At 54.3% G+C, this 51,894-nt stretch overlaps 1 protein-coding gene across 4 annotated transcripts; it reads left to right on the top strand.

The window, feature by feature from the left end:
- The first annotated feature begins 16,096 nt into the window (after positions 1-16,096).
- SLC12A3 (solute carrier family 12 member 3) lies at positions 16,097-51,526 on the top strand. 4 transcript variants are annotated; one of them, XM_049104129.1, is made up of 26 exons: positions 16,097-16,423; positions 16,831-16,974; positions 18,355-18,430; positions 19,120-19,215; positions 19,480-19,619; positions 19,993-20,103; positions 21,098-21,209; positions 21,402-21,532; positions 25,450-25,534; positions 26,444-26,598; positions 26,811-26,918; positions 27,293-27,416; positions 29,092-29,193; positions 30,078-30,233; positions 31,059-31,158; positions 31,867-31,978; positions 32,360-32,500; positions 33,506-33,612; positions 35,556-35,638; positions 36,798-36,875; positions 37,557-37,658; positions 38,563-38,674; positions 41,349-41,435; positions 44,501-44,636; positions 46,025-46,092; positions 51,105-51,526. In XM_049104129.1, exons 1-26 carry the CDS (start codon positions 16,142-16,144, stop codon positions 51,244-51,246), a joined length of 3,090 nt encoding a protein of 1,029 aa, XP_048960086.1. In that variant the 5' UTR covers positions 16,097-16,141; the 3' UTR covers positions 51,247-51,526. The 4 variants fall into 4 exon arrangements, with proteins under 4 accessions (XP_048960086.1, XP_025304119.1, XP_048960077.1 ...); XM_025448334.3 differs by having other exon boundaries at positions 16,828-16,974; positions 36,798-36,869; XM_049104120.1 differs by having other exon boundaries at positions 16,828-16,974.
- The last annotated feature ends 368 nt before the right edge of the window (positions 51,527-51,894 follow it).

The raw sequence follows: 51,894 nt of genomic DNA, 5'->3' as shown, positions 1-51,894 counted from the left end.
TTTTTTTTTCTTTTTTTCTTTTTTTTTTTTTTTTACATTTTCATTTGTGAAAGCCACCCTCAGCCTTGCCCCTCTCTTCTCTTGGACGTGCCTTGGGGTCTGGATGGTCTAAGACCATCCTCCAAATCATCTGCTCTATTCCAGGATTAATTAGTTTGCTCTTCTGTTGAAATCCCACTGGAGATGAAAATAGACCTAGAAAAATAGCTTTTTTAAAAAGGAACATTATAGGTACCTCAGCTGGAATGTAAGGAAGGGCAGGCCTCTGTGTTTCTCCTTCTGTAATTGCCTGCATGGGCCTGTGCACTCCCCTCCTCCAAAACACTTCTAAGCTCAGTCTTCCTTTCTCTGGTGGTTGGTTCCTGTTGGACAACCCACCTTTCCAGCTGCTCCACTCATGACGCCCACTGGCCAGGCAAGCTCCTGGGTCATGTTCCGAGTGCTGATGTACAGAATCCAGATGCCACTGGGCATCAGCACTGAGTGCCTGGTTCCTGAGCAGAGGTTGTCCCCCATCATTGGCTCGGTTTCTCCTGCCACCAGTCCTGAAGCCCTGTACTAAACTAGAGAGGATGAGGATGATTGTTTGTTCCTGAAAGGGCCAAGTGAACTTCCGGAAATCAGGCAGCAGTCAGCCATGCTGGTTTTACCGACTGTTTTGGAGGCCAGCTCTCCCAGGAAGATGTTAAGATGCCAGAGTCTCCAAATGTGCTTTTCCTCTTAGAAGTTCTTTGCCAGAGGGCATGGATACCCTCACTGTCCTGTGGTGGTTAAAATAGTTGTTAACTTTCCTTTTGGGAAAGCACCAATCTTCCCCAAAATAATAATCGGACCATCTGCTGTTTGTCAGTTGGATTCCATGATCCATCAAGGACGTGGCCTGAGGGTCGGCAGGGGCTGCCTCTGCCTTCATTCTGTCCCACCTATTCACCCTGGAGCACCCACCTCCAGTTGAGCTTCACTAAGAAAGTCTCAGAAGATGAGCCCTGCAGGGGACTTGATTTAGCAAGCTGTACCGTTTATATGTGCTGATTTATATTTTACACAAGTCCCACAGTTCACCTTAACAGTGCTTTACAAAAAGAGTACACAACGGACTTAGCATAAAGTGTGACTTTGTGATCTACTTTTAAATATTAGATCTTCCTCATAGATAGACCTGTAACACCAATGTAAGGGCTTACATTCTTTAAGTATGTATTTGCTCCCTGCCTCACCACTTGTTTATCGTTGTGAATTTGCCTTTCCTTGCATCATACCGTTCTGCTAGCTCCAAATAGGAGAGCTGCCCATGAGCCCCACATAAGGGGTTGGGTCCTCAGCCCTTTGACCTGTGGATGAGACATAATATCAGGAGAAAAGCAACCAGACCTTGAACTGCCCAGATGGGGGAGCTGAGTGGAGTTGAGAGGAAAGCTGTCCCTGGTTGGCTCTGAGGACTTGCCCAGTAAGAGCCATCTGTAGGAGAAATAAGATAACTGGGTTCATTCCAGAAAGGCCAGACTCCCAGAGCAAATCCCAGGGCTTGCCCTAAGACCTGTTCTGTGGTGACACGTGGCCTATTTGGTGTAGAGACACAGGAAACTGAGGCTGAGTTTGCAAGGCCGCAATGTAACAGGTTCCCCTATATCCATGGTTACAGCTTGTGCCCAGAAACCATGGTCCTGTGACAGGCCATTAGGTAAAAGTCATCCTCAGTTCACCCATTCAGGGAACTAAATCCTTTCCCTTGATGGCAGTCCATGATTTTAGGACCATTTATACAGAGATGCAGAGAAAGGCACTGGGAGTCTCACATTCCAGGGATGATTCCAATCTTTCTAACAAAATCAAGGGCAGTTGGAGATTGACAGGGTTAGTGCCTGCCTCAGAATGGCTCATAATCAACTCACTGAGACACTCAAAGGGAAGTACTGACTTGATCAGGGTCCTTTTCAGAGGCCTTGAGATTGTATTTCAAGGATTCTGTTCCTTTTATTTATCTATTTTTAAGTAAAACAGCTCTGGCTGCCTAACTTCAAAGGGAAAACAAGAGGAACTGGTGAGCTCTCTGAGAGCAGGTCCTTTGGTTTTATCACTTCTGAGACGGACAGGCTCATCAAAAAGCAGGAAGCGCTAGTTCACACTGGGACTGGAATGTGGGCCCTGCCCCTGCCCCTTTAGAACTGAGTGTCTCATCAGAGACTTCATGGCAATACGGCTGTTGTTAACTCTTGATGCAATTTTAAATAGGGGCTTGGGTTACTTAATACACAGTATTACAAACTTTTCCCCTGCAGTATCCAGTATTTGCTGATGAACTCACCCACCCCCAACCAAAAAATTGAGGACTGTTCACTCTGGATTATCACTCCTGCCTGCTCTGAGTAAACTCTCTGGGCCAAACTTTTAATACTATATCTAACAACTACGTGTGGATGTGCCAACATACTGCTACCATAGACTAGATCTCCACAGTCCTTGTTTCTCCATTAGGCATCAGAACTTTTGTCTAGCTTATTAGGTAAGGTAGTTCACATCATTGCCAAAGTTCCTCACACTACTCAGGAAATGACTCCCACATGCCAGATGCCTGAATAAAACCCCAGGCTGGTGGGTTGCCCCAGGCCTGCCAAAGTGCTGGCAAGTCCCCCCCACCCCACCAATGACTGGACTCTCATTCAGTATCAGTGTGCCCCAGAGATTGGGTCCTGTGTCCAGCAAATTGGGAGAAAATGTGCATGTTATGGTATCGTTCAAAGTGCTCACTTTATTTCCGTAGAATAAGGCTCCTGCACCTTGATTTTGGAAATGTCAGGAAGAAGTCAGCAACTCATTAAATAGGAGTTGTGTAGCCCTCAAAAAAAAAAAAAAAAAAAAGGCTTTTGGGTGGGGTGGGGGGCGGCTCCTGCATGTCTCCCTTTTCTTCATTCTAGGCTGATTTCATGGTAAACTAGTATCCCTACCACAGGGATACTAGTACCACAGGGCAGGGAGAGGAGGGGAAAGAAATCTGTCTTCCTGCCACTAACCTTTCTAACTGAAAAGGTTAGTGGGAAAAAACTTAAAAGCACTAACTAAAACTACTTAAACAACTTGCACCTCTCCTTGCCTTGTTATATGGCTCATGTGGCTGGCTAGAGTCCGGGGCCTGGCTGAACAGGCCCCGAGGGTCCATGTGCCAGCCCGGGCTCAGCTAGCAGCTACAGAGCCCCTGCATGTTCTGGGCCCTGCTAGGTGACTGGGGATAGCCAGGGGTATCAAGTCACCCTTCTAAAATTGTTCACAAGTCTAAGAAAGTGGCCTCCCCGCACACACACTTCTTTTTGCCACATCTAAGTGGAAATACTGGTGGTTTGAAGTTGCTAACAGCATAGAAAAGTTTTTGACCTAACCTTGATTTTTGAAATTGCTTCTGTGTGCCTTCTGGGTATATAGCCAACGATGGATTGCTCAGCAAATCAAGCAGATTCTTTGCTTTGGCTTCCTATGCCACATCCTCAGTACCAACTCCACATGCCTGGATTCAGACTCCTTGTCTCAGATTGGAGGCCTTTAATAGGCATTCAGTCTGAAAGAAAGTAGAGAGGAGTATCTCTGGGGGTCAGATGGAACAGCTTATCCCTCAAGGAGAGGTGCAGAGCTGTACAGTATGCAGGGAGATGTTGAGAGGAAGGGGTAGAACTTTGATTCACTATTAACAATAAAGGTCAGATCTTAGGGACAAATGGGTTAGGGATGGCTGGCCAGAATCCTAGCATTGCATTAGCATACTCTCCTCCGTGTTGCCTTTATCCCTGGGGTTTTTGAGGATCTGTGGAGAGATGAGAGGGTAAAAGTACTTCAGGCAGTGACTTCTATTTGAGCAGGAAGCGGGGAGCCAGTGATCTCAGAGAGGACTAGGAGAGAAGCTGACATACCGTAGCCCCTTCAGTGGCTCCGGCCTACCTGGCCTTAGACGGGCTCTCAGGTGGTATCCGAGGCTGCAGGGCTTACAGCTAAGAAAGCCCCCTTCATTTGGGCCATGTCCAGTTAAATTTAAATTTCCCATAAACAATGAATAAGTTCTTAGTTAACAAGTATGTCCTACTTTTATTTGGCTGCCCTATCCAGGCTAGCCTCTGCTGGCTTTTGCTGCCTAGAGGCGTCCAGGTTTGGCCGAGGCTCTGGGAGCTCTCCAGCTAAATTGGATTACCCTGATTTGTTGCACTGTTTGTGCTTCTGTGGGCAGTGGAAATGACAGTGAGATATGAAGTCACTTGAGAGAGGGCAGTAACTAGAATTCAGTTTCGAAGAGCCAAGCAGGCTGGCTGCGTGGGATGACTGAGCCCCAGTTGACCCCAGCTGCTATCATCTACTGGGTATTTTTCCATCAGGAATTTCAAATGTGTATTTTATAAAGAGAACAAGGAGGCAAAATACATACAGGCTTTTCTCACTTGGTCAGTAACTTTTATTAGAAATGCAGGGGGGAGAATTCTTTGCTTTATTCAGTTATTTCCTTTTGTCTTTGCTTTTCTGACATTGTTGCTGTGTGGTGTTTGTGGGGAGAAGGGACAGGCAGGAGTCAGTGTATGTGTTCTGCATGTTTCTCTCTGTATAGTAACTTCTGCATTTACTCTGTTTAGGATGGTTCTTTCACCACCACCCCTGTCCATAGCCAGTAAATTTCTGGAATGTTCTCTCAAAATGCCATGTGCTCCCTTTGTTGAGTTCTTCAGTGGAGCAGAAACCTCTCTTGGGTCTTCTTTCCTGGGAATGTTCTTGGCTGAGGCTCAGCCTGGGACTCCTCATAGGGCAGCAGAAGCGCCTCTTGTCAGCCTTCGAGGGTGACTGAGCCATGCCCCTTCTCCTTGCAAGGAAGGCTGTAGCCTCCCAGGTCCCTGGGTCTGCAAAGTCCCCTACAGGTCTGTGTAAGTACAGGACTCCCATCCCAGCTCTGAAGTCTTGTTCTCCCCTCCTGGCCTCAGAATTCAGTCCCTTGGTCAGGGGTCTGAGGAAGGTCAGAGTCTGGCTGGAGGTGTGGTGGGTTGATGATAAGAAGCCTTGCTAATCAACCTAGCATGTGGCATGTGTTCTGGGACTGTGGGAACTGGTAACAGTCTGTGACGCTTTATTTCAGACTCTCAGTGAAAAGTGTTTTATTTTTTTTTTAATTTTTATTTATTTATGATAGTCACAGAGAGAGAGAGAGAGGCAGAGACACAGGCAGAGGGAGAAGCAGGCTCCATGCACTGGGAGCCCGATGTGGGATTCGATCCCGGGTCTCCAGGATCGCGCCCTGGGCCAAAGGCAGGCGCCAAACCGCTGCGCCACCCAGGGATCCCTTTTTTTTTTTTTTTTTTAATTTTTATTTATTTATGATAGTCACAGAGAGAGAGAGAGAGGCAGAGACACAGGCAGAGGGAGAAGCAGGGAAAAGTGTTTTAAATGGGGATTGAGAGCTAGTTATTGGCCTTGGGAAAGGGGAATTATAGGCCTCCAGGATTGGGGGCTACGTATTGGTCAGATGGTGGGAGAGACTTTGGCCTGGACATAGGACGCATGTGTCCTGCTCTCTTGGATGGTATCTGCCTGCATTTCTGACCAGGAAGGGCATTTTTCAGGATCTGGGCTTGGGATTTGGGAATCCATATGCAAAAGACTGAGAAGGTAGGAGGTGCTCATCTCTCTCCACCAGGGGGACCTTGTCCTGGTGAGGGGCTCCGAAGTGATTCCACTCCAACTGCATGTTGGCCCGAGTATTCTGTCCCTGAAGGGAGAGTTTTAGCCCGCTCCCTTTGCATGGGGTCCCTTAGCTTGTTCTGACCCCTAGGGCTGATGAGAAGCCATTTTCTGATAAATCACTTGGGAATTTGGCCTTCATACAAGTGCTTCACATTCCTTTGTTGGGCTTACTGGTCTCTCCCAGGACTCTGCATCACCTCCCAGTACAGGCACAAGTGAGCCTGTGGCTGGCGAGGGAAACTATCTAGGGGGTGAAGACAGATGGAGAGCTGGCCTCTGGGTCAGTGTGGCCCTGTTGTCCAGGCCTCAGAGTTCAAGGCTCTAGAGTGGAGCCCTCTATTAAAACCTTGTAAAATGCCACCCAGGTGGCAGTGAAAGAGGACAGGGCCATTTGTCATCCCAGATGAGGAACCACTGTGGGTCTGTGGGTGTGTCTTCATGCTAATCAGCCTGATAGATAAACTGGCTTGTATTTTCAGGAAAATTAAGCCAAACCATAGAAGGGCACTTTGGTTTCTCCAATACGGATGTTTGAGATGTGGCCCTCTACTGGCCAGCAGCTATCATTAGCCTCAGAAGGATTTCTAGATCCACCACCCCCGCATCCCCACAACTCCACCCTGAAGGGAAAGAGCTCTGCACCAGGGTGGGTGGGGAGAGGGCAGGGCAGGGCAAGGCAGAAGGGGAAAACACCCTCAAGAGCATAGGCTTGTAGAGCACAGAGCCCTGAATGGAACGAGCCCACAGCAGCGCCACCAGGCCTCACGCCTGGCATTTTCAAGAGACAGCCACAAACTTTGGGGCTAGGCTGGCAGTTGGGTTAAAGCCCCTTCACCTCTGGGTGATCAAATGACTGAGGGCAAGTCATCTGACCACCCTGAACCAGTTTGCTCAGGTATAAGGCAGGGATAGAGCTTATGGAAGTCACATTCCTACTGCCTGTCACAGCGTGGCCCTCCATAAAAGTTAACGTTGGCCACCCTGCTCCCAGCCTCCTTTAGACGAGTCTCTGGGGCTTCAGGTATGTCCTCTGCCATTTGGCTTCTGTCTTCACAAGGTTCTTCACATGGATGCAGGGTAGACCAGTTACTCCCACTCCAGGGAGGATGGCTTTTCTTTTTCTTTTCACGTTCCAACTGCCTGTCACAGCGTGGCCCTCCATAAAAGTTAACATTGGCCACCCTGCTCCCAGCCTCCTTTAGACGAGTCTCTGGGGCTTCAGGTATGTCCTCTGCCATTTGGCTTCTGTCTTCACAAGGTTCTTCACATGGGTGCAGAGTAGACCAGTTACTCCCACTCCAGGGAGGATGGCTTTTCTTTTTCTTTTTTTCAAGAAACAAAATTAGGTCAAATTGATAGGCTAAAGCTTCGCTATTAGGCAACAGACGTTGTTTGACATGCCAAGTTCAGCTTGTGATTCCTGTTGGTTCAGTGGCTGCTAAATGGAGAATGTGGGAGCATCTACCCTGTGCCCCGGGCACACGGTAGTGAAGAGAACCCATGTCCCTGCCCTCAAGGAAGTTACATTTTACTGGAGCCAGTGAGACCTACAGCAAAGATCCTCTTCCTGTAGCTTCCCTCAGCCACTCAGCACCCACCAGAGGCCTCGGGGCTAAGAGGTTTGGGATGATTTTTGAAACTGAGGCACAATCCCTGCTTAAGCTCACAGTGTGGTTGGGGAAAAGAGATAAACAGGTATGTGTGCATGTACCCACAGACCCACCATAATAAAATAGAAACCCCTAAGAAAGGCTGCAAGAAAAAGCCAGATACAGAAGATTCCAGGGAGGATTTCCTGTGGCTAAGGGGTACGGGAGCTATCTGCAAGTGACCAGGATTCAGACCCACAGACATGGTGGCGGGGGTGGGGGTGGGAGTTGGCTGTCATGCTAGCCCAGGACACAGTGAACCCCAGCTCCCCTCTTAGCCCGGCCCCCGCCAGCAGTGTCATGCAGCTGTTCATCTCTCCTATGACCTTGAAGCAGGAGCAACAGCAGGACTCAGGTGAGTTGAGGGGCCCTGGAGCCAGGTGAACTGCCAGGGGCCCTAGGCTTCGTGTTCAACCCTTCCTGGCCAAGCTCTTTGTTTAAGAGGTGAGTGTGTGGGACTGGGTGGGGCACCTGGGGGAGGTGTGGTCCATAAGGCAGAGAGATGGGGGCAGGGGTGTCTGATTTGAGGGCACACACTTGTCTGTACAAATCAATAATTTAAAGGCTATTTGCTGGCCTTGGGCAATGAATTCAGCACAAAGGGCTGGCGGCCTGCTGATGTATCCACATGTCCACCCAGGAGAAAAAGCTCTTTAAAAACTTTGTACAACACAGAAGATGGTTTTTAAGAGACTCTGAATCATCATTACCTTTATGAAGAAGAGCCAGACTTTGTGCTGCACACAGCCTCGGTCAACACATTTTCCTCTAGCTTATAGCTCTGGTTCTGCCAGTTTCAGCCCTAGTACACATTTGAGTCACCCAAGGAGCTCTTAAAACCACAGGTATCCGAGGCCCTGTGCCCTGAGCTCGTTCCTGCCTTAGTTGGCCTGGGGAAGGCCCTACACAGCAATTGAAATTTTTTTTTAAAAGCTCCCCAGATTATTTTCCTTGGGTCAGGAACCTCTGTTCCGATTGAAAACAGTAAAGAAGTTGCCTCTAGGCGTCTCCAAGTGTAGAAGCCGCTCCCCCACCTCTCAACACAGATTTTCAAAAAATCCCAGAATGTCTGAAATGCACCAAATAGGAAGATAAAAATTCTAATTAGGAAAAATATGCATTGCATTCAAGCCCACTGGGTCAGCTTGCCCATCATGTACCCACCAAGGTCAAGGGCTAACACAGTCTTTCATGGTAGAGGGTTAACCAGTAAAAATGACATCAGCTGAAGAATATCACTATCGGAGGGACAGGAGGGTTGGGTGGACATTTTGCAGGAAATCACAAGTGATTGACCACCTGACAACTCTAACCAAATCCCTGGTAGTGTCCCACCGGCCCCCAGCCTTTCTGTGTCCACCACTGGCAGGCCCACATTGTGACAAGGCTTGCCCTGAGCCTTTCTCGTGCACGTGCTCAGTGGTGCTGCTAACAACCCACTAGGGATAAGGACCCAACTTATGTTCTACATGCAGCCCCTCAAACTTCCTGCTGTGGATGTCTATACCCTGTGGGACCACCACCCAGCCAGAGTGACCCAATCTGGAGGGGAGATTCCCCTTGCACCCAAACCCCTTCCCCACGTTAGCACAAATGCAACCTCAGAGGCAAGTGTCACCTTGCACTTGACCCTGGGGTGCAGGGTGACCAGAGCCAGTGGTCCTTTGGGATTCTACCTTGGGGTATTAAGGCAATCAACAGCTTATTTCAAGTATCTGGTGAAGAGGCAACCATGGAAGGAGAAGCCAGTCCCACTTTGAGCCTCTAGGATCCTCTTAATATGTCCTGCTTTATACACAGCTTTGGTCAAACCCTGAGCTCTGATGACTGCAAAAGACCAAAGCCAGCTCTTTTGGGTTTCTGCTTCCTATTTCTGAGCAACTCTTCCCACCACTTCTCCCCTGCCCCAACTTTTTTGTTGTTTAATCAACTCTAGCAACTGCCCATACCAGAAAGCAGTGTCATAAGCAGTCAAGGATGGGTTAATTTTCTCCCACTTTTTTTCCCTGATAGTGGAAGAGCTGGGCTAAAATTATATACATATCATTTACATTGCAGAACGCCATTAATATCCTCTAAAATACTTCCTTCACTCCCTCTCTTGATCATCAAAAGACCCATTGACTAAGAGGAATTACCTGTTTGATGATGAAACTAAGGTGTATAGGGATAGGCGTGAGGTCATAAGGTAGGTGGTACAGAGCCAGGGCCAGGCTGATTTTGGCTCACATCCGCCCCTCGACCACTGTGTGTCCAGGGCTGGCCCGGCTTGGGGGACAGGATGGAAGAGCTGCGCTTTTAAAGACAGTTCTGTGGTTCTAGGTCCCTTGATCCTAGCTGTGGGAGCTCCTGGGCTCCATGAAAGAGCCTATTAAACAGTATTCTGGAAAAAAAAAAAGGTATTCTGATTAGAAATATACCATGGATTTCAAAATTGAGCAGAATAACTATGTTTCTCCTATTGCTTTCAAGAAAGGCAAAACAAGTTACAGTAAAGTTAGGAAAGCTAAAGATGTATTGAAAAATGAAAGTTTAGTCTTTAGAGCTCAGGGGTTAGAGCACTTATAAAAGTGAAAGGCTGGGGGCAGGAGACCCCATGGGTTTGGCTTCTCGGTTGCTTGGAGAGCACCCTGGCAGAGCCATCCGGATAGAAGGACACGTGGTCGTATCAGTTACTACAGGACTGAATTTTTGTTAGAATCACAGCTTCAGTCTGCATTGGTGTGGCCAAACTGAGCTTGGACTGCCCTTGCATTGGCGATCTGCTCAGCTAAACCCGATGGAGAGGTAAAGAGTTGATGGAGATTCCTTTTCTTTATGAGAAAGGGAAGAGGGGAGATATGAAATCTCACTCTTTCATCAGATAGTGACCACTGATCATAATCCTGCTTTTTGCCTTGCCTGCCGGGAAGCTCCAAGCTGACGTATGACACTCCCTCCTTAAATGATTCTTTTTACCTTTGTTCTAACTGTGCCTTTTTGTACATTGCACTCCATTGCCCCAGCCAGAGGGCAATCATCCCTTCTCTGAATCCGGGGGTTTATGGTGTCCTGCCTTGGGTTATGGTTACTGTTGGCTTTGCCTCTTTTGATGAACTATATGCCTCTTGAGGACAGTGATCATGCCTTGTCCTTCTGTATCCTCCAAACTAGTCAGACTGTTTCTAAAACTTTATGAAAATTTACAGTTACTTGTAGAATGAATGTTGGCTCAATTGGTTAAAAAAAGAAAAGCAAGTCTGACCATGAAGGAAAAGAGCAAGGACTCCCTCCTTTAACGATCAAATATCAAGCAATGTTCCCCCTTTTTGCTTTAGCTGCCAGCAGTGTCTACTGCTAGAATGTTGTCTGCTAGAAGGAGCAGGACTGCCACAGGCACGCTTATGTGGTCCGCAGACTCCGGAGAAATCTCCGTTTCTCGGCCGCTGCTGGAGGCGTTGCTCCCCAGAGCCTTCCCAGGGCCTGGCACCTCCCTAGTTGTTCCGCAGCCCCCGCCCCGGCGCCCGCAGCGTGTGTGTGTGTGTGTGTGTGTGTGTGTGTGCTCCCCCCTTCCCCGCCGCCCTCAAGCCTGTGAGCCCCCCGCGGGCAGGGAGCCCGCCCCCCTGTTCACAGCCGCGGCCACCGGGCGGGCGGGCGGGCGGGGGTGCGCGGGGCCGTACTGCCAGCCGCGGAGCCGCATCCAGAGGAGGAAGCCGCCGACCCCTGGTGTGTTGCTGCAGCTGGTGTTGTGAATCAGGCCGACGAGCAGCGCATCCTCTTACCCGGCTATTTCACGACACCAGGGTTGCATCATACCCATCCTCTCCAGGCGAGCCTCGTGGGACCGGGGCCACGGACGCGGGGATGGGGTGGGCAGGCGGGCGGTTTGTGTGTAAGACTGTTCTCTCTGGTTCCCGGGTCTTGGTCAGCACACCCCTCAGGATCACCTGTCGAGCTGGCCCGTCGCCCCCTCCTGTGCCGCATGCCCCTGGAGTCCCCGGGGTGGGACCACCGAGGCAGCCCTGGCTAGGGATTCCCGGGCTATGCGCCAGCCCGCGCGCTCAGGAGCCCTAGTGGGGGCGGTCTGTCCAGCCTGGCTGTTCCCACAGCCCACCTGGCCCTCCCTGGCCCTATTCTTTCTGCCTTGCACGGCTCCCCACACATCTGCCGCTCCTCAGCAGCATTCCAGAAATAGGTGGTATCCGACACTCCAGGGAAGGCCAGGCTCCTTACCCTGGCATTGCCAGGTTTCCCTGCTCAGAGATGATGCTGCCACTTCCCCCACAGGGTGCTCCCTTCTTCAGTCAAATACCTGCCCTGCGTGAATCCACGTGCTGGCTCTCTCAGCTCTGCCTTCACAATATACCTCAGCACCCAACACCGCTCACCAACCCGCCACCCACAGCCGCTCCTCTGGCCTGACCACCCCATGGTGCACCCGCCGCAGTCCCTGACCAGCCTTGCCTCCACAGTCCATCTTCCATACGACAGCCAAAGTGATCTTTGACAAATAGAAACCTGATCATCACATGATGGACAAAAAAACTTTGGGCCCTAGTTTCTGAGTCCTACGTTTCCCCTTTCATGTCTCAAACCCCATCTCCTTGGTCTCTCTGCTCCACCATACTGGCCTTCCTGCTATCTTGAAGCTCCACCTGCACTCTGATCCCAGGACCTTTGCACATGCTCTCCTCTCGGTCTAAAAGCCCTGAACTCATACCTGCCTGCATATGGGCAGCTCCTTGTCACTGTTGGAACTCATCTCAAATTCCTCATTTTCAGAGAGGCCTAAATGCCCCTCCTAACTTTTTTTTTAAAAACTTTGTTTTCTTAATAGCGCTTATCGTTAAATGTATTATAATGATTGTTTGCTTATTTACTGTCTGTCTCCCCACTAGAATGTGAGCTCCAGAAGGGCAAGGTCTTTGTCTTGTTCTCCATGATGCCTTCCTTGCCTAGCACGGGGCATAGTATGCAGTAGGCACTCAATAAATGTGTGTGAATGGAGAAACACCTCATATTCCCCCCTTCCTTCCCTCCTCCCTGACCCCCATGGCATTGTGTGTTCCAGACCCGGTCACCTCTTCCCTTGTGTTGACCCCGTACCCCAGAATCCCTTCCCTCTCTCCTAGCCACAGTCACCTTGATGGCTTGTCTGCCAGGCAAGGTTGTGAGTTCCAGTGCTTGTACACAGGAAGGGCCCAATGAATGCTTAAATAAATGCCTCTGTGGCCATGAAGATAGGAGGCTCTGAGATCCAGAGGTTGCAGCAGGCCCCGCCCTGTCCTGACCATGTTAGCCCTGGGCCTCAGGTTTCCACTTCTAGGGAATTTCCCAACCACTGAGTCCTTAGTTCCTAAGATAAAGGAACTTCTCCATTCCCTTGAGAAGCGGGAGACTCAAGGAGCCCAAGTCCAAAATCCCATCTCCTTGGTCCCTCTGCTCCACCATAATGGCCTTCCTGCTATCTTGAAGCTCCAACTGCACTCTGATCCCAGGGCCTTTGCACGTGTGCTCCTCTCGGTCTAGAAGCTGAGAAGGAACTTCTCCGTCCCCCTGAGAAGTGGGAGACTTAAGGAGCCTTGAGTCTCTCCACCAGCGGCTGACACTGGCAAGGTGAGTCACCACTGACACTGGTGCAGCCTTCGATTCCATTTTGCTGCTGAGGCTCATCCCAGTCAAACGATTTGTCCCAAGACCCATGGAAACTGAAGTCTGAGATGCGAGCTTGAGACTCAATCTCAGGGCTTTGTTTCGGATCCGCTCGATTCTGAGTCCTGGCTCCTGGACCTTCAGGGCTCTGAGAGCCTCGTGAGAGCTGAAACCTGCAAAAAGAGCACCGTGTCTCTGCCATCCTGAAGAGTGTCTGCAACTGGACGATATTCCGTCCACATGTAAGAATCCCCGTTCCTAGGGGCTTGTGCTTTGGCGCAAGGTAGTGCCGACAGTCTCTTCCGCTTATTCTATTGCTAAGGCCTTCAAGGGGTCTTGTTTATCTCTCTCCTCCCCCCAGAGAGATGAAGAGGGACAGGAAAGTTTTCTTGAAGCAGCAGTTCTCCCTCTGGGGCTGGGAGGTACCTTGGAGCTGCCCCGGGCCTGGCTTTCACGGAGGGAGGAAGAAATGACTTGCCCAAGGTCACCGACAGATCTGTGGCTCCTCCCTCTCTGTGGTCCCCATGCTCCTGGGAACCAGCCCTCGCCCCTTCTAGCCCCTTCCTCTCCCAGGATGTTAATCAGGAAATTTCCACAGTTGCTCCGGGGACAGGGTGTGTGGATTAGTGGAAGGGGCTGTTGGGCAGCTGTGACTTGGGCCAGTCAGGTGGCAGTTTAAAAGTGAGAGAATGATAAGATCTGCCCAGAGGCATCGTGGGAGGGAATGAGTGACCTGCCCTCTTCTCCCTAACCTGACCGGTAGGGGGCTGCCCGGAAGGTGGAACACTGACCTGGAGTCTCACCTCCTAGCCCTCAGCCCCACTGGCAGCCTGTGTGAGGGCTGCGGACACACTTCTCCAGAAGCTAGAGGGGGACCTAGAAATCCTGGCAAGGGGGTAGGCAGGCCTGGGGGGAACTAGGAGGAGCCCCAAGAAAAGTCTTTTAAAAAATTAACATGCATGGGGCACCTGGGTGGCTCAGCAGTTGAGCCTCTGCCTTTGGCTCAGGACATGATCCCAGAGTTCCGGGGTCGAGTCCCACATCGGGCTCCCTGTGGGGAGCCTGCTTCTCCCTCTGCCTGTGCCTGTGTCTCTGCCTCTCTCTGTGTCTCTCATGAATAAATAAATAAAATCTTTTTAAAAATTTAACATATGAAGAATATCTAAACTTTGCAAAAAGCTATACAGTGATCATAATCTTCTGGGCCTGTCACCGAGGGCCTGTCTTCCCCAGCTCACCTCTATGCCTGTTTGAGCCAGGAGAATGCCCAGGAGCTGCCCCTTGCCCCCTGACTCAGGGTGACACCGAGGGTTTCTGTGGCAGCTGCTCTTTGGCCTCTGCTTCTGGCTCCCCTTCATCATTCATTCAACAGACATTTATTGAGGACCTACTGTGTGCTGATCTAGTTGCTTCAGGCTATCAATGGACAGGATAGGCCCAGATCCCTGCCCCCGTGGGCTTGCCTTCTAGAAGATTAGGCAAAACTTATGTCCCCCTTCCCAGAAAAATGCACTTAGGTGTGCAAACTTGTCCACAATTTTGCGGGGCTCCTGGAGCCCAGGCCAAGCACACTCATCTTGGAGCCTGAGCCCCTAACGCAATTTGCGGCTCTGACACAGGTGAAGCATTCCCTGCTGCCCCCTTCTGCCCGGGCCTGCAGCTGGGCACACCTATCCTGGGCCCCCCTGGGCCAGAGTGAGAGGGGACAGGCGGGCCCCCCTGTAAGTCCTCAGTCAACTAGGCCTGGCTTGCCGGTAGAAGTCATGGAGTCCAGAAAAGTCCAGGCATCTCAGCCCAAGTCTGAGGGGCAGGGCAGAGGGGGAGAAGAAATGTGTCTCCCGTGTCTCTCCTGAGGATGGCTGGTGCCTGGAGCTGGCAGTGCCTCCGTCTATCCCCTGCCTCCAGAGAAGTAGCTCATCCTCCAAGACTCCTGGTCAGGGGTTGTCCCATCCTGCTGTCCTCACCCTGACCCTTCTCAGGGGCGTCTCTCCCATTGCTGCCCTCGCTACACAGTGGGCTGGGCTGTCTCCATGTCCCTTTCCCCCACTTACTCAGCAGCATCGTGAGCGCAGGCACACCTTCCCGCTGGTGGCACATCAGCTGGTGGCACATCCCGCTGGTGGCACATCACATGGTGGCACCACGCTAACTGCTAACGCCTCTCTCCTGACCCCTGCCTGGTTTCAGCTCAGATTTCAACCCCGCAATGGCTCAGGCGCCTCTGGTGACCAGAGGGCTCCCTCCTACAGCCCCCCATGCATTCAAAGCGTGGCCTCAGGGCTGCTGGCAAAATCGGAGCCTGATCTGACTCTGCACCAGGGTGGGGTCTTTGCCCCCTGCCTGCCAGGGACGCTGGGGGCTCCCTGCCTGTGCTGGCCCGGGGGAGGCACTATCTCCTGGGGCTCTATAACCAGTGTCCTGGAGGCAGAGCCTGGGAGGCTGTGCAGTGAGTGTGGGGGTGGTACCCAGCTGCCCTGTGGGCCTCGCCAGTCCACAAGGGGCGGAGTGGGGGGCTACACATCACACCGGGCACATGCTGAACTCTGGTTTGGGGGTGCTTGCACATACTGGCTCATACTCTCTGAGATGTCTTTGGAAGGACATGCCCAATGGGAGTCAGAGGTCCAAGTGAGAGACTAACCTTTTCTATATATGTGTGTATATATAAACTACATTTTTAAGTGTCATGCCATTCATCTAGTCACAGTGCTAAGTACCTAAAAAATAAAACAAAATACTATGTACTCAAATAAGAGGCTTTTGAACCACGTAGGGTGGAGCCTCAGGTGTCTCTGGGGCCCCTCACGGGCTTCCTGAGTGTCCTCTGGCGAGTACTCCTTCCCAGAGTCCCACAGATGTCCTCTGCTCTCGGACTCAGAAAAGCCTCTCGGGGACCCGGGGGTGAGGTGTGTTTCCCCCTTTCCCGCTCTGTGCCTGGCTCTGGTCCCAGGCAGGGCTGCTATCTCCGCGATCAAGGGGCGGGCAGGACAGCAGTGGGCACGTGCTCGGCCTCCCACCCTGTCCGGGACCCTGCTCGCCAGCCGTGGGCGGTTTGGACCAAACTCCCTCCTCCTCCCTGCTGTGGGCCCAGCCTATAAAGCCACCCAGGACGTCCCCGCCGCCCCTGGCCCCCTCCCCTGACACCCAGTGCCACAATGGCAGAGCTGCCGGTGTCAGAGATGCCAGGGGACCCCGCACTGTGCAGTGGGCGCTTCATCATCAGCACGCTGCTGGGGGGCGATGAGCCCCCACCGCCGGCTGCCTGTGATAGCAGCCACCCCAGCCACCTGACCCACGGCAGCACCTTCTACATGCGTACCTTTGGCTACAACACTATCGATGTGGTGCCAGCCTACGAGCACTATGCCAACAGCGCCCTGCCTGGAGAGCCCCGGAAGGTCCGGCCCACGCTGGCCGATCTGCACTCCTTCCTCAAGGTAGGCACCATCTCAAAGCCTGGCCACTTTCCTGCTGTGTGACCTTGACCCAGTTACCTAACTTCTCTGAGCCTTGGCTCTGTCATCTGTGCTGTGGGGACAGACAGTTGTCTTCTTCATGGGTTGAGAGGCCTGAATGAAATGCGGGCATGGAAGCCATAAAGATCCGGACACATATTGTAGTGTTTATTGTCCAGTCATTGGCAACACAATCATCAGTCTTGGCCTCCTACAGAGGTAATGAGCTCCCGGGCGTGGCAGTGCACAGAGGCTGCACACACCTGAAAGAGAAAGGGACATGGGACCGAGGGAGGTCTGCAGCAGAGGGGAGGCTGGACCGTGGAGGGTGTGGATGGGGAGCCGGATTGTTGGTGCCTGCCTGACCTGCGGCCTCTGGGCTCCAGCAGGAAGGCAGCCACCTGCATGCCCTGGCCTTTGACACCCGGCCCAGCCATGAGATGACCGACGGGCTGGTGGAGGATGAGGCAGGCACCAACAGTGAGAAGCAGCCTGGGGAGCCTGTGCGCTTTGGCTGGGTCAAGGGGGTGATGGTAAGTAGGGTGTGGATGGGATGCCCAGGAATGCAAGTGGGGGAGACATGGCTCTATCCAGGGGCAGCTCTGACTCTCAGGTCTTAGTGGCCAGGGTAGACCCAAGGCCCAGCCTGGGCCGCAGTTTCCCCATCTGCAAAGCGACCTCCAATTTTCCCTGGTTTTGTGCTTCTCCAGCCCCATGTATTCCCCAGGTTGATATCTCACCCTGGGAAAGATCTCTGGATACCTGCTTGTCCTGTGGCATTGGACAAGTTAGTTAACCTGTCTGTGTCTCAGTTTCTTCACCTGCGAAATGATGAGAATTAAATGAGTTAATAGACGAACACTGGGTGTTATACTATATGTTGGCAAATTGAATTTAAATTTTTTTTAAAATTTGCGTACCAAAAAAAAAAAAAAAAAACAAAAAACAAAACAAAAACAAAAACAAAAACAGACCGGCTTGGATCAATGCCTTCCTAGGAATTATTAGAAGAAAATGTTTTCCCCCGTAGCCACCAGGGGGCAGCACTAAACACACAACTCCAGGAGCGTGTTTTGTCGTTCCCCGGTGATGGGAAGGGGAAGGCGTCCTGCAGGGTAGAGCACCAGCAGAGAATCAAATGAACTTTGGAAGGCATTATGGGACTTTTCAGAGGGGATCGCATCCCTAGAAGGCTTTGGTCCTGCTTCGGGAGGGGGTGGGCGCAGGAGGCCTGGATTCCGACCTTACTCTGCCTACTGGCTGTGCTTCCTTGTTTCCATCTGAACTGCGAGCTCCCCTCCACCCCAGCAGCTCATATATGGAGTATGGATCTTCCCTCCAGGCTGCGGGCCGTGTTCAGTATCTCGGAGCACACAGAGGGCCTTAGAAGTCTCCCCACCTCGTAAATCCCACATGCTCCTGCCCCACCCCAAGAACTTGGCCGGAGCCAAAGACCACAGCAGCACCCCCACCTCCCTGGAATTCAGTCTCAGCTGTAGCCTCTGTCTTTGCTTTAAATTTGGAAGCTGAAGTCACAGCAACACGAGCGTTGTTTCTGCTTGTGTGTGGGGCCTTGGCTCAGCTGGCATTTGCTGTGCTCCCCAGAGATGCCAGGCCCTGGGCCAACAGCTGGCCACTGGGACCATGGCTGGGGCTGGCAGACACAGAATCCTCACCTCCTGGGTGGGAGGGGCAGGTGGATCTCTGGGTACGCCTGCCCTCCCTGCCCCACAGAACTGGAGGGGCATTGAGGTAGGAACCCACTGATGTAAGTAGAGCAAAGAAAGGACCCAGGGTCCCCTAGGTCAAAGTTCCGATGCCATACCATGACTGGGGACAGGGACTTGTGTGTTTGGCTTCGGGATATCCAGCCCACCCCTGACCCCTAGCCTCTGACCCCTCTCTCATCCCAGATCCGTTGCATGCTCAACATCTGGGGCGTGATTCTCTACCTACGGCTCCCCTGGATTACAGCCCAGGCAGGCATTGGTGAGTGCCACCTCTGGAGGGAAGGCGAGGGTATGCCTGAGACCTGATCCTCCCAGACCTCCATCCTGAATTTGGGGTACAGAGCCACAGGCTCCTGCAGTGACAGAGGTCAGGGAAGTGTGACAGAGGAGTCTAGACATGGAGTAATCAGGCCTGGGGTCTCTCCCCGGCTCTGTTTGCCCTCAGTGGGTCACTCAGCCTCTTGGAGTAAATCTCTACTGCATAGCATCCAGGTTAGAAACTTGTGCTCTGGACAGACACCAAGGTTCAGTTGCTAGCTCTCATGCTGTGCGACCTTGCACAAGTTTCTTAACCTCTCTGAGCCTTAGTTTCCTCATCAGTAAAATGGATGTGATAAGTGTCCCTACCTCACAGACCTATTGTGGGATTTCTATGATGTATGTAAAACAGCATAGGACTTGGCACCAAAGATGCTTATTGAGTGGTGACTTTTTTATTCCTAAAGGAGGGTGACTTCCCATGGGCTCATCAGCTCCCTGGCTGTTCAGAATATACCAGGTGGGAGACAGAGACCCATTTTTCAGATGAGAAAACTGAGGCCCAGAGAAGGGAGGTGACTTAGGTGGTATGGCAAACCAGTTGGCTGAGTCAGGTTCCTCATGTGGCTCCTCACCTGGGAAATGCCCCAGCTGAGTTTTTTGGTGACCACATCCCCACCCACCCCACAGTCCTGACCTGGATCATCATCCTGCTGTCCGTCACCGTGACCTCCATCACCGGCCTCTCCATCTCAGCTATCTCCACCAATGGCAGGGTCAAGTCAGGTGGGCCCCACCCCACCCCAAAGGCCCTCCTCCTTCCTGTCACTCCCCTGGTCTTCCCCCTGGGAATGGGCCTCTGAGCACTCCCTATCAAAATGGGGATGCCCCAGCCTGCTCCCCCTGGTTCCAGGTGAAGGCTTTGGGTCCCCATGGATGGGCTGGGGGTCCCATGGTTACCCTCTCCCAACCTCTGTGTCTGCTTGCCCCAAGCCCACCCCAGCCAGCTGACTCCTCTGGTTTCATGGCTCTTGGCTCTGTCCCCAATAGGTGGCACCTACTTCCTCATCTCCCGGAGTCTTGGCCCAGAACTAGGGGGCTCCATTGGCCTCATTTTTGCTTTTGCCAACGCTGTGGGTGTGGCCATGCACACCGTGGGCTTCGCGGAGACCGTGAGGGACCTGCTCCAGGTGAAGCCAGAGGGAGCCTGGGCAGCCTACCTTGCTCCCCTCCAACCCCGACTGGGCCGGGCCCTCCCTCCCGTCTGCCCAATTTTCCCAGTCAGGGACCGAGGCCACAGTCTGATCCGCTGTGGGTGACCATGATGATATCATCAAATAAAGACCATTCCTTGAGTCCCCTTCAAGGGTGTGTGTTGCCTTTAGGGTCAAATTGTCCAGGCCGAGACAGCAGCCACTGTGGAGGCTCTGCTGGCAGGGAAGGTGCTTGTGTTTGTGTGTTGCTATGAGAGGGCGCCCATAGTTGAGGTGAATCCAGGTGGAGGAGTCTGGAGGGTGGGCTGTTCCGAGGGCAGCCTGCAGCCTGGCCTGTCCCCCTCCCCAGGAGCATGGCACACCCATTGTGGACCCCATCAATGACATTCGCATCATCGGCGTGGTCACCGTCACCGTGCTGCTGGCTATCTCCCTGGCTGGCATGGAGTGGGAGTCCAAGGTGAGGAGGGGATGTTGGAAGTGGTGAGGTGGAGAGGTGGGAGTCGTGAGGCCTCGCTCCCAGTCCAGGAGCAAGTCCCAGTCTTCTTGGTGTATCAGCTAGGCTTTCAGCTCTGCTGCTGTGACAAATAGGCCCTAGGGATCAGGGTCTTGAGCAAGAGTGGTGTGTTTCTCTCTCCCGTAACAGTCCAGGTGTGTGTGGTTCCTGCAGCTCAAACACCCAGACCACTTCCGTCCTATGGCCTCTCTCTCCCTGGGTGTGCCCTTCATGCACCTGCTCCATGGCGGCCACCAGGGCCACCAGGGCCACCGCCCAGTCAGCAGGGAGGGGAGAGGGCAAAAAGGAGGGACTTCTTTTTCCTTTTCTTTTTCGGGCACCACCTTGGAGTTGCACACATCCCTCTGCTCACATCCCATCAGCCAGAACTTGGTGTCATGGCCACACCTAAGCTACAGGCAGGGAGGAGGGATGCATGCTCATGGGAACTTGTATCCAGCCAAAATTCAGAGCTTAGCAGGGAAGGAGGGCTGAATAAATATGGGGCGTCAGTGGGCAGACTTGCCAGATCTGGCCTCCACCCCCCACCCCTGTGTCTCCTCTCTCTCTCTCACTCTGGCCTCCAGCTCCGCTAGCCTCCTCGCTGTTCTTTGAGTGTCCCCAGCTTATGCCCTCTGCTGCTCACTCCTCTGCCTCCTTTGGATCCTTGAGTTACCTTCGTCAGCTGCTCTGCTAAAGTAGCCCCGACACGGTCCCTCTCACACCCTCGTTCTGACCCTAGAGTCATGTTCCATATTTATCAGCAACACAAAAGCCTTGCTGTATCGCCAACTCCTAGAACGGGGCTGGCAGCCTAAGGGGTGTAGATGAATGAATGAATGAATGAATGAATGAATGAATGAATGGGGGAAGGAGAGGCCCTGGGCAGGTCCTGTCCTGCTGGGGCTCCCTGAGCATGAGGCCAGGCCGTCTGACCTCTAGGGTCTTTTATCCCTAGGCCCAGGTGCTTTTCTTCCTTGTCATCATGGTCTCCTTTGCCAACTACTTGGTGGGGACGCTAATCCCCCCATCTGAGGACAAGGCTTCCAAAGGCTTCTTCAGCTACCGGGGTACGTGCAGGTTGGGTCCATGGCTCTGGAGACAGGTACAGCTTGTCCACCCATCTGGGCCATTCTGTGGGCAGTGGGAGGACACGACCCCCAACTCCTAGGACCACAGAAGCTGCCAGAGAGGAGGAGCCTCCTGCCTGTCTGGCTGGGCCCAGCCTTCCAGGGGGCCTGACTCAGGCTTTGGTCTTGCAGGAGACATTTTTGTCCAGAACTTGGTACCCGACTGGCGGGGTGCAGACGGCAGCTTCTTCGGGATGTTCTCCATCTTCTTCCCCTCCGCCACAGGCATCCTGGCAGGTGCCAACATCTCTGGGGACCTCAAGGTGAGTGGGACACTCGTCCCCCTGCTTCCTGGCCCTGTCCTCCCAGGATCTCCAAGACCGCGGGGCCAGAGCTTCTAAAACCCAGTCGAGTCCAACTCAACTCAATCCCAGCCAAGCAAACCAACTCTGTTCATTCCCCTCCATTCTGAGGTTGTTGATTGACACCAGCTAGGCCTGGAGGACCACCCTGAAAAGGGCGGGTCTCCTCCCTAGTTCCCAGGGTCTCTCAGCCTCAGGGGGAAGACTGGGCCAGGTCAGACTGGTTCGTGCACCTCCTTGCTGGGCTGACCCCCCCCCCACCCGGGCTCTCCCTCTCAACTGCTCAGAGGTCCAGGCTCCCGTCCACCATCACCGCTGTCCCCTGTCCCCACGTCCCCTGCCCCAGCCCCCAGGATCTGCTGTTTCCTCCATGTTGCCTGTCTTTCCTCCACATTTTTATCTCTGCTGCGCTCTCTCCCTGGGATGTTTCTTTACCTTGAGAAGTTCTGTTCCTCGTTGAAATAACACCTCCGTCCTAAAATCTTTCCCAGCCCTTCTGCCAGAGTCATGGGTCCCCTTGCATGTGGAGGTCAAGCCATTTATGAGTCTCTTCCCCCTTCCAGTTCTCTTTATCTGGAGAGCTGAGGCCTACCTCAATGTCCCCACTCCCAGCTGAGAGGCAGACATCTACTAGGTGCTCAGTCCATGTTTGTTGAGTGAATAGTGGTGAAATGTATTGAATGGGAGATTTAGAGAAGAAGCACAAAGCGCTATAAAGTGGGGGAGGAGAGACGGACGTTGGCAGGGGCTCTAGCCAAACTCCTGGGTGGAGGTGGGGCCGGAGCTGGACTTTGAAAGCCAAGAGGTCCAGTGGTGTCTGGGCTGGGGCAGTGTCAAGGAGAGAGATGGTGTGCAAGTGGAGTGAAGGCGGAGAGCCTGGCCCGGTGCTAGGAACACTTCCTCCCACACCCAGCCTCCAGTCCCACTTGAAAGGGGTTCCTTGATGCATTTTCTTAAATGAATTAAGAATTGTGCCTTGGAGACAGTCTCCACCCCACCTGGCTCTGAGTGAGTGTGCCCAGGGGGAACAGGACATGGCCTGGAAATCAGAGCTGGCCACATTAGCCCGGCTCCTGTCTTCTCTCTGGGGAGCAGCCAGCAGAGGCCTGGCCTGCCTGCCTGCCTGCCTGCCCCGAGGTCCCTGCAGAGGCCGTCCTTGTGCTCAGCCCGGTTCCCCTGCCAGCTCTGTCACAGAGCATCGTAGCCTCACGATTCATCCAGACGCTTCGTGCAGCCTCTCAAGTTTCCAACCATCGGGGTGTGCAGGTGTCAGGGGCCAGGCAGCTGTTCTGGAGCTGCAGGTGGGGCAGGGGGTGCACCTTTGCTCTGTCCTAAATGCCCTCAAGCCTTAAAGGGGACCTTCCCTCCTGAATCCAGCCCTCAGCCTGTCCTGTGAGACAGGGTGTCCTCAGCAGAAGAGTAGCTCCTTTCCATGGAGACTTGAGGCAAGGCCCTTAAAATATCTCGGGGCTTCAGCTTTGCCAATGGTAAAACCGACACCACCCCTTCCTATTGCAAAGCAGAGAATGAGGATTCCCTGCTTTGAACAGTGCCTAGCAGGGAGGAAGTACCAAAGGCTGGTAGTCAAGGTCATGGTAATTTTTTCCATGTGGCTGCAGGGTGGCTCGTTCTTCACAAAAGTTATCCTCGGGGGTGACTGTGAGGGCTCATACCATCGTCACCCAGATGTCACCCAGAGCAAGCCAAGCTCAGAGAGGGCTGGGGGTCCTAAGTAAATAGGACGTGGCGTTCGCTCGATGGTGGAGATGGAGCGCAGAGGAGGGTAGGTCACCCCTGGGGACATGGAGCAAAGTCAGACAAGGTGGCCAGAGGCCACCCCAGAAGGTGACATAGGAGCCAGGACCTAAGGGGGTGATGTCAGAGTTCCCATCATCACTATTAATCCCTCACACCTCCCCAGCCCCCTAGTGCTTACAGAGCAATCTTGTGACCGTCCCCCTGTGCTATGGCCGAGGAAAGCTTTACTAGCTTAATTTTGCAATGGGGAGGCTGAGGCTCAGAGACAAGGGGCTTCCTAGTGATGTGGGGTCAATTCCTTGCCTGGTGTGGCCCCAGGGCAGGTTCCTGAGCACAACACGGTTCCCACTCCTGAGTGCTCCCATTTATGGGTGCTTACTGCCTGCCGCGTATCATCCTGAGGCATCATGAGGTTCAGGGGCTTGTCCCTCTCTCATGGCTGAGAAGAGATGCTGGGATGTAGACTCAGATGTGCCTGACTTATGAGCCAGGGGCGGAGATTTCAGGCCAAGAGGTGGGGGCCTGATGGAGGCCGGGTGGAGCCATCTCCTGGGGACGCTGACACCAACCACCACGAACACTGGCGCTTAAAACAACAGACATTTATTCTGGCATATGGTTTGGGAAGTCAAACGTCCACAACAAAGGTATCAAGGGCCAGGCTCCCTCTGAAGGCTCTAGGGGGTTGGGGTGGGGGGTCCTTCCTCTCTTCTCCCAGCTTCTGGCGGCTCTCACAAGCCCCAGCCTTCCCTGGCATGGAGCTGCCTCTCTGCAGTCCCTGCCCCTGCCTTCCTGTGGCTTTCTTCCCTCCGTGTGTCCTTGCCTCTTCTTTCAGGAAGACTGGTCACTGGATTTAAGACCTGCCTAACTGGGCAGGACCTCATATTAACTAATTACTTTTGCAAAGACCCTTTTTCCAAATAAGGTCAGATTCTGAGGTTCTGGGGGAACAGGAATTTTTGGAGTCTCCATTCAAGCCACTCTAGGTGGGATGGGAAGTTAGGCCAGTCTGCTGGCCTAGGGACCAGGGACTGTGTGCTTTACCTAGTCACTCCATCCTGGTACACGACAGGGCTGCAGGGCCCCCAGAGCAGAGACCTTGGCCTCCCTCCCGCTCTGCACCTCTGTGTCTACTTTGCTCTGGCCTGCCACTCCCCTCCGCCCATCCCCTGCCTTCAGAGCTACCTCGTCGGTCAGTCGGTCGGTTGGTTGGTGGTCTCCTTCACCATGAGGCCTCCCGTGGTTCCTGCAACCTGTTGTGCTCTCTCCCTGCCCTTGTTCTGCAGCACACCCCAGTCTGCCCTGTGTTGGCAGGATCTTGCCTGTACCTCTTCTCCCTGGGCCCAGGGTCCTCAAGGTGGGGCCAGGACTTGGCCATCACTGAACGACTGTTGGTTCCAAATCAGGCTCCTGAGTGTTTGAGGCAGAGAACCGGGTCGTTGCCAGCCTTGTTTGGACCTGCCTGAGATGCTGAACCATGTCATGGTCCCTCCAGCTCTGTAATTTGTGGTCCTACCTGCCAGCTGTGCAGAATGGCCCGGGAAAAGCTGGGGAGGTGCATGGGTTTACTCCCAATGCCCATGTGGCCTGCCATGGGGTTGGGATCTATGCCTGGAGGGAGGAACCTGAGGTAAAAATTCCAGCCTGTGTTACTCCACAGTAACATTGTTACTCCACAATTTTTCCTCGGAGGGGAGAGTTTGGGGCTTGTCTGTATATTAATTGCTGTGGTACCACACAAACCAATCGGTGCATAATAGTGATCAATTTGCAACCAGCGTGGCCGGTGAGCCGGGCCCTGATCTAGGAGCCTGATGCAGATTAATTCACCCAGCCAGCAGTCCTGTGGGGCGGCAGGGGCTGAGGCATAGGAGACCATGCCCCCCATCCAGCCGGTCACCTGGGCTCTCAGAGCCTGGTTGTATTCTCAGCCCCATGTTCTTGTGTCCCATCCTGCTCTGTGGGTTGCAGTCGTGAGGGTCCTTCCTCCCTGGGCCCTGGGGAAGGGGGCTCTGAGAGGCCAGGTCAGGGGTTGCTGGCCCACCTCTGGCCCCAGACAAGGGCAGGACCTGGAAGAAGGCCCAGAGGCTGCCCTCCTTCCCTCCCTCCCCCTTCCCCAGGACCCTGCTGTAGCCATCCCCAAAGGAACACTCATGGCCATTTTCTGGACCACTGTCTCCTACCTGGCCATCTCAGCCACCATCGGTGAGTAGCCAGCCCAGATCGCTGGAAGGGGCACAGGGTACTTGGCTCTCCAACAGGAAGAGCTGGACCAGGACGACATGGCAACCTCAGGAAGTGGAGCCTCAAACCCTATTCTGGGGACAACTGGCGGTGACTAGAACAGCTTCATGGGAGGCGGTAGTTTGTGGTGGGGGTGGGGGTGGGAGTGGTCAGCCCAGGCTCTCTGGTCCCTTCAAACCTTAAGTCACAGATTCAAGGGTGGGAAAATCCTAGAGGACAAATTATACTCTGAGTTGAGGACTCATAATAACAATAAGGATGATGGTGGTGGTGAAGAAGATGCCAGCCACGGACTTAAACTATAGGCCCAGCCCTTTGCGTGCCTCATCACATTCCATCTGGGCCACTGCCATTCCCGCCACTTTACAGAGGACTAAACCAGAGCTCAGAGAGGTTAAGTGACCTGCCCAGGGTCACACAGCCACTGATGGTGGGGCTGGGCTTTGAACCCAGGCCTGGGCTTTTGACACTTGCCTCTCACTGAGGTCCTCTCAGGTGCTCTTGCTCCCAGTAACCACCTTGTTAGGTAAGCTGCTCACAGACGGCCAAGGGACGTGGCCTAATCTGGCCTCTGCTTTAAGGACGACATGGTGATCTTAACAGGTCACTTTAGGTCACTGTGCCTCTGTAGAGCGACAACAACGAAAGCAATAGTGAGGCTTGCTTCCCAGGGTTGTTTGAAGTCCTTAGCATGGTCCCTGGCACATCGTCAGTGCTCCTGCATTTAGCTATTTGCATTGGCATTATTATTGTTATTATTAAGTATTATTACATGCTACAGGGGGAGCTGGCCCTCTGCAGAAGTGGCCAGTGTTGGGGAGGTGGGAGGCGAGGAGGGAGGAGCCTCCCCAAGCCCTGCTCCCCCTTCAGGCTCCTGCGTGGTTCGAGATGCCTCCGGGGTCCTGAATGACACGGTGACCGCCGGCTCGGGCGCCTGCGAGGGGCTGGCCTGCGGCTACGGCTGGAACTTCACCGAGTGTGCTCACCAGGGCAGCTGCCGCTATGGCCTCATCAACTACTACCAGGTGCACGCGGCCTCTGCCGGGGAGTCTACCCCAGCAGAGCTCGGGTGGGGGGCCCGGGGCCAGTGCCTCGGCGGCCCCTGGGATCCCCAGGCAAGGGGTGTGGACTCAGAGGCCTTGGGACCTAGCCCCTGCCTGCAGGGGGCACTGGGGTGCCCTGGGCTCCAGGCATGAGGGGCACCACCATGAGCGACCCAGACCCCGTGTCCCTGCAGACCATGAGCATGGTGTCCGGCTTCGCGCCCCTCATCACGGCTGGCATTTTTGGGGCCACCCTTTCTTCCGCCTTGGCCTGCCTTGTGTCTGCTGCCAAGGTCTTCCAGGTGAGGCTGCAGAATGGGGAGGGCGGGAAGGTGGTGTCTGGGAGGCCCAGGGGCAAGGGTCCCCGGGTGACAGCTACTGAGGTCTGGCATGGGACATGGACGTGCAGACTGAGGGAACAGGGGGTCAGTGAGCAAACTCCTGCAGGAAGCAGCCCCTTCCCGAAGTGTGCTTGAAGAGCACCTGCATTTCCCACCCCAGAGGGTCCCCTGTGCAGCCTGGGGACCCACTTTTGCCTGGATGCGTTTGATACCCACCCCGTTTGCTATCTCCCTGGTGAGGTGGAGGGAGCAAACAGGGCCCAGGGAGGGGGGCCTGCGGGGGGGGGGGGGAGCGGGGCCCAGCCCGCAGTGAACACATCTTCCTGTGCCCACAGTGCCTGTGCCAGGACCAGCTGTACCCACTGATCGGCTTCTTCGGGAAGGGCTACGGCAAGAACAAGGAGCCGGTGCGCGGCTACCTGCTGGCCTACGCCATCGCCGTGGCCTTCATCATCATCGGTGAGAGGCTGCAAGGCCGGGGGGCCGGGGCCTGGGGCGCCACGTGCCAGGGCTCCTCCTCATGCTGCTCACCCTGGCGCCCGGTGCCCAGCCTGGCCAGGCAGGGAGTGGGCACTCAGTGAGTAATCCCTGAGTGAGTGGGGCTGGTCATGGGGTCCCCACTGCCCCCGTCTCCAGGCGGGGTGGCTCCCACACCACGCCAGGTGGGTGGACCGTTCTATTTTGTTCGAAGGGACCCTACATGCTCTTCTGGTTCCCCATTCCTGTATCCTGGCAAGTTACCCCCCACCCCCCCAGCCCCCAGCTGGTCCAAATTAGTCCCCAGGACAACTTCAGAGCACAGGACAGCTCTTGGGAGCTGACACAAATAGCTGGATCGATATCTCCGTAGGTGTATAAACTAGACGGTCTCATTTCCCAGACCTTGAGTTGCCAGATTCCTTGGACTTCACAGTAAAGGAGGCCCCCAGGAGAGGGATCCAGTTAACCAGTTAGTTAGATTGGCTTTCTATCCTGGCTATTTCCATATGTCCACTGTGTTGCCTTACCTTCCTAAGCCTCGGTTTCTTCGTCTGCAGAATGGGAGCAATAGCAGGTGTGTCACAGGTGGGCAGGAAGTGACTTGTGTACACGCACACACATGCGTTGCATTCATACATGCACATACTCCCCAGTACTTCCTGACTTCCTTAGCCAACAAGGCAGATAGGTAGCCTCACCAGGCAAGGACAGTGGCTGTGCTACAGCATGATGACCCTCTGGCCCCTGCTCTCTATGTAGGAGCAGGGTGGGGGCTGGCTGCTGGTGGCCCCGTGGGCCTGCCATAGCACAATCCCTCCCAGTCATGCTGGCATCACCAATCCTAGGACTAACCCTACCAGTCTACTCACTTCCACTCGGGGGAGCCTTTCCAGACTTTGGAGACTCCTGGATCCTGAACCAGATGAAGAGGTAGCAGGGCCACCCCCAGGAGATGGGAATGTCTAGACTGATGTTCTCCAAACACATCTCTGCTTCCTACTCATCCTGCAGTCTACCCCCAGCTCAGACTTTATGGATCTGACTGCACTTCAGTCTGAGAACCATGATCCCAGATGCTCTGGGACAGGGTTCTTGTGGCAATTCAATGAAATCACGCACAGAAGTCCTGACACTTGAGAGGTGCTTGTCTTGTTGTGGGATTCCCCAGAAGCAGGCCCCAAGACAAGGACACACATGTAGAAGTTTGTCTGGGGTGCCCGGGGCAGTGGCAGCCCAGTGAGACAGGGAAGGGAAGGGACTAGTTCTTGAGTGGGTTTCCACTGTGGATGGAACTGTGCGTGTCCTATGGTCTCGGGGCTTCAGATAAAAGATGATATATGTCTTGGGTCACATTGTAAAATGTATTTCTTACTGTAATTTGTGGTTACAGAAAAATGTGACAGCCATTGTCCTTGGTTATCCCCTAATGTCTCCCACTGCTCCCCATCCTCGTAAGAGCCGGCATTTTATGGTAAACAAAACATCAGCCCATCAGTTTCACAAAATGATGGGCCCATTTCACAGATGAGAAGGTTGAGACGCACTGAGCCTCTGGAGCCCGTCTGGAATCCCCCAGCTGCGAGGGAGGGCACCGGGCGGCTCCTGGGCGGGTTGCCCAACAGACTGTCCTCTTTCTCCCCCGGGGTCCCTGAAGCTGAGCTCAACACCATTGCCCCCATCATCTCCAACTTCTTCCTGTGCTCCTATGCGCTCATCAACTTCAGCTGTTTCCACGCCTCCATCACCAACTCACCTGGTAGGCAGCCCCCTCACCGCTCCAGGGAGGAGGCGCGTGGGGCCAGGGCAGGAAGGGGGAGGGGAAGGCACGGGTGCAGGTGAGCCCACCAAGGTCACCTCTCCAATGGAAACCAATCCAAGGGACCATTCAAGTCATAATCATAATAATAGCAGCTCTGATTCCTTAAGCACTTACGGTATACACTGAACAGGGATTCATACGCTGTCTACAGGGGGCGAGGAGTTCCCTGGTGCCCTCCGCCCCCAACTTACGGGAGTCAGGAATTCCTGACTCCCCAGAAAAGGGAGAGAATTGGCCAAAGTCACAGGTTGTTGCAGGTTGCACATTGCACAACTCTGGGGGTGCTGCTCATATAGGCCATCGATTTGTATGTTATTCTGAAAATTTTCTGGCAGATGACAGTAAAGTATCTCTCTTTTCTGATGACCCCCAAATCGCCAATGGGTCGGTCCCCCAGGCCACCTTTTCCTTAGACCGGGAACCTGATGCCCCACAGTTGTCCATGGGGCAGCTGTCACTAGTGGTGGCCCTGGCATGGCCCTGTGCTAGGGAGCCAGGCAGAATCAGGTCCTTCCCTGCCCTCTCACCCCCTTGGCTCCGTGAGACACACAGGGCCCGGGGCTGGTGCTGACATATGGCCATATTTGGCAGCAGCTGGACACCTCCTCCTTGGCGTAGCCTGTCAACGTGGCCAAATGCCAGCCAAGGCAGGCGTGTGGTCCTCCCCAGAGCCTCCAGGCCCAGCCCCAGGAGAGCCCGGGGTGGGGAACGTGGGCACAGGCTGGGACCCTGGCTCTGGGCACTGCTGGCATTGCCACCCAGCAGCGCTGGCCCACAAGGATGCTCCAGAGTGTGCCCACAGACCTGCGTCCTCCACCCAGGGTGGAGACCTTCATTCCGATACTACAGCAAGTGGTCGGCGCTATTTGGAGCGGTCATCTCTGTGGTCATCATGTTCCTTCTCACCTGGTGGGCAGCCCTCATTGCCATCGGCGTCGTCCTCTTTCTTCTGCTCTATGTGATCTACAAGAAGCCAGGTGTGCAGTCTCTCGGGTCGCCCAGAAGCTTGGGCTCTCCTTTTCGTGGGGGGTGCCAAGCCAGCCATCCTGCCCTTCAGCCCAGCCAGGGGGCCTGCATCACCCTCCAGCCTCATGGGGTGAGGAGCCTATGGGAACATGCCCACTCCGAGCCCACACCTCTTCTTCTGGACTGTCCTCCTGCCACCCAGGACCATGAAATTGCCTGCCCAGGGCCATCCTCTTGAAGCGGCCAGCCCACTGGGGTACACACCCAGCCCTGGCTGACCAAAGGGCAGGTGGACACGGTATGGTGTCTACATGCACGCAAACAAGGATCCCAGGGTGACAGTGCCCGGTTGGGGACAGGATACGGAACTCCAGGAAAGCCTAGAATTCTCAATTCGAACCTGGCTTTCCAGGACATTGTCTGTTTGTCAAGGGAGGAGAATGTTTTGTAGAGTTTAATACTTGGAAGTGTAACTTTTAAACATGTAGCCATACGATAGGTGCAAAGGTCAGGAAGAGATCTGCAGGCTGTCCACCGGCCAGGCGGCCCAGCTTCCACGGTGCTTGATTTCTAAACAAGGTCAACGCTCCCTCCCTCTGCACCGATGGTTGGCTGGTTTCTCCCGGGGCTTGCTTTTGTTTTCTTCCCCGCCAAGATTTTATTTATTTATTCATGAGAGACGCAGAGAGAGGCAGAGACACAGGCAGAGGGAGACTCGATCCCAGGACCCCAGGACCATGACCTGAGCCAAACCCCAGATGCTCAAGCCCTGAGCCACCCAGGCGCCCCTCTCCTGGGGGCTTTCTAATCTTGTGCCCCCCCCCCCCTTTGCTCAGACGTGAACTGGGGCTCCTCGGTCCAGGCCGGCTCCTACAACCTGGCCCTGAGCTACTCGGTCGGCCTCAACGAGGTGGAGGACCACATCAAGAACTACCGGTGAGCGCAGCCACGTCCCTGCTCTGGGAGGGCTCCTGTCCCCAAGTGGGCAGACCCCGGGGTGGGCCCCACCCAGGCTCCGAGAGGGCCCAGAGCCGGAGCACCCGCCTGCGGTCAGGGGCCCGCGCTGACGTTGCTCCGCGGGGACCAAGCGCGTCTGGTGACCTCTTGGTACCTGAGTTTTCACAGCAGAATATGCTCCCGGAGACGCAGAGGGCCATGTCAGGACGATCTGGTCTTGTGGTCCCGTCGCAGTCATCCTCCAGGCTGACTCCTTAGCGAGGACAGTGTCCGGGAAGCCCTCCCACCAGAGCTCGTGCCAACCGTCGGCCGCGTGGATTTATGTTGCACTGCTGTGCGGAGGGCCTTAGGCCACCTTGCCACGACCCCCTGGGGGGGTGAGGTCACTGACCCCGTCACCCATGAGAACACCGACGCACAGAGATTAAGTAACTGCCCCGAGGTCACACAGCTGGTGGGTGACCAATTTTTTTCTGGCTCCAACGGAGTCTGGTAGTGGCCCCAGACCATGACCCTTGGCGGCCTCTTCATCCAGAGGCCGAGTCACCCACCCACGTGGCACAGGGATCTTGCATGTGCCGTGCCTCCCTGTCCCAGTCTTTGCTCTTCCCTGCACCTGCCTTCTGCTCCCAGATGCCCGTGGGCTCTGTCCAGGTGGCTCATGCACTTTTGCCTCCCCCTCCTCAGCCCCCAGTGCCTAGTGCTCACGGGGCCCCCCAACTTCCGCCCCGCCCTGGTTGACTTTGTGGGCACCTTCACCCGGAATCTCAGCCTGATGATCTGTGGCCACGTGCTTATCGTGAGTGGCCCCTGTAGGTGGGGGAGGTGTACCCTTGGTGGCGCCCCTGGGCGTGAAGTCCACCTTGCATGGGGGGCAGAGAGTGTGGGGAGGAGTGGGGGGCAGAAGGGGCAGTGGAGCAAGCTGTGGGCCCGGCCGTCGCCCCTCCCTTGCCCCAACCCTCGGCTTCTCCCTGCTGCCCTGCCTCTTGCTTGTTCCCTCCATCTTCCTCTCTCCTCCTTCCTCCTCTTCTTTCCCTCCCTGCTCTGATTCCAGTGGGGAAATGGGCACCTCTGGGGGTGGCTGAGCCCATGGGGCAGCCTCCAGGGAGGAGAGTTGCTGAATCTCACCAGGCCAGAGGGTGAAGGCAGCCCCTGACGTCACGGCTGCCACCGCCCACAGGGACCCCGCAAACAGAGGATGCCCGAGCTCCGGCTCATCGCCAATGGGCACACCAAGTGGCTGAACAAGAGGAAGATCAAGGCTTTCTACTCAGATGTCATCGCTGAGGACCTCCGCAGTGGCGTTCAGATTCTGATGCAGGTGCCACGGGGTTGGGGCTTCGCCACAGGACGTATTACTTGATGTGACAACCTGGAAGGCGGGATGTCCTGAGAGGCTAGTTGAAGCTCCTTTTGCTGCACCAGGGGTCCCTGCCTTTCTTGTCTCTCCAGATATGCTGATTCAAGGCACTTTATTCGGGTGCCCAAGGGCCTAGGGGAAACTGACCTTGAAGCCTGTGAGGCCTGCGTGACCTTGAGCAATTCTTTTTTATTATTATTATTAAATATAATATACAGACAGCAAAGTGAAAAATATTAAGTGTATCATCTGATAAATATTTACGTATGCAGATACACCCAGTGGTGTGAAACCCCCACTGAGATCAAGTTCTAGAACGTTCCATTGGGCAATTCATTTTACTGCTCAGTTTTCTCAGCTGTAAAATGGGATGCATAGATAAAATAACAGTTGTCGATCCTGAGCCAACATATCAAAAGTCTCTCTAATAATTCCAAATATTTCTCATTTTTTAAAGAAAAGAACATACAGGGTCTTCTTTTGGGAGTATGAAAATATTTTGGGAGTGGATAGAAGTAATGGTTGCACAGCATTATAAATATACTAAAATTCTACTGAATTATACCCTTTAAAATGGTTAATTCTGTGTCATGTGAATTTCACTTCAAAAATTTTTTTTAACATTTTGAAACATTAAAAAAAGAAATATGAAAGATGTATGGGTAAGATGGCCTGGGGATATGCTAAGCTTGGTATACAAATTTAAGTCCCTTGTGATGAGAAATAATTTGCTAAAGAAGCAGGAAGTGGGATAATCCAGAGCTCATGGGGACAGTCCAGTCATTGTAGCTTCTGGCTGTAGCTTCACCTTTCTCATGAGTGTGTCCAGGCCAGCAGGACCCTGACCCTCAGGATGTGATTCCTGAGCCCTCACCACCTGGTGAGGAGGGCAGGTGGGACTGAGAGAACAGCGCCCCTGTGGGGCACGAGGCCTAGTCCCTCACCTCCCCCCACACCCTTTTGCAGGCCGCAGGTCTTGGGAGAATGAAGCCAAACATTCTGGTGGTTGGATTCAAGAAGAACTGGCAGTCGGCTCACCCGGCCACGGTGGAAGATTACATTGGCATCTTGCAGTGAGTGAGGGCGTGAGGGAGGCAGGGCCTGGGGTCTGTTATTTGGGCCTTTGGAGTTTCCTGGGCCTTGGGAAGCAGAGGGGAAGCAGTGGATGTTATAAGAAGCTGGTCCAAACCTGAGAAAGGAACAGACCCACTGAGGGCTCGCCACTCTGACCTATGGCCTGTGGACACCAAGGTGGGCAGGGAACAGGCAGGGAACACAGTGAAGGGGACCAGGTGTGGGACGACAGGGAGCAGTGAGGACTGTGGCAAGCTGCAGTAAAGCTGCTACTTGGCTCCAGCCAGTTGTGTGCACACAGAAATGTGAGCCCAGTGTTGCCAGATCTTCTGGCTTCTCAGAGAAATTGAAAAGGTAGGTTTTTAGGTGAAAACCTTGTGCCCACCTGTGAACTCTAGAAGGCCTGCTGATAGCCAGCTCTCAAGCTGTGAGGTGGTGCTACTGAGCAAGAAGCAAAACCAGGCCTCCCAGGAGGCAGTAGTGTGAGGAAGGGGACCAGGAGGATAAACTCCTCAGGGATTTCAGGGTGAACCCCAAACCCTTTCTCCTTTAGCTCCTCCTGTTCAACCTCCTGAAAATGCCTGCCTGAGTTGCTTTTCTATGTTGACATGGTACAGAGAGGCAGCGTGTAGTAGCGTGTAAAGAACAAAGGCTAGGGCGCCTGGGTGGCTCAGTTGGTTGAGCATCTAACTCTTAATTTTGGCTCAGGTCATGATCTCAGGGTCATGGGATCGAGCCCTGCGTCAGGCTCCATGCTCAGTGGGGAGTCAGCTTGGGATTCTCTCTCTCCCTCTCCCTCTGCCCCTCCCAACCTGCTCGTGCGCGCTTTCTCTCTCTCTCTCTCTCTCTCTCTCTCTTTCTCAAATTAAATAAATTAAAATAAAAATCTTTTAAAAATTAGCAAATAAATTGAAAGAAAGAAAAAGAACAAACTGAGGGAGTGTTGGGGACCTGGGACCTGCTTCCAGGGACCTGCTTCCAGGTCTGCTATGACCCAGCTCCCTGACCCTGAGCCGTGCAACTCAGCTGCCTCCGACAAGGACAACAGGCAGTGGTGGAACATCTGTCCTTCAGCATCACCCCCGGCTCCAGTGCTCCAAGACCCCAAAATCCTGGGGCCTGAGAAGCGCCCGCCCCAGAGATGTCTAGCTAAAGGAGGCCATGGGGATCCCTGGGTGGCTCAGCGGTTTAGCGCTGCTTTCAGTCCAGGATATGATCCTGGAGACCCAGGATCGAGTCTGCGTCGGGCTCCCTGCATGGAGCCTGCTTCTCCCTCTGCCTATGTCTCTGCTTCTCTCTCTCTCTGTATCTCTCATGAATAAATAAATAAAATCTTAAAAAAAATAAATAAAGGAGGCCATGGAGGCAATGCTTAGCCCATCAGATCAAGCCTGACTGGTCTCTGGGGACCTCTGTCCACTGGGCAGTGAATAGTCTTCTGAGGTTGGAGTCTTCTAGACATTCCCTTTAGACAAGCTGTTGTTGCCCTCCTGAGCAAGGCCATTCCTGTGTGTGCCGGCCCTCGGGGATCAGTCTCAGCTATTTGATTTTAAGCCAGCTGGCCACTTCCTTAGCATGGACCACAGGCAAGTTACTCAGTGAAACTCAAGTCTTGCTTCTGTAAAATAGGGGTAAGGATTCCCATCCCACCTCTGTTGGCGGCCTGTACAGATTATCCAAGCATATCAGGAGGACAGGGCTTGCCTTGAAGACTGGCCTGACTCGGTTTCCCCTGAGTACAGGGTCCAGAGCATCCCTAGTGCCACAAACTGTAGAGCTAGGAGGGTTCTGGGGGCCTCCCAGCTCTGCTTGCATGTTACACAGGTGGGAAGATCAAGGTGCCAAGAGAGGAGGGTATGGTGGGAGGCGGGGCCAGCTCTAGACATCTGGTGTCTGGGGGCTGGGGGCCAGAGGAGCCTGACCCCATCTCTTGTCTTTCCAGCGATGCTTTTGATTTCAACTATGGTGTGTGTGTCATGAGGATGCGAGAGGGGCTCAACATATCAGAGGTGATGCAGGCACACAGTGAGTACATGCCCCACCTGCTTGGCACCCCTGTTCAAAACCAGAACAGCATCCCAGAGAGTTCTAGAACCTGATATTTTGTAAGTGGTGGAAGGAAGAGAGGGGGGAATTAGTAAGGAATAAAAGCCTAAAAAGTTGGCTTTTGATGGAGTCTCAGAGTTCCTCGAGTTTCCAAATGAAGACACTGAAGCCCAGAACGGGGACATGACTGGTTCAAGGTAATGCTTCCATCTGGGGGCAGAATCAAGACTGGACCTCAGAGCTCCCCAACCACTATCAGGGTTTTTTATAACCAGATGGGATAAAGAGGGTCTAATAGAGAGGAAGGACAAGAGAAGAGAAAGGAGCGTGCCCATGTAAAGATGCCAGAGCATAAAAAAAAAAAAGATGCCAGAGCATGAAAATACATAGAGACCAGAGCCTGGACCCTTTGGTCCCTAAGACCATCTCTGGGCTGCTGAGTAGGGATGTTTTACATTTAGTCACACAGGAATGCACAGGTCGGGGGTGGGAGGAGCAGGAAGGGACACACCTGGGCACAGCTGGGATGGTGCTGCTCCTGTGCGGCCGAAAGAAATCACAGATAATACAGGAAACAAATGGGGGTGGGATGGGGGAGGTGGGTGAGAGACGTGGAAGCCACATTTCTGGCAGGTGGGGCCCAGGTGGTGTCGATCCGGGTCACCCTGGGCAGACAGCATGCCTGGCACACAGCAGCTGTTCAATGAAAATTGGCTCAACTGGTATTCACAGAGCAGCGGCTGTGCTCCCGTCGGATGCTGCGCTAGGTGCTGGGGGTACAGCCGGGAACAAGGCCAGATCTGCCCCCCGGGGAAGCTGGGGTTCCCATAGGAAATGCAGTGGTCCCATAATTCATTTCAGACAGGGACACTGACACAGGGCAAGTGGCCAGATAGGCCCCTGGACGAGGGGGACGTCTGCGGAGCAGGGGAGGGCTGTGAGTGCTCCCGGCTCAGGGTACTGATGCAGGGGCAGGAGGAAGCCAGGTGGGGCTGCAGCATGCAGGGCCAGTGGGGGGGGGGGGGCAGATAAGGGGAAGGTGACGAGTCAGGACAGCATAGCGGGTGGCCCAGAGAAGGAGCCCAGGAGCGCCCCAGGTCAAGGAGATCTCGGGAGCAAAGCTACCCTTCTCTTGCAGTTAACCCCGTGTTTGACCCAGCAGAGGACAGCAAAGAAGCCAGCACCAATGGGGCCAGGCCATCTGTCTCAGGCACGCGTCAGTCCACACCCCACTCTGAGGCTCGGGGTGCTCTCATCCTGTGGGGCAGCTGGTGGTGGGCTGTAAGGGAGCCTGGTCACACGGGTGGGAAGTGCCCGAGACCCCTGGGCGCCGGGTAACTGGGAACCGGGGTGATGGGCTTGGGCAGCGTTCAGCCTTGTAGCCCTCCTTGGGAATTCGGGGTCCTGGCACCGTGGGGACCCACCCAGCTGACACGGGGGCCCATGCCCACCCCTCCCGGGCCCCCTGGCCATGCTCAAATGTTACAGGCGGGGAGGCGGGAGTAGCTCCTCCAGCCCTTTCCCACGGTGCGCTGGGAAGCAGGGAACGGTGCTGGCGTCAGCGGCATCCTGTGGGGTGAGGGGCACAGAGGAGTGTCTAAGAGAAGGGTCCCTGCTCTCCAGTGCCCACCAGAATCCGGGGAGACAGACACTGGGAGCAAGGCAGGGGCTCATAGCCCTGCTCCTGGTCCACTGCCTGAGAACCGGGTTGCAGGGTCTCACTATCTGAAGAGCTGGTGGTGCTGCTCTGGACCAGTCCCCACCACGCACGCCTGCAGTGGGGGCTTCCTGCTGCTGTGTGCTTGGCCTGGGTGACAGCGAGAGCACCTCTCGGGGCAGCTGGCTCCGTTGTCAGGGTCAGGCATCTCCACGGTGACCCGGCCCTCTGCTCCTGCAGTGGACCCCGACGCCCTGGTGAGGGAGGAGCAGGCCAGCACCATCTTCCAGTCTGAGCAGGGCAAGAAGAGCATAGACATCTACTGGTTGTTTGATGATGGAGGTGAGTGGCCCCCGGGTCACCAGCTCTCCCAGGGATTGTCTCCCCTCCACGGCCTGCCCTTCCTGGCCGCTCTGGAAAAGGCACCTGGAGGGACCTTGAGGCCCAGCAAAGCAGGCCTTTGTGTTCACCTCTGGGCTGGGGGAAGCCTGGCTGGGCTCCTCTGCTTGGCTATAGAATGGGGGACTTTATAGGAAGAGCTGAGGCCAGCATGGGATGGAACGTTCAGTCAAGACGGACCTCAGGGTCACAGGCCCATACATGGGGGAAGCTGTAGGGATGTTCTTCACTTCCCCCCAAAATACGCCCTCTCCCATTTTTCTTAAGACACATGCTTTATCATTCCACCTCTGAGAGAGCCCTACATAGACAGAAAATGCTTCTGTTCCAGTAGCATGTACCTCATTGATGACAGCTTATATAGACCGAACACTTACTATATACTTGACACTAAATGCAAGCGCTAGGCAGGAACTATTATGAGACTCCTTTACAAATAAGGAAACTGAGGCATAGAGCAGTGAAGTAATTTGTCCCGGGTTACACAGTGATAAGTGACAGCTTCAACATCATCTGGAGAGAGGACAAGGAGGGATGAGGGTTCCTACCCACTGGTCAAATCTTTAATCTTCAAAAAAAATGCTGGAAATCCAGATTTTCACATGAAAACCCCCCAGCTATTAAATGTCAGCTCACTTATTTAAAAACATCATGCAGGCCACATGAACCCCAGCCCGCAGAGCCTGTGTGCCACTCGGGTATAGTCTAGCACCCTCATTACACAGATGGGTAAACAGAGGCCCACAGAGGGGAAGAGGTGTGCCAATGGCAGAGTGGGGAGGGGACCCAGAGGGTGCTCTGTCCTGAGAGCAGCTCCCTTGTGATTGATGGGGACCCTCCTCGCCAGGCCTCACCCTCCTCATCCCCTATCTTCTCGGCCGCAAGAAGAGATGGAGCAAATGCAAGATCCGCGTGTTCGTGGGGGGGCAGATCAACAGGATGGACCAGGAGAGAAAAGCGTGAGTGGGGAGTACTGGTGGGGGGCCACACAGGACCAGTGCCATCCCAGCTCTGCCCAAGTGTGTCCCCTCCTGCTTTCCCCCACCTGCACCCCCCCCCCCGCCCCACTCCAGGCCATGACAGATTCAGCTCTCTCCAGGTCACAGCAGTAGTGAGGGACCTCTGGGCAGGAGCAGGTTCTGTTCATTCTGGAAGTTGTTTTGCTGACCCATCCTCCCTTTAATAAGATCCAGATGCCCTAGTTCCAGCCACAACAGAGAGGAGTGTTAAATTTTAAAACCACCATTTAAAATCTGCTCAAGAGAAACCTTGAAGGATGGAGAATGCCCTTCCTGCTGCAAAACAAGGTGGGGCTGAGGATCCTTCAGGGCAACGTCCTCCCCCTCCCCCTAGGGAGCTTGGGATGCTCTCCCTGGTGAGACAGGAGGTGACTTTAGTGGCCAGGGGTTGGGGCAGCAAATCCCACTGAATTTGTAGGTGAGAAGTGACTTTTGATTTTCTTCCAACCGTGCAGCTCATTCTGCAGAAGGGCTCTCTGCTTGGGAACCCATGCTGATCTGTCTCAACCAGAGAGGACGGGCCAGGCTGGGGAGCTTGGCAGGCAACAGCAGCCAGCCAGAATGTAGTCACATTGGTTTATTTACTTGGGTTCCATGGATCGCCTCTTTCTGGCAAGAGACGCTGGTTTTCTGTTGAAAATTGCCACGTGAAATTTCCTTTCAAGATGTGGCTAAGTGAGAATGTGAGTTGATTTAAGCTGAAAAGGAAGGAAACGGTAAGGCAGGTAGACAGGTGTGGGGTCGGGCAGGTGGCCCATGTGTGCCTGGAGCTGGCCAACGGCATTGCTTAGAGCAAGGTCAAATGTGGTTGAAGGTTGTAGGATGGAAGACTGCTTGGAGGGGCGGGGGGTGGGGGGGCTTGCTCTAGGTAGTGGGATGAATTAGCCAAAGAGAAGAAGCTCTGCCCAGCGCCCGGTGAGCTCTACAGCAACCCCGGCCATGATGCCAGGGGTCAGGACCCTAGGGCGTGTGCCACCAGGAGCACATCCCCGGGACCTCTTCTCGGTCACCCCCTGTGTGAGTTAAGGGCGACCAGCAATCCCATCTCCTGGCCCTCGCCCCCACGGAGAACCTCTGGCCCAGACGGCCCTTCTCAGCAAGTGCTGAGAAAAGCGTTGCTTGAGAAAAGCAGCATGTGGCCTCTCTGTGATCTCCAGAAGATAAAGAAGTCAGGAGGGCTGCTTTGCTGGCTCAGCTTTCCATTCCAGCCCTGAATGGAAGCCGGGCTCAGCAGGTTTAGTTTAGTTCAAGGCCATGGCACCATGGGGTCCTGGGGTGTCCCGCATGTGAAGGTTGTGGGATGTCCTCTGCCTCCCAACTGTCCCACAGCCAGGCCAAGCCCTCTGGCCTCCTTGTGACCCTGTGGCCAAGCTGGCGCTGCCTCTGGCCCGGGCCCTGCCCAGGCCCGCCACCCCCACGCTGCATACCAGCACATCTGCCCACGGCTCTGCTTTCCTAATTTTGCTCTCAAGTTCAGGAGGACCAGCCATGGCTTGATGGCTGGCCATGGCCTGGTCCTTACGGTTTATCCCCAGCTCCTGCACCCCCCAACCTCAGCCAGCCCCTCACTGCTCCCGCTCTACCTTCTGTACTCCCATCCCCTCATTTGTCTGGACTTCCCACCCCCACACACTCAACCCTACCTACTTGTTCTGGGGGTATCCCCAAAGCCATGTCCTGCCCAGTCATTCTAATGCACTGGGTAGGATAGAGCCAAGGCAGGTTTATCATCTAGAAGGCTCCTTGGCTCATTCCACATGGATACCCCCCCACACACACACCCTCTTTGGCCTATAATAATCTTGCACACCATCCACCATCCAGCTAGACTGCCACCTCCTCTGTGAAGCCTTCCCTGACTGCCACCACCCGCAGATGGCATCTCCTCCCCTGTTGCATGCAAAGTCAGTGCCATGTGGCTCTCCACTCCTTCTATACCTAGTTCACATGTGTCATCTCTGTTTCCGCGGTCCACCCTGCAGTTTCCTGTGGTTTACCTTCCCATCCCTTAGACCCTTGCTCCTCAAAGTGTTCTCCATGGACGAGCAGCATCACAACGCCTCGGAGCCTGTCAGAATGCAGGATCCCAGGCCCCACCCCAGGGCAGATGAATCAGACTATATTGTAACCAGGTCCCTGGCAGACGTATAGACATTGGGATGTAAGGTGTGCTAGTCCAGAGATGGCCACCAGGTCCTTGGGGGAAATACTGCTCAGTTACTTTTCCACATCGCTTGTCATCCTCTGATCTAGTTTATCAATATTCGTTTTCTGTCCACCCCCGCCCAGGAGAGAATGTAAACTCCCTGAGGCCAGGATTTGATCTGTTGTACTCGCTGCTGGATCCTCGGTAGACACAGCACAAATTCATTGAATGGAATAATACATATTTAGGGGCACCTGGGTGGCTCGGTCAGTTGAGTGTCTGCCTTTGGCTCAGGTCATGATCTCAGGGTCCTGGGATCGAGGCCCTCGTTGGACTCTCTGCTCAGCGAGGAATTTGCTTGTCTCTCTCCCTCTCCCTCCCCTCCCTGCTGCACACACACTCTCTCTCTCAAATGAATAAACAAAATCTTAAAAAAAAAAAAAGTATTTAAAAATCTCCGTCTTCCAGGATCATTTCCCTGTTGAGCAAGTTCCGACTGGGATTCCATGAAGTTCACGTCCTTCCCGACATCAACCAGAAGCCACGGGCTGAGCAGTAAGTTCTCTGTGTTGATGTACTTCCCAGGCAGGAGGGCCAGCTGTGTGTCCCCTTTCTGTCTGTCTGCGGAGCCAGGCAAAGGCTTCGTCCTTCAGCCACCGAGATGGGGGGGCAGGTGCGGTGGAGAGGGGGTGAAGGGTAGGAGTTTGCAGCCCTTTATTTTCCTGTCAGGGGTTTCTTCCTTTGCATATCAGATCACAGCTCTGGCCTTTGCCCGAAACACACCTGGGCTGGTTGACAGGGACAAGGAAGGTTCCCGTTTGTGCTTTTCTTAGAGCAAGTGTTTTAAAGCTGGTGCTCGTCTGGGCTGTTCTGCTGCTCAAGCGAAGGCAGGTGTTTCGTCCTCAAGGGACCCCTTGGACCTGTGGGGAGTGGGGGAGGGGTCTTGCTTGCTACTCAAACATTTCTAGAGTTTAGCCAACACCCTGAAGGTTTTCATAAAGCCGTGGTTCTCAAACTTCGGCCTGTGTCAGAAACTCGGGGAGGGCTTATGAAAACACAACTCGCTGAGTCCCCCTCCTCCCGCCCCACCCCAAGATTCTTGAGTCAGTAGGTCTGGGGCAGGGCCTGAGAACCTGCGTTCCTAGCAAGCTCTCAGGTGCTGGTCCAGGCACTTCACGTGGAGAACCACTGTCCTAAAGGCAGTCCGTGTAAAGTGCTTACAGTGCCACAGTGTCCAGCCCAGAGTAAATGCTGCATCGATGGCTTCTGTCTACTTGTGGCTTCTGAGCTCTAGACCTTGACCCTTTCATGAGGTCTCGGCTCCACTACAGACTTGCTTCCTTCTCTGAGCCTTGCCCAACTTAAGTTCCTGAAACAGGAACTGTGACGGGCCCAGCTCATCCTTTCCTGCTAGGTCAACAAAGAGGTTGCGGCAAAGCCCATTTCATGTCTACCTTTGCTGCAGTTGGCCATGGCCAGGGTTGGCACAGTCATGTGCTCAGAGACACAAGGCTGGAGGGCAGGGGCCATGGCACAGGCTTGTCCCTTCCATGGGGCTGAGGGGTTCTAGAGCAAACAGAACCAAACGTGCAAAGGCCCTGAGGCAGAAGCGTGGCCGCTACAGTCCTGATGTTATTTATGTGAACACACGGGTTCTAGGGGTGGGGAAAATGTTGGAGGGTCTGGGCCACAACTCTCCTCTTCCCTCTACGCACGGACTTTAAGCAAACCCCCGCGAGAACGTGTAGCTAGGCTCAATGGCAGGATCAGAGGGATGACGCCTCACTTGCTCAATGATTCAATCCCTATTCTGAAGCTAACATTTATAATCGGGCTTGCTTTATGTAAATCCATGTGAACGAGGTTTTCCGGGACTCCATCTCCTCCGTAACATAAGGTCTGTCCTGACCTCTACATCTCCCTTATAGTCCCCATTATCTGGAGACGGAAGGAACTCAAGAGGAGAAGAAAGGAATGTGTCAGTGGTGATGGACACTGGGGCTCCTACCCTGTGCCAGGGTCGGGGGTGGGGGGGGGGTCGATGAGTAAATCCCAGCCCCGGGGCCGCCAGCGTTTCCGCAGGCCCCACACAGGCTGGAGGAAGTCCAGAGCCACGGGGAGCGCTGCAGAGATGCACTAGAATGTGCGAGAGGATGCGGCTGTCTTGTTGGCCTAGGAGCAAAGGCTGGAGACAGGCCCGGAACAGAGGCAGCAGGAATACCTTCCGGGTGGGGGAGGCCCAGGGAGCCGCAGACCCCATCCAGCAGCCCTGATCCTTAGAACCCCGGCCTTGGCCCTTCCCTGCCTCCACTTCCTGGCCCGCTCCCTCTCCTTCGGGCAAACTTCTGCAGAGACATCCACACCCACTGTGGCCACTTCCTCCCGGAGCCCCCCCCCCCGCCGCGCTCCCCCCACCGGGCGTCATCGCCCGCAGAGTCCCTCCCTCTCCCTCCCCGCTGTATCCCACACCGCAATCCTTCTTGAGACAGCTCTTCCTTTGGCTTCAGAGCCCTCAGCCTCCACAGGATTCCTCCTGCGGCAGTGGCCCTTCTGTCGGTTCCAATTGCCGGCCCTTCCTCCTTTCTCTGGTCAGAGATGGGATCCGGCCCTGGACTCTTTTCTCATGCCTGTCCCCAGTGTGAGCTCATCCATCCACATGGCTGCAGGTGCCTTCCTCTGAAGGCCGACCAGTCCAAATTTCTATATATTTTTTAAAGATTTTACTTATTTATTTGAAAGAGAGAGAGCACACAGAGAGGGGAGGAGCAGAGGGAGAGGGAGGAACAGACTCCCCTTTGGAGAGCTCCCTCCCAGGAACCTATGACCTGAGCAGAAGGCAGACGCTTAACTGACTGGGCCACTAGGTGCCCCCTCAAATCCCTATTTCTAATCATGGAAGTCAAGTCACACAGAACAGCCTCCATCAGCTTTCCATCTCACTCAGGGCAAATAGGAAAGCCTGCCTGGTCTGGGCTCTCACACTTCTGTGTTCTCACCTCACCCCACTTTCCTCTGCACTCACCTTGCTCTGGCCAGACTGGCTCCTTCACTGCTCCTCAAATAGACCAGACACACTTTTGCCCCAGGACCTTTGCACCTTCAGTTCTGTGTGGCCCAGCACCTGCTGGCCTGTGAAGAGCTAGCTGCAGAAAGACAGGCATCCTTCAGCCTCAGGGAGGCCTTCCCTGCCCCAAATATTTCATGTCCTGATACCTAGTTTGTGCCTTCATAAAACTTGTGATCTGGACTTGCCTAGTTACTGCCCAGCAGACTGTGAGCGCTGTAAATAGGGGGCATTGTAGGGTTTGTGCATTGGTGTGTAGCACAGAGCCTGGCACAGGATCGTGCTCAGGCACTACTCAGGGAGCGGTTGGGTGGGAGGAGGTGGATCCCAGGGCAGTCATTGCGGACAACTGGTGCAAGTCCGGTTGAATGCCAGACCCAGCTGCCTGTGCTGATTTCTACGTGGAAGTTGCTTTGATGGAAACCACAGGGGCAGAATGGGTTCAGCCTAAAAAGGGTGTCCCTCCCTGTGGCGCCCATCTCCATCTACCTCAGGGAACCTGGTTTCCCTGGAAACTGGGCCATCTCACCCGGTCTCAACTGCTCTCTGTCCCTAGCACCAAGCGTTTTGAGGACATGATTGCACCCTTCCGCCTGAATGACGGTTTCAAGGACGAGGCCACTGTTGCAGAGATGAGGCGGGACTGTCCCTGGAAGATCTCAGATGAGGAGATTAATAAGAACAGAGTCAAGGTACTAGAGAGAAGGGCCTGGCTGGGGTGGGGTGGGGGTCAGGGCGCTCCTCTGGGTCAGGGCCATGTGCCCCATCTGTCCTGAACTTCCTTAATGCCTTCCCCTTGACCGTCCCCCTCCACCATGCCCCAGCCTCTGAGGTAACCTCCAGCCACAGATGCGGGGTAAACTGGTTGTGGAACTCAGAGCCATTCTTGGTCCTTAGCCAGTGGACCCCACCCTATATGTAGCCTGAAGCCATGGCCACCCCCGGCCAGACAGTGTCTTCCAGATTCTTCAAGGCCTACAAGAACAGTGGTGGCTGCTGTGGTTGCTTGAAGATGAGGCGAGCGGTTAGGGAGCTGGGGGGTGGTGGGGGGGGCGGTGTCACAGTTCCACTCCCTGTGTGCTCCAGGTCAGTGATCCCCTCACCCCACCTTACCCCCAGAGGATATTTGGCAGCTTTGGGAACATTTCTGGCTGTCACCACTGGAAGGTGGGATTGCTACTGTCACTTAGTGAGTAGAGACCCTGGGACACTATTAAACATCCTACAACCTGCAGGGCAGTTTCCACCATGAAGAATTGTTCCCCCTAGAATGTCATCAGCACAGGCTCTGGAGCCTGTGATCTCAGTGAACTCGCTTCCCCAAAGTTTTCTGTTCTCTCAAAGGGGATGACCTCCCACGATCAGACTCCGAGCATCAATCATTTCTGAACACTCTGGAAACAGGCCTTAGGGTGGGAAGGAATCTCCCCCACAGCCCAACCTCACACAAAGCTTTGGGGAACTCTGATCCGTCAGCCCTGAGGCCCTGCCCCTGAGGGCTCACAGCCCCTTGGAAAATACTGGATTCAGGTGTAGCATCCAAAGAAGGCTGTGGCCTGCCCTGTTGCAGGGGGTGGGGGTGGGGCAGGAAGCATGTCCCACTTCTGCTCTGAGTCGACCTTATCGGGGGCCTTCCGTGTGCCAGGCCCTTGACATCCATGGGCTTTTGCATGGGCTATCTCCCTCGATGCTGCCCAAATTCCCCTGGAGGGGAGGTTATTGTACTCATTTTACAGTGAAAACAGTGAGGCTCAGGGAGGCCACGTGCCTTGCTCAGGTTCCCTCTGCTGTGAGCCATCAGGGCTGTGAGCTCACCCCACACCATGGCAGGTGCTCTCTCTCCCAACTATGCCCCCCAGTCGTGGAAATAAGGAAAAGCCAAGGAGGGTCTCCCAAGGAGGTGAACTTGGTACTCAGTTACTCTGGGGGTCCCCTTCCATCTCGGAGGAAGGAGAGTTTGTGACCATTTAGGGGAACAGTTCAGGCATCTGGTGTGAAGTGTTAAAGGAAGCCCCCAGACTTGTCGGGGGCCCCTCCTGACGTTGTGGGCAGTGACCACATGGCTTCTCAATTTCTCCAGTCCCTTCGGCAAGTGAGGCTGAATGAGATTCTACTGGATTCCTCCCGGGATGCTGCTCTGGTGGTCATGTAAGTAGCCCCTGGGAGGGCGGGGGGAGCCCATCACAGCAGCCCAGGATGTCCACTCTGGGAAGGGGCTCGGGAAGTGCTCCCCGGCCGAGAATCCAAGCCCTTCCCCGTGAGGCCGAAGGGCCCAAAGCCCCAGGAGACAGCCCAGGTGGCTTCTTGGCCGGTGGCCGGGCCTGCTCGGCTCCACACCCCTCGCCTGAGTGCCAGCTGGCAGAGGTCGAGGACCTCACACGACCCAGGCCTCACCGACCCTCCTCACCACCGTTTTTCCTCTGTTCACCACCTTTTCCTGCCAAACTCAGCTTGGCAGGGAGGACCCCACTCGTTCCAGAAGAAAATTGATTCCTGGTTATTTGGGAATCACCCAGCCCTCTTTGGCCACGGGCCAGCCCTGATTGATGTTGGCGCCAAGCCTGGGCAGCAGAGGCAGAGGCCCGTGGTGCCAGGCTCCATGCCTGCCAGGCCCTCCGGCCTCCGCCACCGCTGCTCCTTGTGTCAAGCTCTGAGCCACTCCAGGGGGATACGGGCCGAAGCTGGGTAGGTGCAAGGTGAGGCGAAAGGTGGCAGTGGCGGAGAGGGCCTCGGGGTGGCTCTATTCTCAGAGGCCACGGTCAGCCAAGCCCTCTGAGACCCCTCTCCCAGAGCAGCCTAGCTCAGGGGGTCGGGGGTGGTTGGCAAGGCGTGTTCCTGACCTGGCTTACATTTCCTGAGGGCTGGCCACCTGGGAGTTCCTCAGGACAGCCAAGAAGCCTGCAGAACCTGTTTTCTCCTACCCTGAAACCAGGATCAAGCTCACCATTTATGGCCCCAGTGCACAATGAAAATGTGGGGCCTCTTGTTAAAAAATTACTAAGAATGGCAAGATGGCAGCAGCAGAGGATTGAACCCAGCCCAGGAGCCTTCTAAGTCCAGGGGAAGGGGCAGGGGCATGTGACTGCACAGCCTGCACCCCCATGAAGCTGGCTCTGCTGGAACAGTGCTCCCTGGGGCTCGGAGGGAGATTACTTTTTTGTAGAGAAAGTACCTCATGTTCCCTTGATGTGGGAACTGTAGTAAGAGAAAGGGCTGCATTTCTCTGTGAGCAGAGAATGTTCCTAGGGCAAGGCTGGCCTAGGTTGTGGACTGGGTCAGAGTGCGAGATGGGAGGACGACTCTCCAGAACTTTCCTTGAGTGTGGTACCTGGAATGTGCCAAATAGCCTCTTCTTGAGTACCAGAGAAGCAGGTTTGCACGTTGTCTTTGCTCACTGTGTGGCCTTGGGCAAGTAATCCTATTTCTCCACATCTCAGTCTCCCTGATTATGAAGAAGAGTTCAGCCCAATTATTTCCAAGATTCTCCTTCACTCTTACATGCTGTGATTTTAAGTTTATTTGCCACTAAAGTAAATCAGTCTCTCAAGCCATAAGATGAGAAATTTCATCCTGAGAGGTGAGCATCTGCTGGACCTCTGCTGGACCTCTTCCACCCCACTCCCCTATCCCCCAGATTTCAGACAGAAAGCCAGTCCCCACCTACCAGCCTTTGGGAGAGTAGTCAACACAAATAATCATGAGTCCGTCACTATTTTTTTAAGATTATTTATTTATTTATTTATTTATTTATTTATTTATTTATTTATGAAAGAGAGAGAGTGTGTGTGCAATCAGAAGGAAAGGGAAAAGCAGACTCCTTGCTCAGTAGGGAGCCTGATGTGGGGCTCAGTCCCACAAGCCCTAGATTATGACCTGAGCCAAAGGCAAACACTTCACCAAATGAGCCACCCAAGCGCCCCAAGTCCAGTCACTCTAGAAAGAGGCCTGCACACGGCATCCCACCCCATGGTCATGACACCAACTACAGCTACTGCCCGAAGGGGCCCTGGCTGTCGGGCCACCTTCACCAGGAGGGCACAGCAGTTGCATCTTTGCATTGCCAGTCTCCAACCCAGAGACATGCCCACCCAGTGTTTCTAAAGGTTGTCAGGATCACTTTCATTGGCACCAGGATCTAACAAATTCTTCAGTTCTTTCCAGATCAGGGTCTGAGGTGGAGGAAATTGCATTCCCCAGAAATTCTGAGGAAGGAAAAAAATTCTCCCCAGCCTCGAAGGGAAAGATAAAATTACACTTTGCGGCATTTTGAGGTGTGTACTCAGACCATTTTCTAGAGCAGGTTTGGGGCAGAACTTGGTTGGTTGTTGTCTACCCATCAGCAGTTTATCTGGTTAATGGCCCGTGTTTGAGTTCAGCTTAATCCGAGCAGCTGATAGACCAGCCTTGTAAGATAATAAACCAAGCCAACAACCTTTGCCTAGATGAACAACCTATTTCTGGTCTCACTTTTGGGTCTACACCCCTCTCTTTTTCTATAAAGATGCCCTCTTCAAGGCAAATATTAGTAATGAAATAATAATAATCAGCATTACATTTTATTGATTGAGCCACACTTGAGGCATCAGGCCTTAGTAATTTTCAAAACTCTCTGTGTTGGTTCTGTTTTACACCCCCCCCCCACCTCACCCACAACACACACACTTTAAAAAGAGGGAAACTGAGTCTCAGAGGAGTCAGGCAACTTGCCTGGGATGATCCTACAGCCGTGAAGTGGGGATTGGGTTTTTGAAGCTCTGGGTCCAGGTTAGGTCCAAGGCTGCCTTTGTGGCCAAGAGTTGCGAATCTGAACAAGATGTTCCTCTGTTCTGGAGCGGCTTTGTTTCTGAAGATTAGTAGCTGCCAGGGCACACATCCTGGGAGCAGGAGTCGAATGTCATTGACTGCCACAGGGGCGGAGTACAAAGTGAGTCTCTTCCTTGGACGGGTGAACAGGTGGACAGGCAGACAGGTGGACAGGCGGATAGGCTCAGCTGAGGAAGGGAACATGATGCTGAAGCCTGCAAGGCCACAGCATGAGGGATGGGTGTCCCCTGCCCCTGAGAATGCAGCCACTGGCCCCCTCTCGGCCTTTGAAATTTCTGAATTCAATGCCTGAGAATGAGGCAGGAGTTCCCAGAGAGCTTTGTCAACGTAACCGAAACCTCAGCATCACTGTGAAATCAGGAAAGTTTGGTTTCCATCTTTCCACTTCCCTTTCTCCTTGAGAGTCACCAGATACAAACATGTTCTAATTAAGGTGACACTAGCTTAATGAAATACCCCCGTTCCTGTGGCCTTTCCCCGTCGTGGGGATCTTGCTCTTAAAAAAAAAAAAAAAAAAAAAGATTTTATTTATTTGAGAGAGAAAGAGAGTAGGGGGAGGAGGAGCAGAGGAAGACAGACAAGCAGACTCCATGCTGTGCCAGAGCCTGATGTGGGGCTCAATCCCAGAACCCTGAGATCAGGACCTGGGCTAAAATCAAGAGTCAGATGCTGAACCGACTGAGCCACCCAGGCGCCCCTAGGTCCTTCCTTTCTACAGGAGGGTAGAGGTGATCCCAGGGGAGGCTTCGAGGATGGAATTTTAAGGCAGGGACAGGAGTTCAGGGACCCCTGTTGGCCTGCTCAGCAGAGGTGAGGGTCGCTGTGAGCAGAGGTGGCCGGGGAGGGAGGATCCCAGGACCTTGGGTGGAGTCCCAGCTCTGCCGCTCACCAGCTTGTTGTGTCCTGCTGCCAAACAGCAGTCAGTGCGACAACAGCTTACGGAGGGGAGGTGCTTCCCAGGAGCCAGGCCCTGCGCCGTGCCCTGTGTGTGCTTTGTCCTCTCTAGGGCTCACCAACACCCTAGGAGGGAGGTGTGTATGTCCTCACTCCAGGCAGGAGAAGACACAGGCTGAAGGCAGGGAGCCACCTGCCAGAGCCACGTGGCCGAGGAGGGGCAGGCCTCTCCCACGCTTCCCTGCGGCCAGAGTCACCCAGCGCTGTCCTTTGTCCCCAGGGCCCTAGGCGGGGTAGAAGGCCAGTCCCGCAGGCGCCACCCCGTTCCCCACGGTTGTGCTGAGCTTCAGATGAAATAGTGGCCAGGGGTGTCCCGGTAGGAGAACAGCCTGGAAAGTGCAGCCCCAGGGAGGTGCCGGTGCCTGTGAGATCCTGTCCTTGTCCCGCAGTCAGGAGCAGGGCGGCTGCGGTCGGTCGTCCTGAAGCATTTTTGGAATCGCAAGATGGTGAGAAAGTCACCTCCTGAAATGGCCGAGATTATGTGGCCGAACGGCAGCCCCAGGGCACCTCGTGATCTGCAGGGCACTGCAGTGTGGACCAGGCCCGCCCCTGGGGGAGCTGCTCCCAGGGCCCCCACACATGGCAGGAGCCTGGGCAGGGACACACATCACATCGTGGCGGCCACAGGCCCGTCAGCGGGTGGCCTGAGGGGGCAAGACCACGCACTCGTCAGACTGTGCTCTAGGCCCAGGGAAAGGGTAGCGAGCGAGACAGACCTGGCCCAGACATACGGACATACCGTCTGCAGGGGGAGACCGACAACAAACAAATGAAGAGTTTGGAGAGTGGGAAGGGCTGTGAGGCAATGAAACAGGGTGCTCTGATAGAGGGGGACAAGCAGGCCTGCTCCGAAGGCCCCTCCGCGAACCAGAACCACCGACCGCCCACACCTGGCGCCAGCCTGTTCCGCGGGGGTTGACCCGAGAAGGAGAAGGAGGCACCGGTGAGCCAAGGCCTGAGTGATCTGAAGGAGCCAACCAGGTGGAGAGTGGGAGGCACTGCCTTCGGGGTGGGGACAGCATCACACGCAGAGGCCCTGGGGCAGGAGCAAGCTTGCCATTCTTTTTTTCAGGAATGGAAAGAAAGCCATTATGGCTGTAGGGTTGTGAGCGAGGACAAGGGTAGAAGGAGGAGAGGTTGTGGGTGTTGGTGGAGACCAGATTGTGTGAGTCTTGCAGGCCATGGCTTTGTTTGGCCACCAGCTTTGTGGCTGAAGGTACATTTGGAGTCGTGCTTTTAAGGAGAGCAAGAGGTCATTCAGTGGGTAGCTAGGAAGAAGGAGCAATGAAGGAGTCAGTAAACAAGCATTCCTGATCCGAAAGCTGGGCTGTGCGGGGAAGGGCTCCCGATAAGTCTTACTGCTGCTTCTTCCTGCCTTGCAGTACCTTGCCTATAGGGAGGAAGGGGAAGTGCCCGAGCTCGCTGTACATGGCCTGGCTGGAGACGCTGTCCCAAGACCTCAGACCGCCGGTCATCCTGATCCGAGGAAACCAGGAAAACGTGCTCACCTTTTACTGCCAGTAATTCCAGGCTAGGATACCCAAAGCTGAGGGTGCCTGGGACATCCACCCATCCGTGGGGACAAGATACATGTCCTGTTGTGCTTAAGCATCTGATGATCTGACTGAAGAAGCTGACAGATTTCCAAACTTTGGCTGGACCCCACTCCCAGTGGACCTGTCCTCTGGGCTTTGTTTGTATGGGCTAGAGAAGTAGTAGATGAAATTGTGTGGAAAATTCTCTGGTGGTTCCATTTTCCTTTTAAGTTTTCTTTTGATCTTGATTACAACGAATTAAGATTCCAGTCTTTGATTTTTTTTTTTTTTTTTTTTTTTTAGATTTTGTTTATTTGAGAGAGACAGAGAGAGCATGAGCTGGGGGAGACGCAGAGGGAGAAGAAGGAGAGAGCTCCCCACTGAACAGGGAGCCCAACACAGGGCTTGATCCCAGGACTCTGGGATCATGACCTGAGCAGAAGGCAGATGCTTAACCAACTGAGTCACTCAGGTGCCCCCAGTCTTTGATTTACATGCAAATATAAGTTAGAGTGCTTAGTGTGTATGTGGCTGCCAGTCAGGAGGATGGGTGACCCCCTGCAGCCCTTACAAAGGAGGAATCACAGAGCCCTTTGAGCCTCCATGATGCAAATTTCTTTAACCACTTCTCACTCTC

Source organism: Canis lupus, chromosome 2, assembly GCF_003254725.2.
Source record: "Canis lupus dingo isolate Sandy chromosome 2, ASM325472v2, whole genome shotgun sequence".
NCBI lineage: Eukaryota > Metazoa > Chordata > Mammalia > Carnivora > Canidae > Canis > Canis lupus.
This window is presented reverse-complemented; position numbering and strand designations above follow the sequence as displayed.

What these genes read in the sequence shown, in the direction of transcription:
- SLC12A3 (XM_049104120.1), top strand. Translation starts at nt 16,142, where the DNA reads ATGGCAGAGCTGCCGGTGTCAGAGATGCCAGGGGACCCCGCACTGTGC. An exon ending in CTCCATCACCAACTCACCTG is followed by an intron (nt 29,194 to 30,077) that starts GTAGGCAGCCCC and finishes TCCTCCACCCAG; the next exon opens with GGTGGAGACCTTCATTCCGA. An exon ending in GATTACATTGGCATCTTGCA is followed by an intron (nt 33,613 to 35,555) that starts GTGAGTGAGGGC and finishes TTGTCTTTCCAG; the next exon opens with CGATGCTTTTGATTTCAACT.